Below are 60,948 nucleotides of genomic sequence, written 5' to 3'. Positions count from 1 at the left end.
CCACAGTGTCAGTAAAAAAAAATTAATCAATGGTGAGCTGTATACAGGCTCACATGAATATGAATTTACTGTATAATATCCCTAAGTATGGCTGAGCCTCTGGAGACTCCACCAGTGGACAAGTACCCAGGTGAAAGTCACCATATGCTGTGGGTGTAGATACAGGAAATGGTGGAAATGTAAGTGGAGGCATTGGGGACACTAAGATTACAGGACTGACGGGAACTTCTGAAAGTCTCAAGACAAAGTCTAAACCAAGATGTGAAAACTTAGAAGCTGGAGACAAGCACACAGCTGAGGATGTTCCACATAACTAAGACAGCAGAGTAGCTTCAAGTGATCTGTTGCACAATATCTTGGAGCTTCATGGGTGTAACTGCTGGACTTTGCTGAGCGATCCTAGTGGAACCCTCCACATTTGCCAGAGTTACACTTTTCTGAATTCTGGCATAAGTGGGTTACTTATTTAAGATGAGTCAAACAGGAAAAGACTTCATTAGACTTGTGGGTTCAGAATCAGTGACCTTGAATGAAACCAGAACTGCTTCTGTTGCTGTTATGGGAACACCATTAACAACACAGCTCCCAATTGTCACAGAAAGCTTTTATTAACACAGGAACTCAGGAATGCTAAAGCCCCTGCAGTGCAGCCTCTGAGAGTATGAGCGGGAGGGGCAGCAGGAGGGGACCCTGTCCAGTATGTATGGTCATCACCCAACTGACAGGCTTGCGTGGTTAGGGAGAGGCTTTAGCTGGATAGCACATGTGTGTCTCTAGGAGTCAACCTTAACAAGCAGGCTTCTCTCAGACAAGACAAAAAACAAAACAACAAAAAACAAAAAGCCAAATCCAGGGACAGCAGCTGCATAGACACCACCTTAAAATGGAAATTAATGAGGCTCATTACATCAGGAGGCACATTCCACCCTGATCATAAAATGAGAGCAAAAAAAGGTGGCTCAGGATCTATTACACAGCCTTCTTAAATAAGATGCTTTTAAACATTAAACACCTGCAGGGTCTTGACCCTTGTGAACAGTTCATGGCCTCCTAGTCAGCCTTTATGACTACTGTTCTGTTATCTATTATTATTATTTGGATTCTGAACAAAATTGATGGAGTAGGAGCCGGTAGATGAATCCTGCTTGATCTGGAAATTTTCTGTGGAGAGCCCAAAAGGTCGAAGAACCAAGTTGCCAAGATCTTTTAGTTTACCTGTAATATAAAAACAACTTACATGAATGCTGGAACAAGCAAGCAGGAAGATATCAGTTGACTTTGTCTCTAGTCACAAAAGTATGAATACACTTGCTTTCATAACCTGACACTTTCTGGGAGGGTTCACAGGTGCCATCATATCACTCCACTCCTGAGTGACATGGGAGCTTGAGGTACTTCAGGCTCCCTCCAAGGGAGATCAAAGACTCCTGTCAGGCTGGCTAGAATTACCAAAGGACGGGGGCTCCAGCATGAGTGCTGCATGAAGGTGCTGTCAAGCCTGGTGTTTAGAGCTGTGAGGACAGCAGCCCCCAAATTAACCTACCTGCTTCAGGAAAACAGCAATAGCCACCCACTGAATTCATGTCTCTACTGAGCCTTGGCCTTCTGCATTTCCAAACACACTCTTTAAGTCTCCTACTCAATCTCCCTCCATAAGGCTCCTGGTATTTCTTGGGGGAGACAAGATTTTGTTCATTTGCATAGTGCCATCAACCTCAGTAGTTCAGTGTCTACTGACCCAGCTTTAGGCTTAAGTCTTTTATCACTTAGGTAATGAAGACATACCACAAACAAGGATTCTTAAGCTGCTCTAAGACAGAAGAGGCCCATGGAGCTTGTGTGTTCAGATGGAACTTCCAGGAGCTCTTGGGGATTTATGGGATAGCGGATAGAATTTTAAAACTGATGTTTGGAAAGTCCTGACAGGGATGGGTGAATACAATGTTTTAATGCTTTGAAACTGTTAACTTTTTTCCAATGGATATAAGGATGAGGGTAGATGGGAAGAGACATCTTAGTCCTCAGAGCTACATGTTCTTTCCTGTGCTCTCAGCCAGCAACATTTGCCACCCAGAGTCCCCAACCAGAAGACTGAGTGAAGAACTTGTAAAGTCTCATGGTCTTCTCAACGGAAACTTCTGGACTTCATCTGGAGAGCTGAATGTATCTGAAGAGCTTATCCACTCTCAGAGACAGCTCCCAGCTGTGGTCATTGAGCATCACTAACACAAACTTGGGGTACCTACACTCCCAAACACCCAAGACACTGGAGCCATAGGGACAGATATTTGGGTGGGGTATCACAGCAAACAAAAATCGAGCCCGGTGTTCCCAGGGAATTCCTATTTCACAAATAGCATCCCCAACTCCCTGAACTCCAGCAGTCCATTCTGAGGTGGTTAAAGCAGGCAAGAAGGAAGGGGGAGGAAAAAAAAAAAAAAAAAAAAAAAGCCACCTGAACATAACAAAATGTCATTATTGGGACAGGCATGGTGAAACAGGCCTGCAATTTCAGCACTAAGGCTTAGGCTGAGGAAGAACTGCCATGAATTCAAGCTAGCCTGGGCTGTGAAGTGAGCCAATGGTATGCCATCACACTCTATAGTACAGTGTTCTTAGGAACCAATGATTGTTTTCAGGCTGGTCTGTACTGAAGGAAATGTGTTCTTTGAGTGCACAAAGACTATCCCAAGTAAGAGGGAAGTACTCAAACTTCTCTAGGTCCTCATTTGCCCCATTGGCTAAAGGACCTGCCTACACAAGGACCTTTGAACTCTATGCTTCTCCAAATGCAGAGGAAACTAAACAATATCAGCATACTCAAACCAAGGCCAGCCTAGCCTAGGGATAGATCAGATGGAAGCTACTCAGGCTGCTGGTGGCTTTGCTGAAACTGCAGTGGAGGACTCCCTGAGCTGACAGTAGAGACAAGAACAGAACAGGATTAAGTCTGCACAGTTGCAGAGACCTTCTGGTGGATTAATTCACTTAGCATGTACAATGTGCATGCAAGCAGCTCCTTGTGTTAGTACAAATGGAGCAAAATGAGCACAGTGTGCTCTACACGGCGACATAAATTTAAGAATTTAATGGAAGGTAAGACATAGGCAGAGATGGTGAGCCATACATCCAGTGGGTGGAGAAGATGACAGGAGGCTGTATTCTGTATTCTGGTCCTGAGCCAGTGGCCTGTAGCTGTTATACTACAGGAGTCCCCTGACAGTCTGAAAACTTTGTTCTCAAAGGAATACAACAACACATACAGTGGACTCAGTCTTTAGTGTCTGAAAAAGTCACCTTTTGCTGTCTGTGATGATGGCAGAGAAGTAGCTAACGTAGATGAAGACTGCTTAATACACACAACCACATATACTTTTCTGTTGCTATTTAGACTACTGTCAATGTTCAGAGGCTAAAGCAGCCTCCTCATCCCCAAGGCAGCCTATCTGCCATACCTGTCCCTGGCTGCTAATGCTATGTCTCTCTTACCTTGACAGTAATCAGATTTCCTTATTCCCTCCTGTAGTGAACCTGGCACCTTCATCCTAGACGTGCCAACATGTCCATGTAAGGTAGGACCTTATGGCACAGTTCAAACCTGCTTGTATTAACAAGGCTCTTTAGGACTAGAGATCCAGCTCTGACTAATCTTAGTTCTCTGACTCAAAGCAACATTCTGTCACAATAGCCCAATTGATTCATTATGTAAACACTCATTTGAAGAGCCTGACCGTGTATGAGACAGTCTAACCCGAGGATAAGCAGGAACGCTGTTCTTTGCTGTGGCTACAGTACAAAGAGGGAGAGATGAAACCCAGTGACTGATGGCTTCAGGAGATGCCTCTCAGTTGAGCCAAATTTCCGCCCGATGCTTCTGTGGTATGGCCACATCCTACTCTGGCTCATAAGCCCTCACCTGAGCTGCTTCTGCACATCTCCCCTCCTCACTGTATGCCCCAACTGCCACTCCCACTCTTGCCCCATTTTGTGTGTGCATGTGCACAGGTGTGCAAATAGAGAGCGGAGGACAACAGCGAGTATCTTCTATTTCCATCTATTTTTCCAGACACGGTCTATCAATGAACCTGGAGCTCTCCAAATCAGTAAGAGCAGCTGGCCATTCAGGTCAAGGTACCCCCCTGTCTCTGTCTCCGCAGTGTTATGATTATAATATGGGTAATGGGGCTCTGCACTCAGGCTCTCTGAGTGATCTCCTCAGCCTCCTTCCTTACTATTTATCTCATGTACTTCTCATGTCTTCTCAGCACTCAAGGGACATGTCGGACCATTTTCAAACAAACCCCCTTCATTCTGACATTACTGGCTGTAGTAACTACACATGAAATGAACTTAAAACCTTAAGAGGAGATTATGCTATGGAAGAAATGCAACTGTTTTATGAAATTACCATGTGAAAGACAGGTAGAAATTTTGTTCCTAAAAATGCTGACCCCTTCTCAAAGCTATACTGCACTTCCTGAAATTCAAAACAGCTGAGCAGGGCCCCATTCCTAGTATTTCTGCAAAGAAGCATTCTCAGCCAGCCAGCCAGCCACCCATCCACACACACATATACCAGTCTCAACGACATGCATGCACGTATAAGCACATACCTCAGAAAGAGTCCAAGCTGCTATATTGTCTATATCAATAAAAACACTGATGGTACTACACTAGTTCTTCTGGCTATTATGATCAAGAAAAAGGAAAGGAAGCAAACTTACCTAACATTTCTTCTTTTAATCTTTCATTACGTTCTTCAATTTGCTTAGGTAATCTCTGGGGGGGGGGGGAGACATAAGCATCTGGTGAAAAATTCTTATTTAAATCTGAGAAGTGCTTAAAAGTTGATATTTAAAAGAGAGAGAGAGAGAGCAGTTAAGTAAAAAAAAAAAAAAAAAAAAACAAAAAAAAACAAAAAACAAAACACTGATGTTGCAAATGACTACAACAGAGGAAGAGTCTTGTCAGGTTTACCACTGTATTCTCCATTATACCCAAGTCCTTTCTTTTTTCTTTTTCTTTTTTTCTGTGTGTGTGTGTGTGTGTGCCAGTTACCTTGGTTTTTTTTTTTTTTTTTTTTTGTCTTTTTTGTGTTATTTTTTTTTTTTCTTCCCGGAGCTGAGGACTGAACCCAGGGCCTTGCGCTTGCTAGGCAAGCGCTCTACCACTGAGCTAAATCCCCAACTCCTACCACTGTATTCTCAGTTCATTCTTTAAGATTTTTTTTGTTTTGTTTTGGAGACAAGGTGTTGTTCCATGCTGGACTTGAATTTATGGCATTCTTCCTGCTTCAGGCTCCCAACTGCTGGGATCACAGGCACGTGTGTACCCAAACACTGGGAATGTATTAGGGTAGTTATACAAATTAATGGATTGCATTTTAAAGTAGATCATGCACTTTGACCATATTCACTTTCAATTATTTCTCTCATGTGTTGTGTGTTGATAAATAAGAGAAGTAACTTAATAATAGAACAAATAAGTCCATTTTTACAAGCCTCCACTCCCAGTCACCTCTACATGATCAGTTCTCTTAAAATAACATTTATTTTCGTGTGTGTGTGTGTGTGTGTGTGTGTGTGTGTGTGTGTGTGTGTGTGTGTGTGTTATGCCAGGAGGCCAGAAGAGAATGTGGGATCCTCTAGCTGGAAGTGTTAAGTGGTTGTGAGCCACCTGCTGTGGATTCTGGGAACTGAACTGGGTCCCCTCTCTGCAAGAGCAAGAAATACTCAAAACCACCTAGACATCTCTTTAGCTCTCAGTCCTTTTAAAATTATATTTGTGTGTGTGTCCGTCAGTATGTGTATCAAAAAACAAATTCTGGAACCAGTTTTTTTTCCTGTCATACAGAGATTATTCCCCAGAGTTCATCTCAGGGCATCAGGTCTGGCAGCAAGCACCTTTTAACTGCTGAGCAGTCTCATCGCATCCTCAGTTCTGAACAGTGTTTAGACCAAAGTTTGGTCTTACTCACCAATAAAAGTTTGGTGAGTAAGTCAATTGGTGTACACACTGTAATCCCAGTACTGGTGAGACACAAGCAGAAGGATCTCTAAGAGTTGTAAGCTAGTCTGGTTTACATAAAGAGTTACCACTAACCAGAGCTACATACTAACACTTTGTTAAAAAAAAAAAAAAAAAAAAAAAAAAACTTCAAAATAGGGCTGGAGAGATGGCTCAGAGGTTAAGACTGGCATGCAGATAGAACACACACACACACACACACACACACACACACACACACACACACACACACACACACACATATATAGTATAAATAAATCTTAAAAAACAAAAACAAACAAACAAACAAAAAACCCCAAAATAAGGGGTGGTAAGATGATGAGTGTGAGATCAACTTGGGCTAGAGTGAGACACTATCTCAGACTATACAAAAGGGTAGTTCATAATCACACATTAACTCCATTTCTAGAGGGTCTGATGTTTTCTTTTGACCTCCACAGCCACTGAGCACCATGTGGTATATACATACTTACCATGCAGACAAAGCATGCATACACACAAAATAAGATAAAATTTTAGAAGACACACTCACTAATGTGTGTGTTACTATATGGAACAAAATAGTCCTAATACAACAAAGAAAAGCTTTTATAGGCCACTTACTGTTTTTGCTTATTTTTTTGAGATAGGGTCTTTATATGTTTCTTTTGCTCCAGTGCTGGGATTACAGGAGTGTGCTGTCATGCTGACTCATGACATTTTCAGAGTGGAGATCAAATGATACATGGTTCCAGTGAATAAGTAGCCATCGCTAAGATCTATCTCCCATATATTTTGGTGATCACGAAAACAGAATTTAGTTGTATTCCAAAAGACTGAAACAGAATTTTTTTGGGGGAGGGAGCAGGTGGCAGGGGAGAGACAGAGATGGGTTTCTATTATATAGCTATTGCTGACCTGGAACTTGTTATATAGTTCAGGCTGGCTTTGAACTCACAGAGATTCATATGTCTCTACCTCCTGAGTGCTGGAACTAAAAGCATGCACCACTGTACCCAGCCCGAGAAAATACTTTAAAATTTGTTTTACCATACAAGCTTCTCTTGCTTGATGTATTGATGGATCTTTTTCTAATATCACTTTATAATCTTCCAGTGCTTCATCTAGTTTGTCTGTTTTCTCATACAACTCTGCTCTCCTCAATATTGCACGGATGTAGCTGGGATTTAACTGAATTGCTAAAAAGAAAAGAAACAGTTATCACAAGAAATGGTCCTGAGACCTTTGGAAGAGCCCTCATTCATTGCTGCTGGGACAGATTAATACAGCCACTATGGAACTCAGTTTGGAGATTCTTCAAAAAATTAAAACTAGAACTAGCATATAACCCAGCTATTCTATTCCTCTCCTAGGCATATACCTAGAGAGTTCCACATCCTACTAGAGAGATAGGCACATTAGTGTTTACTGCTTCTCAATTTATGATAGCACAGAAATGGAACCAAGCTAGATTCCCATTAACAGACAAATGGGGATTTAAAATATAGTACATGTATAAACTGGAATATTATTCAGCTGTAAAGAAAACCTCAGGAAAATGAATGGAATTAGAAAGTATAATATTAAGTGAAGTGATTTGAACTCAGAAAGAAAAAAACCCTGCACATTCCCTCTATACATAGATTCTAGCGTATGATGTATATATGTAGATATCTAAGCAGCTGTGAGTGTGAGTTCAGCAACTAAGATGCTCAATGAGTCACACAGATAGGTAATTTGAAGGCTACTGGAGGTAAATTCTGTTCCACATTTGAGTTCTGATGCTACGGTAGCTTCAAATGTTTTCCCATGTTGACTATATAATAGGCTGAAATTCCATTTGAAAGTATGCTCACTCTAAGATGATGCCCACACAGTGCCTCCGAAAATGCCATCCCATAAACTGCTTCTTTAAAAGCCCCAGTATGAGAGGACTCGTCTGAGTACACATCCAACCCTGCTTGTCTAGCTGAGGGAATGCTCAGAAGTTTTACCTTTGCTGCAGTCATTGATGGCCATTTCCTTCTTGTCCTGTAAGGAAAGATAACATTAACATATTTTATTCCTCTAGTTTCATATCAAGGGCTCAAGCTCCCATTACTATGAGGGTTGAGTATGAAGATAAAGAATGTGGGTTTGGAGAGACTGCTCAATGCTGAAGATAAGAGCACTTGCTGTTCTTGTAGAGGACCTGGGTTTGGTTACCACTACATGGCAGCTCTGCTGTATTTAGAGTTCCAGGAGATCAGATACCCTCTTCTAACCTCTGAGAGCATCAGGCATGCATACATATGACATATATACATACATGCAAGCACTCTACACACACACAAAATAAAAATAAATATTAAAAAAAGAATACTGTTCAAGGATATCCCATGAAAATACATGTAACTTCCAATATAAAGCTCATCTGAGCATGTCTCTGAAAGCCTCTTGGTAACAAATGTACAAGTGCTTTCTTTGCTCACCTAAGATGTAGCAAGACAACTTACATTAGAATGTCAACAGAGAAAACTCTGTAGCGAGTAAACCAGACTGACTCACATCTAAAGTGGAACCATCAGGTCCATCTACAGGGGCAGTGTCTGTTACAAACCTTGACTTACCCACTGATAACAGAAATATAAACAAGTTAATTAAACAAAGCACCTGATTTAACGCCTGACTCTAGAAACATAGCTGGATTCTGGTTCCAGCTCTGACACAGCCATGTTACTTTCCTTCTGTAGGTCTCAGTTTCTCATGTCATTTACCAGTAGGCTGAACTGGATGATCAATAACATGCCTTCAACTTTAAATGCCTTTTGTCCAAATTAGTAGTATAATATCATGGAAAAAGGTTGGTTTACGTAACTGTTCTACAACTGTAATGATCACTTTAGCAAATACTGAACATTTCACAGAACATTCTAGAGCAGCATCTAAACTGTGTTCTAGGATGGATGCTTGATTGGTTGTTAAGTATGAAGTACTCTTTCAGAGTCATGGTTTGAAGCCACTGTGGGCTACAAAGGAAGACTCAGTCTGGTTGGTTTTTACTCCCCCCCCCCCCATACAAAGCTATTGCATTTTTAAATAGTTAGATATTTTGGTGTGGGATATCAGTGACTATATATGCAAATTATAGACTTAAGCTGCAGCTTAACTCTGACAAGCTTAAAAGCCCTGTTCATGTGAATGAAGAGGTGGCTTTAGAAGGGAAGGTCAGAATCATTACTTTATAAGGAAAATAACTAGTTTAGCATATCTTCTTTTGTCAGTCATTTCCCACAGTCATTTCAGTTGCTCTGACATGCTGGGCTCTTAGGCTGCTGTACCACTCTAGGCTCCATGTTTGCATTTATGCTCTTGCATACTAATGTTATGCTTTGCTGTAATCTTTGTCCCTGAAACTGTGCATATTAATGATCCTTGGTCTTTCAAGCTGTAGTAACAGCACATAAGCAAGGAAATGCAGGAGCCCAAAGAAAGATGGTTGTTTCCTGCAACTGCAAAATCATGACATTAAAAACCTTAACATAGTTGGACCATGTAAAAAGCACAACCAATGAACAGGGGAAGTGAACTGTAAACTCGTGGATGGAAAAACTAGATGTATATGCATGGACAATTAACTTTTGAAATATTTTCCTTTATTGTAAGCTAACTTACACTACATACAATATAAAGCCATAGTGGAAAATGGCTTAGGCTTTGTGATACATTTGGAGATTGAATGTCTAGTTAAAGTTTGCTATCTTGGGTCAGCATTATTGATAGTACATATCATTTTAATAAACCTAATTTTAATTATCAATAAAAATAATAAGTAAGCAAGGTGTTGGTGGCGCATGCCTTTAATCCCAGCACTCAGGAGGCAGAGGCAGACAGATCTCTGTGAGTTTGAGGCCATCCTGGTCTACAGAGCTAGTTCCAGGACAGGCTACAAAAAAATACAGAGAAACCCTGTCTCAAAACCAGCCAACCAACCAACCAACCAACCAACCAACCAACCAACCAACCAACCAACCAACCAAAACAAAACAAAAAAGACGTAAAAACATTCTGTAATCAGGTTTCATCAAAGTAATCAATACAATGAAACAATTATTTGCTCAGGCCTGGAATTCATCAAGTAAGCTAAGTTCACCAGTTAGAGAATCCCAAGGATCTGTCTGCTTCCCTGCTCTGGTATTTTAAGCACATGCCATAATACACAACTTTTCTCTTAGGTTCTGAAGTTAGAATGTGGGTTCTCATGCTTACTAGGCAATCACTTAACTGAGTCATTTCTCCAGCTCTCTAATTATCTAGGTCTTTTATGGACTTAGAACTTGGAACCTGGAACTTAGATGAAGGAAGACTATCTCTTTGTTTTTTTCTTTTCTTTTTTGAGACAAGGTTTTTATGTCCTAGTTGTCCAGTGTAACCAGGCTGGCCTTACACTTAAAGAGCTCTGCCTGCATCTGCCATGAGAGATCTGGGATTAACAGCATGTGTCACCACAGCCCAGCAGGAAGACTCTATCTAAAAAATGAAAAGGAAATCTTGTAGAAGAGAAATGAGCATAATTTTTTAAGTTCATTTCTTCCAATTTCCAATTTATCAGATTTCCATAAGCTGAAGACATGTCACCAAATGACTTTGTTTTATAAAGTTTTGAAACAAGAAAACCCCTTTATATTAAATGTACACTTGTGATAATGCACTTTATTTTTCCAAAAGCTTCTATTATGATTTTTGTGTGTGCACCACCTATATTCCCACTAGCCAGAGAATGATGTTGTCTGTTTTTCTTTACCACTCTCTGCCAGTGGTCAGCAAGTCTTAGCAATCCTGTCTCTGCAGTCTTACAGTGCTGGGTTCCAGGCATGCTCATGGCTACACCAGCTTTTTATGTGGGGTGCTGGGATATGAAGTCAGGTCCTTCACAGCCCCAAGCCATCCTCCAGCTCCCTTGAAGAAGCTATAATTAGGATGCAGTACATCTTATCATTAGTTGGCCTCTTCAGTAGAGGAATCTGGCATTTGACTCACTGCAAAACCCTTAGTTTAAAAGATGAGAATAAGCAAACGTATATATGTAAATCAATATAGTTATATACAAAGTCAGCAGTGTTAAAAAACTTAAAGCCCTTTGCTTCCTTTAAAAAGCCCATTCTTTTCCAGATTAGCTAGCCAGATCTAGAGAAGAAGCTACTAAAGCCAGATTGCCTTTTACTGCCTTCAGAAAAAAATGTGGGGTCTGACCCAGTCAGCAATGCTACATAGCCTATAAACCTGCCTTTCTGAAGTTCTTCTCGATTAATTAACAATTTATGGTTGGGTTTTTTTTTTTTTTTTTGTTATTTATTTTTTCTTTTTGTGAGGTGGGAGTGGAGTGTTACTCTGTAGCCCAGGTTTACCTGGAACTCCTGATAATCCTCCTGCCTTATCCTCCTGGTGTCTTCTCAATTTTTAAGCCTCTAATTTTAGGTTTTTCTTTAAACCCTGTGACAGTTAATCTTGATTGTTGGCTTGGTAGGATTTAGTACTACCAAAGAAAATAACCTCTGGCACATCTGTGAAGGAGTTTCTAGACTGGGTTAACTGAAGTGTGAAGACCCATTCTACATATGTGCTGTGGTCCTGGACTAAATGAAAAGGAAAAAGCTAGCTGAGCACCAGCATTCATCATTTCTTACTTCCTGACTGTAGATGCAATGTGACCTCATGCTCTGGCTCCCATGCCTTCCCTGTACATCCTGAAGCTGTGAGCCAAAGTAAACCTCCTTCCTTAAACTGATTTTTCTGGAATTCAGTCTTGGCAATAACAAAATTAACTAATACAAAATTAACTTGTACAAGTATTAACAGGTATAATTAATTAACAAATCTTATTAGTACTATCAACACAGCATTGACACATAATGTTTGCACTTCTGTGTACTCCAGCCTTCTTGCTCTGCTATACCGTCCTTACTAACGTGGAATACAAAATACTTTTCCCTGACACCTATTTTGCACTTAAGGATGCCTTTCATCTCAAGTGTCAGCCACTTCTCCCAGTGTTCATATTTTTAACAGAAAAACCAAAGTCTTAGAAACAAGCATCTTTTAAACTAGTACTTCCTTGAGCCTCTGAGTCTTGATATTCCAGAAGCTTAAAAGCAGCAGCTGCAGTTATTCTGGGATGTGCACTACTTGGCTTCCTGCTTCACTAACCTGCCCTAGTTAGTGAACTTGTCAGCCCGCCTTCATGAAAGTATTCACTGCTACTTTAATAAGGATTGTTAAAGCAAGTCTTAGTTAAATTATTCTAAGTATTTTTCTACATACTTTTCACCAGGGAAATGCATGCGTACAGAAAGAATAGCAACTTGAAGCCCCTGCACTAGTTTTGGAGAGAAATGACCCTAGGGACAATGAAAGATCATGTATGACCTATGGAGAGATAGAAGATCATGCATGAGCCTACAAACATTGGGGATCATGCACTTAGGGGAAAACCAACAGCTCATACCTGTTTCATCCTTGCAGCAGCTCTATTTGAAAACAGAACAGACCGATCTTTCTGGAAACAGGATGGGCACATCTGAAGGGCTTGACTGTAAGAACTCTCAGCTTCTATGTAATCTGAGGATAATACATAAGATGGAGCAGTCATTATAATTTTATTTTGTCAGATCTCAATGCAGTTTCCTACTCACAGGGCCAAAGTTTCTAATGAAAAGATTACTGCCCTAGGTTATTAGGTTTTAAGCATCATTTCCCCCTTTTTTCTTTCTGTAAAGAAATAGTGTCTGCTCTTTGCAATGGTACCAGGCATGTGTTTAGTAAACTGCTGAACACGCTGTCAGTCAAGAGACCTCAATGCTCAGAGCAGCAGCATGCCCTAGTTATTAGGCTTCCACTTGGTTCAGCAATTTAGAAAAGAAATTTCCAAAGGGGTTTAAGGAACTGGATAGGTTAAAGACTAAAATTCAAGGTCCATGAGTCAAGGTGCAAAAGATATTTTTAAGGTGTGGGATGTAGCTCAGTGATATGTTTGACCAGGATGTACACAGTCTTGGCTCAGTCCCCCCCCCCCCCCCCACTCAGCACTGGGAGTGGGAAGGGGGAAACTATTGCTTCTGGTATTAAAAAAAGTAAATCTTAGCTGGGGGGGTGTTGACACTTGCCTTTAATCCCAGCATTTTGGAGGTAGAGGCAGGCAGTTCTCAGTGAAGTTCAAGGGCAGTCTGGTGCCCTTGACTTCCAGGACAGCCAGAACTGTTACACGTAGAAACTCTGCCCTGCCTCCCTCACCCAAAGTAAACTAGGGCCATGCCTTTAATCCCAGCATGAGGGAGATAAAGGCAGGTGGATATCTTTGAGTTCAAGGTCAGCCTGGTCTACATAGTGAGTCCCAGGTCAACCAGGGCTACAGTGTGAGACCCCCATCTCAAAAACAAGCAAACAAACAAAAAGCACACACACATACACACACCCCAAAACAAAAAATAAACCAGCTGGGTGTTGTAGCACATGCTTTTAGTATAGGAGACAGGTGGATCACTGAGAGTTGAAGGACAGCCTGGTGTGCATAATGAGTTCTAGCTCACCCAAAGTTAACATAGCAAGACCTTTTCTGGGGGGAAGTGGGGAGGGAGAGAAAAATCATAAGAAAAAAAAAAATTAAACTAAAAAGCCATGAGAGGAAAACTTGAGAGCTCTTCATTCTTAGGCAGGTGCACTTTGCAAATGTGACAGACTGCATAATACCGAGTATGTTATTGAAATGAACTCCTAAAGTATTCTTAAGCAAACATAGAAAATGGAAAGAAACAAAGAACACTGCTCAGGTTTGACTGCAGCTTGCTCCTCCAATGTTTCATGCATTGGTGGAGAAGATCTGCAAAAATAAGGTCTCCTGGTAGGTCCTTAGGTGAGTGCTGGTGCTGCCCCAGGAGGGGAATCAAACAGCTGTAGTATATTAGAGTGAGTCTGTACCACAGGAAGTTGTTACAAAGCCTGAGCCTCATATCCCCAATCCTCTCCCCAAGTTCCTGTGTGGTTTGAGATGTTATCCCTTCCTCTTGCACACATTCCCGACATCTGGCAAGGGACCCTCACCAAAGCAGTCACTGTGTTTTTTGACTTTTAGCCTCCAAAACTATAAGGTAAATAATCCTGTTTCCTTTATGAAGTTAGTCTACTTCCAATATTTTGTTACAAGAATTAAAATCTAACAATCACAGAAAAAGCACATGAGAGACAGGAAGATGGATATGGTGGCAAATACACTCCATTATTGGGAGGCTAAGGTAGGAGTAGCACAGCCTATCCTGGCCTAGAGAGTGGGATCTTGTCTCAAAACAAAACAAAAAAACAAAACAGAAGGGAAAAACTAAACAAACCCAATGACAGCAATTACTTCTCTTGCTGGAAGACAGCAAATGGGGATTGCGATGATATTGTTACAGCAATACATTAAGGTTATGGTTTTCAAAGACAGTAGCTAAAGAGTTTTCTCCCTTATTTCTGGATTCAAAACTGAATTAGAGAAAAAAACAAACAAACAAAAAACCCAACAACTGTGCAGGTGCAGGATCCTCATGGTAGCTACCCTTTGCTACTGTTCTATGGTGTGTCTGGACTGTGAAAGGACAAGGGTTGGGCAAGTACACACCAGCCCAGTGCAGATCTCACCTCCTCTCTTAAACTGTTCATTCCCCTGCTCCTTTAGTTTAGTGCTCTCTTCTCTTCTTTTCTGAAAGAGATCAAAGAGTTACACAATTTCTCACAATATTATAAATGAAGCGTGGTGGCTCATACTGTAATTCCAGCATTCAGGAGGCTGAGGCAGGAGGGTGATGAGAAATTGAGGCCAGCCTGGGTTATATTGAGACCCTGTGTCAAAATTCAAAACTTCAGCATGACTCTGCTTTGCTTTTAATAAATTTGTATCAAACACAAAGGCAGAACAAAGGCTAGCCTGCAGAGCAAAGATGCTTAATCTACTTCCTTCAAGGGAAAACCTGACACTGTGGTTGCTCTGAGGCCAACTGGAAGAACTATCTGGAGGCCTGCTTCCCACTCCTGGACAGTGTGGGTTTTGTTAGTTTGTCTGTTTTTTTAGCAGAGAACTAACTTTTATTTCTCTCCATTTCTTCACTGTAGTTGCCTGGACAGTGTTTTGTCCAACCCCCCTCCAAAAGCAAGCAAGCCAACAAAGAAAACAACCCACAGAAGCCTCTCCCCATCTCTTTAATCCTGAAGCCTGATTAAATAAAAACTCTAAAAGGGAAAAAATAATGTAAGCAAGCTATTTCCTGTAAAAGAGAAGCTTGAAACCTAAATAACTGGTACTTTCAAGATTAGAAGCCATACTTGGCTGTAGTGGCACACACCTTTAACACCAGCACTCTGAAGACAGAGGCAGGCAGCTCCCTGAGTTCAAGGGCAGCCTGGCTTAAAGAGTAAGTTCCAGGACAGCCAGGGCTAAAGAAAGAAACCCTGTCTTGAGAAAAATATTAGAAATAAAAATCTTTCTTCTCTGGAGAAAACCCATTAATATATTACTGAGGTCATGTCTTGTTAGATGCTGGATCAAACAGAACACCTGAATCTTGGTAAGGATGCTAAAAGGTAGGTGTAAACTGACACCACTCTTTAAGGCATCTGCTGTAGCCAGACCCAAATATCTGTATGTGTATAATCATTTCAGGATACAGCATGCCAGGAGTAGCACAGCATTTGCTTGGCACACTTGAGGCTCTGGATCTAACTGCCACCACCAAAAGTAAAAAGCAAACACACCCCTTTCCATAGGTAACCATATATTCCAAGAGAATACAGCTAAATGGGTGGCAGTGATGAAAAAACAAAACAAAACAAAACAAAACAAAAAACAAACTGTAACCCTAACACTAAGATTGTATATTCCCAGTACCCACAAGAGATAAGATTGTAATGTTCTCTAGTGTGTTGGTTACAGGTTTATAACCAATAAACCAGGGGCCCAAACCAATGCCCCTGATGAGTGATCCAATTTTCGATTGCTCAGAACAGAACTACCTTCTAACTCACAGCAACCCTCATGCCCTAGCCCCACCATGTGCTAGGATTACAGGTTGAACATCACACCTGGCTCCGAACTGCACGCTTCACCACAGAACTAAATAAAACTCAGCCTATCTTACCAACACAGTATTGCGCTGCTTACTGTCTTCTTCCACACACATCAGCTCATTTGTGCTCCCAAGACAATGAGAGGTGAGCATGGAGCTCTTTTTACAGATTAGAAAAGTCAAGACTCAGAAGTATCTTGTTTTTGCTGGATCTGGTTATACAAACCTGTAATTTCAGCTACTTGGAAGGTGGTTACAAGAGGATTATAAAGTCAAGGTCTCAATGGACTAGTGGTGCACGCCTTTAATCTCAGCACTGGCTGAGATCTCTTCCAGGAAACAAAGACAGGAAGACCCTGACAGATCCATGAGACTTGATGGCTAGCCAGCCGTAGCTGAATCAGGGAGCTCCAAGTTTGGTGAAAGATTGCACCTTTAAAGATAAGGCAAGGAAGGAAGAAACCTGATCCTGCTGTCCTCTGCACATGCAGAGCACACACACAAACTATTTGAGTATTTGTATTCCACTGAAATAATACAGCAATTTAAACTGCCAATTATTAGTACAAATTTCTGTCATTTTATTAGCATCAATATTTTAATCTTTTATTATATTTATTTGTTTAGTGTGGGAACATGAATGTCATGGGTCTCTCAAAGTCGGAGGACAAGGTGGGGGATTTGGTTTTCTCTTTCTATTATGTGGGACTCATCAGACTTGGCAGTAAGTGCCTTTACTGCTGAGTCATCTCAACTGGCCTAAAGTTTTTGTTTTTTAAGAAAAGGTGCTGCCCAGGCTGTCCTCAAGGTCATAACTCAAAGCAATTCTCCTGCCTCAACCATTTTTGTGTTGTGATTACAGGCATTGACCGGCACACATGACTATAGACAAGTTTTCTTTTGTATTTTAAAATAATTAGATTAATGCTGAAAATTTTCACTTTTTGACTTATCACAGGATGTTTTATCCCCAGTTACACCATCTCCTTACATCAGGTATGATACTCTCCTGTTCCCAATAAGCTACAAAAATCAACCATACATGCACTGAAAATAGTTCTTCCAGCTGGTTAATGATATTTTCACAAAAATTCTTATAACACTACCATAAAATAAATGGAAGCTAGTAGAGGGGTGGAGTGTGACTGAGTGGGAGGACACCAGCTTAGCATGCATGTGTAAGATCCTGGGTTTACAGGTACACACCATTGTGTCTGGCTGCTGTTCTGGTTTTTTGTTTTGTATTTTGAGACACATTAGCAAGAAATCTAACAGTTTAAACTGGACATGGTGAATGACTATAATCTCAGTTCCTGAAAGGTGGAGGCTGGAAGATTAACAGTACAAGGTCATCTTAAGCTACATAGTGTTTAATGTTTGAAGCCAGCCATGAGACCCCATCTCAAAATCCTCTCTACCTTATCTCTCAAAGATAACTTTCACGTTAATACCCATTTATTTAATAGTGAAATGTGTCTGTGAGATATATGCTAGCAATACCTGCATGCAGGAGGCTGAGGCAGAGGGATGATGAGTTAAAGACCTGGGCTACATTTCCAGGCCTTGTCACAGTAGTTTACGCCTGTAATTTCAGTACTTTGGGAGGCTGAAACACAGGGATCAGCAGGGTTGCCATAATTTGAAGCCAGACAGGGCTACATCTTAAGATCCTACCTCAAAACAAGCAAACCACCTCAAAGAAAGAAGGGGAAAAATGATTAAGAGATAAACTAAGGGTGCTTCATGATCACAGATGATGCAGCAGTAAAAGAATTAGTCAGATCCCTTTGCTGCTCCTCTAGCTGTCAGTGAAAACCCAGAAGCTCTGATGTGGGGAAGGGGGGACAAGATTAGACACCTGCCACACATGCCCATGACAACCTAATTTGTGGTCCTATATCCTTCCTGTCTAGTACTGTTATTAAGTTCATAGCATGCATATCTTATAGTAAGGCCGTACGTATCTCTTCCCTTCTAAAACTACAACAAAGTAAGGAATTTCCTTGTTTTGTGTTGTTGCTGGATCTCTCCTCAGCCTTGCTAAATGATACTTCATGTGAAATTCCAGGTTAATGATTCCTTATGGAACCTGAATCTGCCATATGGGTTATCTCAACCCATTCTTTTGGTCTTCTATCCCAAACAGAAAGCACTTTGGTGGCATAAACTACAATCTTCATTCAAGCTCTTTACAGATAACCTCAGACACATGGGAACTTGCCTGCCCACGTGACTTGTCAGGTAAAAAAGGAGGGCACCAGGAGGGCAAGAAAACCTTGCCCAGATGTCTATGGACAAGGAAGCTGAGAATGATGTTTTATTATTAAATGTTACACTACATTTTGGACTTTGGTCAAGGAGATCTAAGTTGGAGGAATCTGTTTTGCCATTTATTAGATGTGTGGTCTTGATCTTAACACCTGTATACACACACACACACACACACACACACACGTAATCTTAAAACAAGTATCATTTTAGCTTAATGGCTGCTACACTGTAGGTTTCCTTCACAATGTCTTCCTTGACACCATGCTCTACAGCCACAATGCTAAAAAGGTATTCAGGATTCATAAGTCATATTTTGTTAATAAGTGATTAAAAAGTACAACTCATAACACAGTTCTAAATAAGTTTACAAAAAGTTCATTACAGAAATTTCAGCCACTTACTTTGAAAGTAATCATTAAAAAAAAGATAAATTAGAAGGTGGCAACCAAGATGCAGGTTAGCAGTAGAGCACCTGCTGGCATTTATAAGGACTTGGACTGGGTCTTTACTGATACAAAACCCCCCAAACCCATACATCTGTGTAGATGCATGTTAGGCAGAACACACGAATTCTAAATACACAGGGAAAACCTAGCATCTTCTTTGTTCACTGAGTGCTCAGTGCTTCCCTGTGCTACTGCCTTACCTCAGATCTGTCACTGGGGAAGCAGTTAGGGACACAATGTTACTTGTCACAGATCAGGTGGTCTATTATACACTTTTTATCCTCAACCACTTTTTTTTTTTTTTTTTTTTTTTTTTTTAAAGTCAAGGGTTTCCCAGGTTAGTCTCGAATCTCTGGCATACTAAGACTGCATTGTTTGTATGTATGTATGTATGTATGTATGTATGTATTTATATTTAAGGTAGTTTGAACCAGGCTTTGGTTGTGCATGCATATCGTCATAGCACTAGAGATTCGAAGGCAGGAAGACTGGGAGTTCAAGTTCATCCTGGGCTACACCCTATCTTAGAAAGCAAGCAAACAAACAATGGATTAAAATTTTAAAAGAGTTTTAAGCTAGGTGGTCACGGTGGCTCAGGCCCATAATCTCAGCATTTAGGGGGGTAGAGTCAAGAGGATTGCTACAAGTTCATTCTATAGATTGAATTTTGGTTCAGCCAAGATGACACTGAGAGATCATATTTCCCAAAAGCAACAACAGAAGTGGCTTAAGAAGCAGGTTATACATCACATTTACCTGTTTCTCTTCTTCGGGCATGTTTTTTTCCAGTTCGATTAGGTATTCCTCATCGAGTTCAGAGGAACTAGACTCATCAGTGACTTTGTCCCCCATCATCTGTGCTCCTGGCTGCTCCTCTTCAAAGGAGGCACTACAATCATGAAAACATTCCTCTTCTCCATGGTCCTCCTGGCCGTGGACTCCATCATCCTTTAGTAGCTTGCTCTGGGAATGCTGGTCCTTGGGATCAGAGACCTGGGGGCTGGCTGAGTCTGCTTCCTGAGAATCTGTAACTTTCAAACCATTGACCAGATCTTCTGGAACCTTACAGTTCTCTGACTTCTCACCCATGCTGAGTTCAGGGAGGGAGGTAAGACTAAATGTCTGGAAAAAGGAAAAAAAAAAAAAAAAAAACAAAAACAAAACCAATGTGTTATGTAATGTTTGTTATATATGTATCTATGTATTCTTAAATTCTCACACCTAAACAAACCTCTGCATCTAATCCAAACATAACTTAACTGGAAATCATTATTTTAAAAAACAGGGTATCGCCTGGCAATGGTGGTGCATGCCTTTAATCCCAGCACTTGGGAGGCAGAGACAGGTGGATCTGTGTGAGTTTGAGGCCAGCCTGGTCTATAGATCGAGTTCCAGGATAGGCTCCAAAGCTACAGAGAAACCATGTCTTGAAAAACCAAAACCAACCAACCAACCAAACAAATAAATAAAAATAAGAGCAAGACACCACCAAGTGTGCTAGTCCATACTGGCAGTCATCATTTGGGAGAGGAGGCAGTAATCCAAGGTTATCCTTGGCTACATAGCAAGTTTGAGACTACCCTAGGTTACATGAGAGCCTGTATTAGTTCCTTCCCCCACCCCAAAATAGATTATAATAAGCCCACACTCAATGCCAATTATCATTTTAACTGATAGTTTTTCCTAGTTAAATGTGGTATTGGTCTTATAATGAGACTGATATCCCCACTTCCCACCGGTGCTGAAGAAGGAATCTCAGACAGTGCTTGTAACCACGGAGCCACACCCTCAATCCATACTCTAATAAAAGACTGACTTTAATGTGACCTCTACTACATCCTGCTGTTTGCTGAATAGCAAAAATTAAGCAGTAGCCAAAACAGTGGTAGGAAGAAAAAGAAAGGTTCTAATCTTTGTTCACAATAAATGACCAAGTCGTCAACTGGGAACAACGAAGTCCGTCTGGGCCACCATCGCCACCGGAAGCAGGAGAATAAGTTTCTTGTGAAGCCCAATATGGCATCTGTGCCCAAACTCTGCCGTCAACTAAACCGAAATGCAAGCAGTATAGCCTAATTGGCGAATTTTGGAAGGGGAGCCTTTGCACAGGAGTTTTCACAGGGATGCTCAAGGGGGTCAGGTCCAGGTATTGAGGGGCTGGTTCTCAACCCTTGCTGCGCAACTCTGCCGACCAGATCCTGACATCATTGGTCTGCGGTCGGGCAAGGGCACCTGTAATTTTTTTTTTTTTCCTAAGTGACCTGGGTGATTGCAGCCTATTAACCACCGTTGATCTAGAAACTGAGTCAGAACCACCCCTCCGGTCGCAGCAAAACGACGCCAATGACCCACTGTTAAGTCCGGATTCGTCCTAGTCCGTTCCAAGAAAAGTTAAGACGGAGGGGTCAGGAATGCGCAGGCTTCGCCTCTACGCGGATGTTGCTCCCCTCCCGGGTCTGAGTCAAGGTCTGGAAAGCGTCTCCCCGCGCGATCCCGTGCCTGTTCCCGGGCCACACTCCTCACCCCACGCCGCGAGACCCACGACGTTCTTCCCAAGCTCAAAGCTCCGCTTTCCACCACTCGGCCCTCGGAGACCTTCTACTTCCCCTCAGTCAGGTACACTTCCGGCCGCGCTCACTAATGGCGTCGTCGTTGGCAAAGCATTCTGGGAAATGTAGTGGCCAACTCCAAGAGAGTGAGGGGAAGTCGTTGTGTGACGTCACTGTACGGCTCAGCACTGTGAGCTGCAGCTACCATCTTGAGTTATGTCAAAACCTATTCAGCACAATTTTTTTTTTTTATTTTAAAAGAGAGTGCTCGTTGTTTTAAAAACGTCACTCTGGCGTTCCTTGTGCTAATAATGTGTAGAAGAATCCGAAAACAAATTTTATCCCCAAATAAACATTTCTCTCCAGTAGATCCCCTAAATGTCATTCAAGAGATCTGCTAGGAGAGTAAAAGTCTTATGACACTAACAATTGCGTACACTTTTTACCCATTTTCTCATGGTTGTACAGTGTTTTCCAGAGGCTGTCTTATTATATAGAGCAACATAAGGCATGCAAAAACAGGTAGGCGATTCCAGCTGCTAGGTAATCCCCTCTACCTGTGAGGTAAGACTTCAGAATTCTACCTGTCCTGTATTAAGCCAGGGATTTGCAAAAATCGAAACTATTATTTTTCTTGAGACAGTATAGCAAAGATGGAGAAAATTAAAGGGAGGTCGGGAGAGAAAGGAGCAGAGCTCTCATCAAGTTTGGTTCAAGTCTCTCCTAGGCTGAAACAATTTCTACAAAGGGCTAGAAATATGACTCAGTGGTTGAAAACAGTGGATCAATTAACAGAGGACCAGGGTTCAATTCCAAATACCCACATGGCGGCTCAGAACTGTCTGTAACTCCAGTTCCAGATTTGATACCCTCTTCTGGTCTCCATGAGCACCATGAACACACATGGTACACAGACATACATGTAGACACTCATACACATAAAATAGACACATTAATGATAATAGTAAAAAAGAATTTCCATAGAGCTATGCAAAATTTCACAGACAGAAACATTGTTCCTTTTATTTATTTTTTTAAAACATAGATACTTTAAAATTTAAAATAGAAATGAAACATGCTTAAGGTTTAATTACACCCAATGAAGAATGAACCATGTCTCTGGCTCTAACATGTAACTTTCTGACAAATAAGATTGTGAGGGGCTGGTGAGATGATTCAGTGGGCTAAGACACTTGGCAACAAGTTTGACAAGCAGAGTTTGATTCCCAGGCCCCACATGGTAGAAAGAGAGAATGAACTCCTGCAAGCTGTCCCCTGAGCCACATCTATATGTCATGCACTTACACATCTGTACTCACCTCTTCCATCAGTCTTTGTTTTTCTTGCTCCCCAAATACTAAATAAAATAAACAAGTAGTATGCCATTCTAGTGTTGTGTCTTCCATAGTTGTTTATGTAATCTAGTTCACTTGGTATGATGTACTAATGTTACTGGCTTATCTTAAACTTTTCTGAGTAAATATTTACTATATGATATAATTAAATACCACATAACTTTTATTCAGTTTTTCAAATCCTTTAATGTAATTTTAAGATGTAAATGTAAATTTAAGATACACTAAAAACAGCTACATGAGGTGGCTCATGGTATAATTCCAGTGCTTAGGAGGTGGAGGCAGGAAGATCACAGAAGTTTGAGGCCAGCATGGGTAGGTATGTAGTGAGTTTAAGGTCAGCCATGGCTACAGAGTGAATACCTATCTGAAAAAAGAGTGCTAGTAAAAACATATTTATATATTGTCTATTGGGACATTTTACTATGTCTGCTGTAATCCCAGCTAATTCCATGAAGACAGAAGCAGGAAGGTTGTTTCAGGTGAGCCTACTTGGGCTATTGAGAATTCACAACCAGACTGAGCATCTTAGTATGTGTGCACAAAACAAAAAGTAAAAAATGGATTGAATAGTGTTTGCCTAAACATGCATGGAGTCCTAGGTTTTAGTCTCTATCACTGAAAAGAGAAGGGATGTAGGGAAAGAAGAAGGAGAGGAGGAAGGAGAGAAAGGGAGAGGAAGAGAGAAAATATGACTTATTTAATTAATCAAGACTTCTTAAGAAGACCAACTCAACTTTATGATGAATATACCTGTCTTTTTCTTAAGCACCTCACCACTTCCTTTGAGGCAAAGTCGCACTATATAGCTGACCTCAAACTCATAGAGATCTTCTTGTCTCTGTCCTCACATTTCTTGGATAAAAGGCATGTGCCACCATGCCGGGTCCAGCCCTCTCTCTTAATGCCCATACCAACAAATTTAGTAGTTCAGATGTGGTAACTCTTGCTGTAATCCCAATATTTGCAGGACACTTGCCCTAAATTAGACACAAACTTGTACTGCAAGTGAAATCCTTTCAAAAACTGTGGTGATATCTTGCTTGTACAAATAAAGCCTGTCTGAAAGTCAGAGAATGGATGTTGCCACTAACTAATCCTAGAGGTCTGTATAGACAGGGAGTGAGATAGCTGGGTGGAAACAGCACATAAGCAGGGTGAAACAGGAACCCGCTCTCTTGTCTGCTGAGATGCTAAGGAGGTAAGGTGTGGCCATGACTTGCTCCTTCTCTGACTTCGAGACAGGCTTTATTTGTTTAAGCAAGATATCACCACATTAAATTTTTTTAAGTTCCCATTATGCTTCATCGTGGCTCACTTTAAAATTCTCTTTTGAGGGGTAAGATAACCATCCAGTTTCAAGGGGCTGAAGAGATGGCTCAGTGTTTAAGAGCACTGACTATTCTTCCAGAGGACCTGGATTCAATTCCCAGCACCCACATGGCAGCCTACAACTGCCTGTAATTCTACCTTCACATAGACATATATTCAAGTACAACACCAATGCACATAAAATAAAAGTAAATAACTCATAAAAAAGAATCCAGCTTCAAGCTGGGCTCAGTGCGTAAACCTGTAATCCAACCACTTTCGAGGTTGAGGCAAGAGGATTGCTGTGCATTTAAGGCAAAATTTGGTTACATAGTGAGTTCTAGCTGTTTCTAAAAGAATAAAAACCCTCCCCCAAAGAATTTGAGCAGCACAGGAGTAGAAATATTTGAAAGAACTCAGGTTGGTCAGGCATCTCAAGGAATACCGTTAGTCCTAGAATTTGAGAGAAAGAAGCAAGAGGACCTGGGGTTCAAGGTCCAGCCTTGGATACATAGTAAGTTTGATTTGGGGAAAGCTGGGGCCCTGCCTCAAACCAAACCAAAACTCCAACCAGCAAACAAATAATAACAACATGGCTATTAATTCCTGATACATCTTCCACTGTAACTGATAACTGAAACTTCACAATTCTATCAGAATACATCAGTATTCTTACCCCATAATGTTTCATGGCACACAGTTATAACAAAGAATAGGCTTCTTTGAACTGGGCTTGGTGGTACATACCTATATTTCCAGCACTTTTGAGGTGGAGACTAAAGGATCAGCGGTTTAAGATCATCCTTGGCTACGGAGCATGTTCAAGGCCAGTCTGGGACACATGGAACTTTGTCTAAAGAAAAAAATATACAAAATTTAATCCTAATACTCAGAAAGCAGAGGCAAAAGGATTATGGGTTCATGGCTAGCCTGGATTGTACATAGACCATATCTCCAAAAACAAAACAAAACAAAACAAACAAAACAAAACAAAAGAAGCCAGGGAGATGGCTCAGTGGGTAAAAGCGCTTGCTACCATGCCTGACAATTTGGGTCCAACCCCAAGGATTTACACTGAAGAAGGAGAGAATCAACTCTCCTAAATTGTCTTCTCATTTCCATATGCACATCAGGCATGTGTTGAGCACACACACACACACACACACACACACACACACACACACACAATCACACTACCCCTGTGTTTAAAAAACAGAACTTAAAACCAATAAAACCAAACCCTTGACATGAATCCCATACACTTTTAACCATTTTTACTGTAAAAATATTGCATAACTTTCTGTCCATTTTGGCTAGAATAAAACCTGAAGTTCCTTACTGTGACCGCCCCCCCCCAAGACCTGTGTGATTTGGCCTCTCCTCAGTCTCTGACCTTTGTTGGTGTCACTTTTCTTCTTAGCCGCTTGCTATTCCTGACTTACAGATGCCCTTTTTCCTTCTCCAGATTTTTGTCACCGTGTTTCCTCTGTGTGGCACTGGTGACAGCTGCTCCATATCTTGCCCTTTCTTCAGATCTTCCCTTAAAGCCACTTAATTGTATCACTCCACCACATGGTCATCACCACCTGGAAGAGTCTTGACTATTTACTTAGTTGATCATGTGACTCCTTTCCCCAAGATCTACAAGGGCAGGACTCTTGTCTGCTTGATTTCCTGAGCAGTATCCCAATTTCTAGATTTTCCTGGTATTCTGGACAAAATAGGAAATCAAATACAGCTTTTTAATTATTTTTTTTTTTTGAGATGGGTGTTTCCTGTGTAGCCCTGGCTATCCTGGAACTGGCTCTATAGACCAGCCTGGCTTTGAACCCGAGATCCACTTGCCTCTGCTTCCTGAATGCTAAGATTAAAGGTGTGTGCTAACCTGGCCAAATATGGCTTTTTAACCTACTTCATTTATTCATCAATTCACTTATCTAAGACAGATTCTCATCTTTCCTAGGCTGGCCTTGAGCTCATGATCTAACTGACTTTGAACTTCTGATCACCTTGTCTCAGCCTCCCCAGCATCAGATTACAGGCTTGCACCACCACACCTGATTTTATTTAGTGCTGGAGACTGAACCCAGGTCTTTTCGTATTGGAGGCAAGCACTCTAGTAACTGAGCTATATCTCCAGCTCCAGAACTCAAATATTCATTGTGTAAATGTATAAAATCAGGTACTATGATTACAATGTTAAGACAGAGGCTCAGAGAATTTAAAAGTCTGCCCTCACCTCCACCCACCCCCAGTAACAGACAGCAAGCAGGCAAAAGACTGTGGATTTGAAGCCTGATCTAGCACCAGGGTATATATTCTTCTAAAGGACTAAGACACTGGACAGACAGAGTAACTTTACTGAAAAAGTAAGAAGAGCCTTTGAAAGTCATTTATACCTATGGTAATATTTGTGGGTGTATACTTGGCAGGAAAATCTCATAATTGTTCAGTTTTAGGCAAATGGCTCAGAGCCTGTTTGCAAATGAGATCTTTGTTGCTGGTGATGGATGACTGAAGATACCATGTGTAATGGAGACTGGCAATTTTGGACAGAGTTACCCAGGAAGGTTGGCATCCTGTTCCCAGCTGCCCAGCCCCCATTTGCCCTCAACCTTGGTCATTTGGCCAAAAAAGAGACTTCAGAGCTGCTGTTATAAACACAACAGTGAGCTTGCACATTTGCCCCCCTCTCAGGATTCATCAGCCAGAACAAATAATTTATTCTGAGTTATGAAACACATTTCCAGCTTCTTCTTACATTAAATATTGATGCCTATGTTAAAGCATAATGCATTGTGTGCATTTTGTACTTTGTAATTGGGGCAGGAAGCCAATTTTTTCTTTCTGTTTTTATTTTGAGTTAAGGTTTCACTATGTAGTCGTGGTTGGCTTGGAACTCACTATGTGACCCGGGCTGGGCTTGAACTCACAGAGATCTGCCGGCCTCAGCCTCCCAAATGCTGATATTAAGGGTATGTGCAAATGCTTGGCATTTTAATTTAACTCTTTCATAGTAGTCTTCTATACTAGAGGATTCTCTAGCAAGGATTAGAAAACATTCCTACAAAGGGCCAGGCTGTCAGTATTTCAGATTTTGTGGATCATCATGTACTTTCTGATGCAGCCACTCATCTGCTACTGTCTTGAAAAGGTAGCTCAGAAACCCTGTTAAATGAATAGGAATGTCAGTATCTCAATAAAACTTTATTACAAAAATAGGCATCAGAGGCTGATGAGGCCGTTTAGCAGGTAAAGGTGCATAATTACTGCCAAGCCCCATGGCCCCAAAGTTTGATCTCTTGAACCCACATGGTGGAAGGAGATATCTGACCTCCAACTGTTAATATCATGGGTATGTGCCAGCACTAATTCCCAGCTAGGCTCCATCTCTTAAAACTCCCATCACCTCCCAATAGTGTCACAGTCTGGTGACTGAGACTTTAAAACATGGGAGGAATCTCACTCACACTACAGCATTAACCTCTGAGCTTCTCTTGATACCAGGAGAAAAGGTCAGTATGCCTTGTATCAACCAGACTTCTTCCCTCACCATAAAGACCTGACAGTTCTGAGACTCACTGGGGAATTATTGAGAACAATAACTCCGTTTAGGCACTTAATTATTAGTTACTTATATATTGCTGTGACAAAGTACCATGACCAAGGCAACTTATAGGAGAAAGAGTTTATTTAGACTTACAGTTCTAGAGGATTAGAGTCCATGATGGTGGAGCAGAGTTGTCAGGAGGCAAGAACTGAGTGCTCACAGCAGGAGCTGAGGGCTCATGTCTTGAACCCACAAGCAGAAAACAGAGAGGACACACAAGGAATGGTGCCATCCTTTGTAACCTCAAGCCTACCTCCAATGACACACTTCCTCCAGAAAGGCCTTAGCATTTTTATTGCTGTAAAGAAACACTGTGACCATAGCAACTTTTATGAAAACACACACACACACACACACACACACACACACACACACACACACACACTTAATTGAAGGTGGCTAGCTTACAGTTTCAGAGTTTCAGGCCATTATGACCACGAAGGGGAGCACATGCAGGCAGATGTGGTGCTGGAGCTGAGCATGCTACATCATCTTGACTTAGAGGCAACAGGAAGTTGACTGACTGTCACACTGACTGGAGCTTTAGAAAAGAGACCTCAAAGCCTAACCCTCTCAGTGACACACTTCCTCCAACAAGACCATACCAACTCCAACAAGGCCACACTTCCTAATAGTGCCACGCCCTATGGGGGGTCATTTTCTTTCAAACCATCATAACTCTTAAACTTGTCCAACATCACCACCAGCTAGGGACCAAGTATTCACATGTCTGAGCCTACAGGGGACATTCTCATTCAAGTCCTCACAGTTGCTTTTGTGTTGCTGTGACTAAAATACATGGCAGCAACAACAGAGAGTAGTAAAGTTTTGTTTTGTCTCATGGTTTCAGGGGGATTTCATTCTATTCTGGTTGTGAGGGTTCTGTCCCTGAGAGCAGACCAGGAAACAGGGAAAGCAGGTTGAAACCAAGTGTGGGTATACCCTTCAAAGGCCTTCCCCTAGCCTTTACTTCATCCACCAGGGCCAAGGTTTTAAAGGCTCCTCAGCCTTCAAAATAAGACATTAAGGCGATAAGTAAGGACTCAAAGAAATAAGCTATGGAGAACTTTCCAGATGCACTCAAACCACAATGGAAAGCATTTTGCTATCTCACAGAACCTTGTGTCTTTGAGTATATAACATGAAAGTATTCAGTCAACCCTTCCTCTCCCTCTTCTACAGGATTTCCAAAGCTCTACCTAATGTTTGGTTGTGGGTCTCTGTCTGTGTTTCCATCAGTTGCTGGATGAAGCCTCTCTGATGTCAGTTGGGCTAGGCAACAGTCTATGTGTATAGCAAAATATCATTAGTAATCATTTCATTTGTTTTGTTCACCAGTTATGTTTTGCTCTATCCTAGGTCTCTGGGCTATCCAGCCTCTGGGTCCTGGGCCTCCCAGCAGTGTCAGAGGTAGGTTTCCTCTCATGGCATGCTTTTAAAGATGGATTGGTCATTGGTTGGCCATTCCACAATTTCTGCACCAACTTCACCCCAAGCACATCTTGAAGGCAGGATAAATTCTAGGTCCTAAGTTGTGTGGTTGTGTTGGTATCCCAGTCCCTCCACTGGAAGTCTTGTCTTGTCACAGGGGATTGCTGGCTCAGGTTCTGTATCTCCCATTGGTAGGAGTCTTAGCTAGGGTCAAAGATTTCTGGGAGTTTCCATTGCACTGGGCTTCTTGCTTGTCTCAGAGATGGCCCCTCTCCCACAGGCCCAATTCCAGTTGTCTTTCCCAGTACTCTCTATCCTTACTCTACCTGGTTCCACTGGTGATGCCCATTCTATTTCTCCTTCACAGTGAGGTTCATGCGTTCACCTCACCCCAGCCCTTCTTGTTACTTAGCTTCTCCAAGTTTATGGATTGTAGTGTGGTTACCTTTACTTTACAGCTAATATCCACTTGTGAGTACATACCACTTGTGAGTCTGGGTTACCCCACTCAGGATGATCTTTTCTCCTGATCAACTCATTGTCAACAAATTTCATGATGCCATTGTTTTTAACAGCTGAGTAGTATTCCATTGTGTAAATGTACCACATTTTCTTTATCCATTCTTCAGCTGAGGGACATCTAGGCTGTTTCCAATTTCTGGTTATTAGGAATAAAGGCTGCTATTAACATAACTGAAGAACAAGTGTCCTTGTGGTATGGTATAACATTCTTTGGTTATATGCCCCGGATGGTATAGCTGGGTCTTGAGGTAGATCGATTCTCAATTTTATGAGAAACTACCATATTGAGTTTTCACAGTGGTTGTACAAGTTTGCACTCCAACCAGCAATGGAGCAGTGTTCTCCCTGCTCCACATCCTTGCCAGCATGACCTGTCACTTGTGTTTTTGATCTTAGCCAGGTGTAAGATGGAATCTCAGAGCCATTTCGATGGCTGAGGATGCTGAACATCCCTGTAAGTGCTTATCTTGCCCTTCCTTTATTAACACAACCCAGGATTGACCCCATTACATCTGCAGTCAAATAGCAGGGAAAGCAATGAATGATGGTGCTCAGATAAATAAAGGCAAATTTAAAAATACATTAAAATGCTTAGCACAGCACCAATGACATAGAAGGCATTTGTGACAAACAATGACCACGGAACTAGTATAACTAGATGCAAGATTCTCCATGGGGACAGGCTCATCTCTATGTGATTCGTGTTCTTGTCCTTTGCTTCTTCCTTCCTAGAAGAGGGACATCCTGTCCTTATTGTAAGGAAGGCAAATGCTAGAAGGAGCATGGCTTCTCCTGAAAGAATACATTAGGCATGGCTATAGTTGACTGCTCTTTAGAAAAGTCTATGTACCAGGCATGATGGCAAATGCCTTTAATCTCAGTACTAATGAAGTAGAGGAAGGTGAATCTATGAATTCAAAGACATCTTGATTTTCATAGTAAGTTCCAGGAAAGCCGGTGCTATACAGAGAAACCCTGACTCAAAGACAAAATCAAACAAACAACAAAGCCAAAACAAAGCAAAATAAAACAAAAAACAACCATAAAAGCAAGACACAAAACCAAAATTCTATGTGTTATAAACAATGCTCAGATTCATGTTAGTGCCACTTGGAGGTGAGGCCTTTGAAAGGTGGTTAGGGTCATTTGAGGTCAGGGAGAGAGAGTGGAGCCCTTATGGTGGCAGTAGTGTCTTCGTGAGAGGAGAGATCTGAATTAGCACACTTGCTCCATCTGGACTTGTGATGCCTTCCACCATGATGGAGTAAGAAGCCCTCACCAGAAGATGTGCCATCTCTCCAACTTCTCAGCTTCAGAGTCACGAGCTAGATAAACTTCAGTTCTTTATCAATTAATCAGCCTCAGGCATTTTGTTACAGCAATGAAATCGGACTAAAATATCATATTTTATGCTGCATATCTTGAGATTTTTTTTTAAAAGATGAGAATGAGAGAACAAATGAGAGAACAAATTGAAGGCGTGGGGGCTGGGACCCCACTTTTAGACACACTCTCAGTAACTTGCCTTGTTTCCCTTAGGTCTCCCCTCCTAAAGATCAACGAAACATTTAGTATAGTGAAAGGCAGATAATATTATTACTGTTTTGGTCAATCATAGTAAGATTTATTTATTATGTATACTGTGTTCTGCCTGCCTGTATCCCTGCAGGCCAGAGAGGGTACCAGATCTTATTACATACAGATGGTTGTGAGCCACCATGTGGGAATTGAACTCAGGACCTCTGGAAGAGCAGTCAGTGCTCTTAACAGCTGAGCCATCTCTCCAGCCCTGAATTGAGTCATTTAAAACCACATACACATTCACAATGCCTTAAGCTTTCTCCTCAACCCTCCACTTCAACTCTGCCACATAGACCTCATATTCAGTCTCCGTTATGTTTCTTTTTCAGATTTCACATGTGAGCACTGATGCATGGTTTCTGCTAGCAGTGGTGGTTTTCATAGGGAGAAGGTGAAACATTAAAGGGTAGAGAAACAGAGTCCTCGACCCTCTTCAGACCTGAATGTCTCCCTCTTCCTGCCTCTGCTCTGGTGGGTCTTCTGCCATCAAAACTAGATATACATGGGTCATGCAGGATGTATCTAAAGCCACAGGCCTTTGAAAAGGCCAAAGAGTGTATTAGTTAGCTCCTGCTTCTGTAACAAAATACTCAAAGTAACTTAAAGAGAGGAAAGGTTACTTTAACTCATAGCTTAGGAGGCGTCAGTACGTTGGTTGGGTTCCTGATATTTACTTCAAGGGTGCTCTCTGAAGGACACTCAATGACTTGACTTCCTTCCATCATGTCCCACCTCCTACTTCCTCCCCTCCTAGAATCTGTAGAAGGGGTAGCAGATGTCTTCGAAGACATTATCCATGCCACGTTGTACTGTAAAGATGGCCGGGTCTGGCTTTGGATTTCCCATCTTCTCCTCTCCACATCCTTGTTGGGATGACAGGGATGTACCAGCACACTGGACTTGTGGGACTGTCTCTACTTAGTCCATTTTCTTCCTTTGGCATTATATCCTTTAGCAATGAGAACTTCAGTACCACTTAGGATGCTCACACTGGCAAAGCAACCTTCCTTAGAAGTGAAAGACACGGGCTCAGTTCTGTCTGGGTCCCAGGAAGAGAGACCCAGACAAGAGAGGAAAAATTTAGTGTCCTGTCTAATTAAAACATCTTTGCCATAATCAACTTTACTAAAATAAGACTTTCCTACTTCTTTTTGAGCTAATCCCACTGTTGTACAACTCACTGCAGGATAGTCTTGACCTTGTGGCAATTCTCTTGCTTTAGGCTCCAAGTGATGGGTTCTATAGGTGTGGGAACCACCACAACCAACTAAAATAACAAGTGTGTTATTTGTTTGTTTGTTTGTTTTTAGTTCAAGAAAAGTAAGACTCAGTTGTAGAATCTTTCCCAGAATGGATATTAGCACCAATTATGCCAGCAAACTTTTCTATTAGTTTTAGATGGCCTTGCCTCCCTCCCTTCCTCCTTCCCTTCTTCCGTCCCTCCTTCTCTCCCTGCCTTCATGCCTTCCTTTCCTCCACTCCTCCCCCCTCTCTCTTACTTTCTCCCTTTCCCCCTCCATCCCCCTTTCAGGTCTTAATGAACTCCAGATTGCCTCAAACTTGCTATTTAGGCCATGATGACATTGAACTCCTGATCTGCCTACTTCTACCTACCTCTGTGTGCTGGAATTATAGAAATGTGCCACTATACTTGGTTAGCATTTCCTATAAATACCCTGTCCTTGTCATCATCCCCAAACCTTTACCACATGGTATGGCTTGCTACTTAATTCAGCCATCTATGCCAAAATGTGGGAGTTTCAGTACATTAGTTTAAAACACACTAAAAACTCTTTGAAAATTTGAAGCAGATATGTGCCTGTGCCACTGCAAACATGGGGAGGCCAAAGTACAACCTTGAGCATTGATCTTGGATTTCTACTGCACTGGGCGCATGTTCTTGTTGTTTTTGCTGCTATAGACCAAGCTAGCTGGCCCACAAGCTTCCAGGGGGTCTGTTTCTATATCCCATCTTGGGGCAGGTGAGTTGGGATTACAGCCATGTGCTATCACATCCATTTTCACACAAGTTCTGGGGATGCAGTCTCTGGTGTTTGTGTTTGCTTGGCAAGCATCTTAAACAATGAACTATTCCCCAACTCCCTATTTTCTTATCTAGAGGAATTTTGCAAAGGGCTAACTATAATAAATTGTTTTTTGTTATTCTTTATAATTAATAGCTTTTTAGAGCTTAATTTTTGTTATCACTTGTGTGTGTGTGTGTGTGTGTGTACTTGTGCAAGCCACAGTGAGTGTGTAAGAAAAGAGGACAACTTGGAGGCAGCTTCTGGGGGTTGGCTTTAGATCATCCAGGTTGCTGGCAAACACCTTTACCTTCTGAGTCATTTCACTAGCCCAGCCCCTTTAGGTCCTCAGATGTCTTTAGGAATGAATGTTTTGGAAATTACTGCTTTGAGGGCTCCTGGAAATGATAAGAAATCTGAGTATACTTGGACTCTCTGGTTATTTCTGCCACACTTGCCTTTCAGGGGAACCAACTCCATTTGTAGCATCCTCCTAGAAGAGTGTGAGTAGACATAATAAAGACTGTTTCTGGAACATTCTCTTACTCAGGAGGATGAAGTGGAAGCTGGGAGGCTGTGACATACACTTTCTCAAAATCCTCTTTGAGGAATTTTGTGACATAGTCACATTGAACTCTCCATTTTACTTCAAGATCAGCACAAAAGTTCTTGGATCAGAAGCCAGCTTCTCTGTCCTCAGTGATAATTTCCAGACCACAGGCCTCCTTCTGGATTACTGTGAAAGTGACACAGTGACAGGGCTAGGATTGGATGCATCTGGCAACAGCCTGAGTTTTAACCAAAATTTTATCCACAGCATATAATTTTTAGAATCTTGAGGGTTGTAGCTCCTGTTTTCAATTCCTGAGACCTAACATCAGTCGTTGAGTAGTATACTGTTTCTCAAACCTCAGCAGTTAGGGTAACCAACACAGGGTCTTTGCTGTCTCTACAGTCCTCCACTATTTAAGTAGATTTCATATGATCACTCTCTCACTCAATACCATTTATTTCTTTTTGATTTCTGAAGTTAGATATATCTATAAAGTCCAGGCTAACCTAGAACTCACCTCATAGCCCAAGCTGGTCTTGAACTTGTGGTGTTTCTCTTAGCTTGACCTACCAAATTCTAGGATTATAGGCAACCCCATATATTCTTCTGCCTCCTTGGGCACTTCACCATGTGCACATGAACTGACAGCTTTAGTGACGAGCACTTTGTTGGGGTGCAGTGGATAAACACATGGGTCGTTGTGCGATTAGCCTTTCTCAGTGTACCTGATCAATGCAGATGACATCTTCCTTTGACACACCTGGACCACTGCCAACCTGCTGACCTTTGTAGTAACCATGTACAACCTGAACTTCAGCATCCTTTTGAAGGTACACAGATTGACAATTGGCTCAGCTCTTTGGAAAGAGAGGAAGATACAGTATTTCTCGGAAGGTGAGAAGGTGCACTGAAATGCTTTTCATGGTTCTTGCTTTGATCAGAAGTCACAAAGGGATTGAACATTTTGGCAGCTGCTGTTTCATTGATGGATGCTAAAGGGAAAATCTCTATCTTCTTTTAAATGAAAAAGTCCTTTTTATGACATTAAAAAGCATGAACCATGAACCAAAAATAAAGGTATTAATAAATTACACTATGTCAAAATTAAATATTCCTGATCTTCAAAGGACATGATCAAGGAAGTCAAATATATGATATTAACTAGGAGAAAATATTTGTAAAGCACACATAAACATGTATACATACACAATACATACAAACATATATGTATGTATATATACATACATATATATGCATATATGGAGCTGTGTGCAATGTAAACAAAGAAAAGTTTTTAAAATTTTATTTTTATTTTTACTTATGTGTGGATATGTGCACTTGAGTGTGGGTACTTGCAGAGGCCAAGAGAAGACATCAGACTTGGGTGCTTGGAATTGAATTTGGGTTATGTGAAAGAGCAGCAACTGCTGCTAACAACTGAAATATTTCTTCAGCCCCATAAATAAAGAAATATTATACCCCAGCTTGAAATGGTACATTTTACTAAGGTGAAAATATTTAATAAAAATGAGCACTCTTGGAGGGCAAATAAGCACATAAAATAACATTTGACATTATTAGTCATTAGGGAAATGCAAATTTAAGTCACTGGAGAGTACCATGAATCTACCAGAATGACTACAATTATAGCATACTAACATGTGTGCTGCTGGTGAGGAGGCAGAGTTAAACTATCTCATGTCTTGTTGGCAGGAATGCAAATTGACCCAGCAATATTATAAACAGTCAGGCAAAGTTTTGCAAAGTTAAATATACATTTACCAGATTTACCACATACCCTAGCAATACCACTCTTATGTATTTACCCAAGAGAAAGTGTGTGTGTGTGTGTGTGTGTGTGTGTGTGTGTGTGTGTGCACAGTCCATACTATTATTAGGCAGATTTAGAAAACTACTTCTTTTCCAGAAAAATAACGAACCCCGAATAATATTTGGAGGGTTCCTAGATTCGTTGAAGCTAACACACAGGTCTCAGGTTAAGTAGTCTTAACCTAGAATTCCAGAACATTCTCCCAACTGGGAGCCAGGGAAAGGGCTGCAGAGAAAATCCAAGTTGAACTGCAAAGCAACGTTTTCATTCGCGTCGTTTACTCACTTTGGACAGCAGGTGGCGCGCCCGCCTGCCTCAACCGCAGGCTTGTCGCATTCCCAGAACCTGTTGGTGACTGAGGGGGCGTGGCACAGTGCTGTCCACTATCTCCTCTAAGAAACAGCTTCCTACTGTTGCATGCTTGCAGGAAGGATGCTTGGTTGCAGGCAGCGAAGAGCAGCCTCGGGGGCCCTATTCCTTCCTAGAGATGAGCTGTAGATATGGCATAGCCCGCCTACTGAGCGCGGTGGAGAGACTCACCTGCCTCTGGATGCTGCTGGAGCTCGGATGTGGTGTGCCAGCAGAGCTTCTGGCAAGAGCATAAAACATAGAAACTCAACTGCAAATACTTCCATATGTAAAGGAGGAAACGGAAACCTTCCTGAATTATTTAAAAGGCACAAAAGCTGGAGATGTAGCTCAGTGGTAGAGGACTTAGGTTCAATCCTTGTACTGCAAAAATTCAAATAAAATAAAAATAAAACGAAAAGAATCAAAATAGCAACGGTTTGCTTTCTGGAAATCCTAATTCTTTTTTACAAAACCGTATTCCCGTGCACATCAGATTTCTTCCTCACTATGGGGCAAGGGTGTACATGTCCACTAACCGGGAAGCCGGACTGGCCCAACTTGGGCTATCCTTGGTTCTTCAAAGCTGGAGGGTAGCCGGGAAGCCGGACTGGCCCAACTTGGGCTATCCTTGGTTCTTCAAAGCTGGAGGGTAGAAGTTAAAACCTGGAAAGCAGTGAAGCGAAGCCTGGGAAGGGAAGGAGAGACCCCTCCACATAGCGCTGGGGAAAGTGGGTCCCAGAAGACAGTAGGTATTGTCAGGCTATCCAATTAGTCGATGTGTATATCCTTCCTTACAAGAATGAAGGTGTCTGATGTGCAGGCAAAATAGTGTTTTGTAGGAGAATCAAGATTTCCAAAAAATCAAACAGCATTTGGACGCATGATAGCGCTGTTCCGGAGAGAATGATGCTTTAGAGCAATGCTTTTCAGCAGGCATGGTGACACAAGCCTGTTCTTCCTGCACTGGGGAGGCTGAAGCAGGAGTACCTGGAGTTCAAGTCCAGCTTGGTGAGTTCCAGAACCACCTGCGCTAATGTGTGATGCCCCGTTCCTGGAATGATGATGATGACGATGATGATAGAGTCTGGCCATGATCAACTGTGTTTTAAGAATATAGGCAGATCAGGTGCCTGGGTCTTCCATTTGCTAAAGCAGTTGGAAAGAATGAGAAGTAGAATGTGTGTGTGTTTTTTTTTTATTTAATAAACTTTCCAAATAATCCTTCCACTCTTCTTCCCATTCTTGTTTGTTTGTTTTTTTTTTTTTTTTTGTTTTGTTTGAGACAGGGTCTTGCTCTGTAGCTCAAGTGACCTGGAACTCACTATGTAGCTCATGTTGGCCTTGAACCTTTGATTCTTCCATCTCCATCTCCCAAGTGCTGGGACTGATTGCCGATCTGCATCACCACACCTGGAAACTCTCTGAGTCTGAGAACTATGGATTTTGGTAGTTAAGACAAAAGAGCCACGTTCTGAGTATACAACTCCTTCCAAAGTTGATTCTCTATTCCAAAAGGTCAGATGTGGTCCTGTAATCACAGCCCTTGGGATGCTGAAGCGGGAGGACTTCTTTGGAGGCTAACCTCTGCTATGTAGTAAGTACCAGGCATTTTTGTACGATGACCAAGCTGGTAAGGATGCTAACCACTGAGCTTGACAATTTAAGTTTGATCTCTGGGACCCATATGGTGGGAGAAGAGAACAACTCCTACAGATTGTCCTCTGGCTTCCACACACTCACGGTGGCGTGTGGGATGCTCCCCTATATATAGTGAATAAATGTAAAAAAAATTGCAAATAAACAATAAAAACAAAACAGGGCAGTGCTGTGGATAAGTTAATAGAGAACTTGCTAACATGTATAAAACCCTGAGATTATCCCAGCCCTGCATACGCTAGACATGGTGGTACACTCTTGATGTCTTAAGAAGATAAATGCAGACAAATTGAGAGTTCAAGGTCATCCTCCGTTTCACAGTGAGTATGAGAACCTCTTTCAAGACCCCCTCCTTGTTATTGTTGATAGTGCTGACCTATCTATCATTAATACCATTGAATATTAATTAGCTATATGTTTTTTATGTTTCATGTTTCTCTGTTTCCTGCATTGGCTCATTGATCTCTCATTGAAATGATGTATAGAAGATTATATAGTGCCCAGTTTTATCTGTGAAGCTTGGGGCTCAGAGTGTCAAACCTCAGCCAATACCAAAACCAAAATAAACTAACCAACCACAGCAAAAAACACTGAGACTTGGGAAAGGTGTCCAACAAAAAAGGGCTAAATTTGTGACTTTTAAAAGTTTCAAGAGACAGGTGTAGCATAGAAAATCTTCCAGTCACTTTTCTCATCACCATGACCAAATGCTTGGCAGAAACAGCTTAATAGAAGAAGGATTTTTTTTTTTTTGCTTGTGGTTTCAGAGGGGTTAGTTCATGGCTGCATGAGCTCATGCACTTAATCAGAACACCACTCTGGCCTGTAAATATGCAGTGAGGCAGTTATTCACTCCCTGATAGTTTCAAAGTAGGAAAAAAGGAGAAGCGGGATGAATCTGGATCAAGATACAGTCCCTCCCTGCATGCTCCCGGTGATCTAGGTCCTGCCTCCTTCCTTGCACCATCTCTGAATAATGCTGCGCATTAATAGTCCTTCAAGGAATTAAACCATCCACTATGTCAGAACACTTATGGTCTAATTGTCTCCTGGGATGCCCTCACACATGCAGCCAGAGGTATATGAATCTAATCTCCTGTTTCTTAGTCCACTTAACTACCACACTGCATAAAGGTGCAAATCCTTGCAAACCCAATGCTCCAGACCCTGTATTGTCAGCTCCTTCCTCAGAGCCCAGAGCCCTACACCATCCCATCCTTAGTGGAAGATGATGCTTGATGTTGAGGCCTAACCCACTGAGAATGATGGTGGACCATCTGCCCCTGTGACGCACTTGATGTAGCAATTGCTGACCCTAATATGCCCTAGCCAGACTGATTTCCCTGAGCCTGGACCTGGGTCTTCTTCCACATTTTATTTTCAAATCTGACACAGACCAGGTCCATCATTCTTATTGCTGCCCCCATGGTGGATTTAGATTCTTCTGTATTTTGATGGGATTAGATTTGTTGAGAAATCTGTGAGCTGATTTTTATGTGTTCATCAGGAGATTTCAGGCATGAATAAAACATGAAACTAGGCTCATTATGCTTATTTTTCCTTAGCTATCATGAGACTATTTAAATTTAAAATTTTTAAAGATTCATTTTTGTGTATGAATATTTCTTTCTTGCAGGTATGCACGTGCATCATGTATGTGTGTACATCATGTATGTAAGTGCATCACATGTATGCCTGGTACTATTGGAAGTCAGAAGAGAGTGTCATATCCTGCAGGCAGGAGTTTGGGATGGTTGAGAGCCACAGTGTAGATTCTGGGAACTGACTCAGGTCCTCTGAAAGAGCAACGGGTGCTTTTAACCACGGAGCCATCTCTCTAGCCCCATCAGATTATTTTAAAAATAACTTTTACTTATTATTATTTATTATTGTCAGTGTGTGTGCATGGCTTGGCACATGTTGAAAGTCAGAAAACAACTTTTGGGAGTTGGCACTCTCCTTCCACTGTGAACTCTGGAGATCGAATTCACGCCATCAGGCTTGTGTGTATGGAAAGCACATGTGCCTACTGGCCCATTTTTTAAGACAAGATTCCATGTAGCTCAGGTTGGACTTGAACTCCTGATCTTTCTTGTCTACATATCTCAAGTGTTAGGAGGACAGGCCTGTGTTACCATACCTAGATATGTCACCAGATAAGGACAGAAGTAGCTAATGCTGGAAATACTGAAAATGGCTGGATGGAGGGCTTGAGAGTACATGCCTGTGATCCCAGCACTTGGGAGACTGAAGCAGAGGGATTGTTATGAGTTTGAGGCCTACTTCAGCTTCAGTGAGATCAATGCAATGTGGATATGTAGTAAAACCCTGTCTCCCAAAACAAAACAAAGCAAATAAGATAGCCACGGTTTGTGCAAACTCTTTCACGTTTTGTCTTACTTATTCCCCACCCCAACCTTGGGAGGAAGGTGCTGAACAGACCCTCAGCTTACATGTAAGACTTGCAGGCTCAGGCCATAGGCATCTGGTCAGGAGAGGAGCACTGACTTGAACCTCAATGCACGCTTGCAGCTGCCCTGTGCCTCCTTCCTCAGCTCCTGTTTGAGACATGCTGTTTGAGACATCCAGGCTTCCTTTTCCCCATCACACTCTCAGACCCACCAACAATTTGAGTGTGCATGTGTGTATTTGTGAGCCTGTGTGTGCACATATATGTAATATGCAGCCGTATTCACCTGATGCATGCTTATGTGAGGGCCAGGGGCCAACGTCTGCACTTTCCTCAACCAGCCTTTATTTTTTGAGACAGGAGCTCTCACTGAACCCAAAGCTTGCCATTTCAGCTGGACTATATTGCCAGCAGGCCCCAGGATCTACCTGTCTTCATCTCCCCAGTGCTAGGGTTACAGATGCATACTATGGTGCTTGGCTTCATTTTGTTTATTAAATTTTTTTGAGAATCTTGTTTGTATTTATATCATTTCCACTAATCTCTCTCCCTACTTTAACTCCTCTAGTGTTTTCTTCCCTCCCTCACTCTCAAATTCATGGTCTCTTCTATAGTTACTGCTGTTACAAACTCTCTCTCTCTCTCTCTCTCTCTCTCTCTCTCTCTCACACACACACACACACACACACAGCTATGGAGCCCATTTAATGTTGCTCTTACATAGTTGTGTTCAGGGCCGACCACTTGGGCTTAGATAATCTATCAGGAGGTTCATCACTAGAGAAGATTGATTGCCCGCCCCCCCCCCCTCCAGCAGCCACTGATTGCCTGTGGCTCTTTATCTAGAGGTGGGACCTTGTGAACTCTCCCTAGAGTGGACATGTGAACTAGTGTTGTCATTATGCAGATCTTATAGGTAATCATGCTGCTGAGAGTTCATGGGAATGGCGTCCCTGTCTAGTCTCAAAGATGCTATGTAGCAGCAGGTATCCTGGTCCTCAGGCTCTTCCTCCATGTTCTCTTACCTGTAAGTATAGGGGTTGCATTGCAGATGTAGATTGGGGCTGGTGCCCTGCTTTTACTGTGGGTGCTGGAGACTCAAGCCTGGATCCCTATGCTTGTTCAGGAAGCATTTTATCCACTGAGACCCCTCCTCACTCCACCTGCAATGATTTACTGACTTAAAACTAGTTTTTCTTGAGAATGGGTGTCATGTAGCTCAGGATTACAGAGGCTGGCCTTGAACTCCTGATCCTCCTGCCTCTCCTCCAAGTACTGGGATTACAGGTATGCTATGCTAGTCTAAACTTTTATTAATGTTTTAAATTTTTACTTTTGTTTTGTCCTGATCTCTTTGAATAATGTTTCCTCAGGCTTTTTCAGGGTCAGGAAACCACACACACACACACACACACACACACACACACACACACACTAATTTGCTTTTCTTAAGACAGTATCTCACTGGGCAGCTCAGGCTGGCCTGAAACTATGTAACCCAGTCTAGCCTCAAACTAGCCTCAACTTCCTGAGGTTGTAAAAGTAAAGCACCAGATCTGGCCCCCAACATTCTTTAAGTCTGTGATGAGCGTGTATCTTTGTTTTCAAAGATGAACCCTGGCAAGGCATGGTGGCACAAACCTATATTCCCAACACTTGAGAAGTTGAGGCAGGAGAATGCTCCTGGACATATAACAAGAAGTGAGTTCTAAATCCTGAGTTCTAAGGCTCTGAAATCAATGAATAACTTGAAGTTTTTTTTGTCCGTATATTCAAATTTCCTAAATTTCATGTATCCATGTAGACAACTGAATAAGGAATACCTCTGTTCATAGCTGCCATTTACCGAAATGTTCACCAAGTGTCTGGCCCAGTGCTGGCTGTTTTACCCTCACCCATCTCCTTCATTCAATCTTCTCAGGGTTAAAAGTACACACTATTATTTATTGTCCATTTCTCATAGTAAATTAAATTGGGGTTAGACTCGTGACATAAGCTTCAGAGTGGCAGAGGCGGGATTTGATTCTGTGTCTGGAGGGAAAGCTATCAATCCAGCTTGCCAAGCTACTTGCTTCCTTACTTGGATTGGCAGATTTACTCCAATACCTGTCTGAGTGGTGACAAACGAACCAACAGCAACTGGATGGTTGGAGAGTGTAGAGTGGCACTGGTTTGTGCTAGGCTGGGGTCCAGATCACCAAAGCCCTGTCCATCTCCAGAGCTCCTGGTAAACTGCCCTGCCTGGGCCTGGACACAGTGAGGGGCATGGAGATGCCAGCCTCATGCTGGCTTGGCTTGAGGCTGGTCTGGAGCCCAGTACTCTCTGGGGGTTGCTAGTTACTACTTGGCCAATGTTCACTCTGGAAAGAGGCAGGCAGCTGCCACCACTGTGCAAACCCCCTCCCCCCCCATGTCTGGGTGACCTCCAGATACCAGAAATTGGTGAACTAACTGTATCCAAGCAGCACAGGAAATGCCTTTGGTGCCTGTGGTTTCAGATTTCCAAGATCCAAAATTATAATTCAAATCTGTCCAGACATTTGCATGTCAGTGTTTACGATGGGGAACAACCTCAGTGAACCTCACTGCTTCCTGGTGGGCTATAGGATCATGCCTATTTGTGAGATGGGAAAGGAGGTCAGAGGTAGCAAGATGAAGCCCCCAGGCCCTGCAGAGCCAGGGCTTGACACCAGACCCTGCTGTTCCTAATTGCTTTCACTCTACCAGACCTGAGGCTCCAGGGTGACTGGGACAGGCCTGGGGAAGGGACTGAGGGAGAAGAAAGCTGAGGAGGCCAGGCTCTGTCCTCTCCATGGGTTCTCACTCTTTTCTATCAGGGTCCTGCATAAGGATGCCTTGAAAGAAGGTTTGCGTTGCTAGGAAAATGTTTTTGGAGGACTCAAGGTATTTCTTCTTCCCTGGGAACAAGGTCTAGCCCCCATTCCAACCTCGTCACGTCCCCTATTCTATGTAGGAACAAGAAGAGGCCTTTGGGAGAATGTCCTGAATTGCAGCATGGTAACACATAGTCCTGGAGACACAACAGAATAAGTGGGTTCCGTAACTTTGGTGACACTTTCCCAAGTTCTTTTAAAAAAATTGTTGCCATTACATTTGTGTGTGAGTCTCTCTCTCTCTCTCTCTCTCTCTCTCTCTCTCTCTCTCTGTGTGTGTGTGTGTGTGTGTGTGTGGTGTATATACTTTTCAGGATGATGCTATCTATATTTCTGTGGTATTGACTACTGCAAGTTGTCAGTTGTCCTTTGGTCTCCACACCTGCTATGACACTTGTTCACCCTTTACAACTAAATAAAATAATAAACATAGTTGCAATAATAAATATGGCAATGATAATACCAACAGTGTCACCAGTGTCACTTATAATGATAGTCTGTCCCAAGAGAAATGACCTAGGATTTGGTCAGACCTGAAAGAAGAGGAAATGCAAAGCCCTCCTTGTCGTCTCTCTTCACAAATCACTCAAAGCCGCACAGGAGAAATGATTTTTAATATCGGACTTGGTTTCCGACCCCATCAAAGTGCCAGCATTGACCAGAGAACAAGGAGGGGCTTGAGAGGTACAAAGTCAAGTGACAAACAACAAACTTGACATCGCCAGGGCGCACACTCTCTCTGTCCCAGCACACGCAAGTTGGCAGGCCCCCCACACGCACCCATGCAGCCCACACGTACACCTCACAGACACACGCACGTGTACCCACAGATAAATACATATAGAGGAACTCTTTATATATATATATATATTTACAGAGAGAGAGAAGAGAGAGAGACTTAAGTCCCGGCCGGTGTCGGGGTGGCGGGGCCCCCAGGCTCTCAGCATGCTTAGCTCAGCTCTCCGCTGTACCTGGCACCCATGCCCCTGCCAGAAAAGCAGCTGCCCCTCTCCCCGCCCCCCTCCCCCCTTGTCCCCTTGCGACCCTGTGTCTACCCGGGGCTGACACTCCCCCCAAGTTTCCCCCCACCCCCGTCCCCCACGATGGTGTCCTCCTCCCCTGGGGTGTGTGTAGGGGGAAGGAAAGGGACCCTAAAAGTGCCCAGGCGCCAGGGGCATGTTGCTTTTGAAACCGGGCTGCCCATTGGCCAGATCGGTCGTGGCGTCGCACCTCCCGTTGCTGGCATCGCCTTCGGTGCCTGGACTCTCCGGCTCGCCCAAGAGCTTGAAAGTGAAGAGGGGCCCAGAGTCGAGGCGGCCGCGGCGACCGGGAGGCTCTGGCAGGCTGAGCAGAGCCCCGGGTTTCCACTCGGGGAAGGCGCACAGCTCCACTGGTGGCTGCGCTCCGCGACCCAGGTAGCCCGGGCTGGGCGACGCCGAAGGCAGGGTCCTCTGGCTGCCACTCATGCAGCTACCGCTGTCGTCCAGAGAGTCCTTTCGTGACTGCGATCGCTCCAGCGAGCCGCCGCGCGTCCACGGCCGATAGGTGTAAGCGCAGCCGCCCAGACGGCGACGGCGGCGGCGGCGGCGGCCACCGCGGCACTGGCACCCAAGGATACGCACGAAGGCGCGCTTGAACTCCTTGCTGGAGCACGGGTAGATGATAGGGTTGAGGCAGCTATTGAAGTAGCCCAGCCAGAACACCACCTTGAACACGGCGTCCGGGGGCTTCAGAGTGGAGAACAGGGAGCCTGCAGGGGTGTAGACAGAAAGACAGTTGGTCAGTATACTCTCTACTCAGCAGTTCTCCTAAACTGCTTGATGGCAGATTTCCCACCTTCATGCATTGTCCCAGGTGGTTTGTCTCACCTTTGCAGACGAGCCTTTCCCATTTTGAAATGAATGAATTTCTTTGGGGCTGGGACAGATGCTTATTGGCTAAGAGGGCTTGCTGCTTTGTCACAAAGACAAAGAGTTTTAATCCTAGCGCCCACACGAAGAAATTCCCAACTGTAACTCCAGATCCAATGCATCTGATACCCTCTTCTGGCCTCTGGGAACCACACACAAACACACATACACACACACACACACACACACACACACACACACACGAATGTGCACTCACAGATATACACATTGGAAAAAAAAAAAAGATCTGGGTGGTGGTGGCACGCACCTTTAATCCCAGTACTCAGGAGTCAGAGAAAGGCAGATGTCCTTTGAGTCCAGGCCAGCCTGGTCTATAGGAAAGCCAGGGCAGTTACACAGAGAAACTCTATCTCAAAAACAAAACAAAATAAAAACAAATAAACAAACAAGCAAAAAAGATAAGTCAGGTATGGTGGAATTCATTTTTCATCTCAGCACTCGGGAGACAGAGGTATGTAGATCTCTGTGAGTTCAAGGCCAGCCTGGTTCCCTAGTGAGTTTCAGGTTTACAAAAAAATAAATAAACAAATAAAGAAGAAAGAAGGAAAGGAAGGGAGGAAGGAAGGAATAAATAACTCAATCGTTTCTCCTCTGTCTATGAAACTTCTCTTGATTTAGGTAAATGGATTCTATAGTCCCAACTGTTAGGTTTTGAAGGTCAGCACTTACTCTTTCTTACAGACTGTTAACAGCAAAAGGAGATGATTTAAAAGACTTTAAGAAAAATTTGGAATGAAGAAAAACGGCTTAATGTTTCAAAAGGATATTTCACAAAGCAAAAATAAAAGCTGTTTATATTCTCTCAAACAGCTAAAAGTTTGATATTTGGAATACTCTAACTCAGAAAAAGAGCTGAGCATACACCTTAAGTGACAGAGTTCTTAACATGCAAAGCCTCAGGTTCAACTTCAAGGACGACAAAGACAAACGACAAACAGCCTCCCTCCTTGACTGCTGAGGGGATAGCTCAGTGGCTACAGGCAGTTGCCGCTAAGCCAGGCAATATGAGTTCCAGTTCTGGAACCAATATGGTGAAAAGAGAAAACTGATTCCTGCAGTTCGGCCTCTGACCCCCATGTCTGCACCACCTCAAATATATCTAAAAACAATATTAAAAAAGCTTATATGCTGGTTTATGCCTATACTCCCAGTGCTCAGAAGGCTGAGGCAGGAGGATTGGTAGAAATTTGAGGTCATCCAGGAAGATGTATTTCTAGGCCAGCTTGGTCTTCAAAGTCAGATTAGTTAGTCTGAAGTACAAAATGAGGTTCGGTCTAAACACACACACACACACACACACACACACACGAAACCAAAAATCAACAACAAAATCTCCCAGCCAACTAACCAGCCAAAGATGCAAAACAAAATACTTCCCCAACACAAAACCAAAACAAAAGAAGAAATGAAGAAGAAGACAGGGTTTCCAGTAGCAGGTGTACTCAAGGGGGAAAACATGGGTAAAGAAAACAGATACTTCACACGAATGTGGACAAGATGCTCCAACTATCAGGCAGTTAAATACATTAAAATAGAAGCCACAAAGGGATAGAAGACATCTTTTAAGATGATAGGAAACATTAGAAAGTTGCCAAATAAGGAGGAGCTCCTGACTTGGGCTGCTAAGGGCACAGGCTGTGTAGACATCTGGGAGAAGATACTGGCACTACTTGGTTCAACTAAGTGTGCATACACTTTGAGCTGGGTTATTTAGTTCCAGGCCACAACACTCCAAGAATTTCACATAGCATCATAAGGTGGCACATAGGAGGGTGCATTGGATAGTGTTATTTGTGGTGACAGAATATTAGTGTTCAGGCATCTGTACTGGCCTGTCCTTGGGGTTCTGACGTGCTATGTCCTCAGCTGCTGCCACTAAGAGCACCTCCTGTACAGTCACTGTGTTCCCTTTTAAAAGGGCCCTCCCTGCCCATCTCCCATCCTCCTTTCTCCCTCTTTCTCTGTTTCTCTCACTCACACCCAGTTTCCTTTCTTCATCTCTCCTGCTGCTCCTGTTCCTGGAGGCTGGTATCCCCCGTCCCCCCCTTTTTTTTACAACCCCTTTTCCTTAAAAAACAAAACAAAACAAACAAACCCCAAAACCCTCCACTTGAACTCTATTGCATCTCTCTCTTGAACTGCTTTTTTTTTTTTTTTTTTTTTTTTTTTTTTTTTATTACAACACAAAGAATAGGAGAAAACCTGGGGGAAAGTAGAAGGGAGGCATTTGTGAACTTGGGTAATGGTTAGTGTAAGGATTCAGGTACCATGCTGGTCTGTTCCTGTCACCTGGCAGAATGCACTCAGGCAGTACCCTGGTCAGTCCAGAGATCCATGGTTCCCTAGTCTAAAAGCAGGTGCAAAGGACCCCTTTAAAGAAAGACCCCTGCCCACTTATGCTTTTTTCCTTTTATTTACCTGGCACAGACAGGACTTTTGTCTCTCTCTTCTCTTTTGTCCTCTCTGTCTGTGTGTCTCTGTACCTCTGTATCTCTTTTTCCTTTCCCTTTCCCTCCCCTTTCTAATAAAATTTCTCACATAAGTTTTGTCTGCCTGGCATGTTTGTCCCTCTGCGCTGGTCACCCTCCCCTACCATGGAATCTTCCAAGGTTCCCCTTGCACTTTATCATAACAGTTAGCACTTATGACCCAGAATGACATCCCTTATGACAATATGGGAAGAGTCTAAGTACACCATTCTTCATGGGAAAAAGTGTAAAACAGGGTGAGATTTATGGATGATTTCATTTAAGTAATTCGCCAAAACAACCATATGTGTCTTGCAGAAACATTTTCAAATTAAAAAACACATCACAAAACCATATGAAACACTTAATGTTTTCCTAGGGGGTGGAGCCAGATGGACATTGAATAGGAAATAGGAATAAAAGGAAATAAATCAATAAAATAAGGAAGAGCTTGGCACAAACTGAAGACGATGTGATGCTATGATCCGTAGACATGGTTAGCATACCCTCCGAATCGGAAACCCCAAATCATTTTATGGCAATGTCAAAATGAAAACAACTTCTATTTTAAATATGAGGCAACTGAGACCTGGAGAGGCACATGGTTTGTTCCTGGTTACACAGAATGGTTGTAATTTAGCAGGCACTGAAACTAAATTCTATCTGAATGCAAAACATGTTTTAAAATAAAAAGATGTGGTTATTAATACACTTTTTAGAAAAAGAGAAGATATAAAAAAGCCAAGACACACATTTTAAAAACAAGCAAAACCTTATAATGCAGAAAAAAAAATCACATTTAAACAGCATTAGTTTTGAGACAAGATCTAGGTATGTAGCAGGCTGGATTCAAACTTACAGTCCTCCTTAGATCCATTTTTCAGATTTTCCTGTTGTGTTTACTTTATGTATATATTCAAAATGACAGAACTACAGTTTAGAGAATGCTTTATACTTGCAAAAGGTGCTCTTATTCCACCTGCAGCTTGTGGCGTTTGGATTTTTGTGTTGTGTCTCATGTGTCCTGTCACTGTGGGTCTGACCTGTGGGTAATCTTGACGAATGGATAGAGTCCTTCCAAGTGGTGTGGATGCTTCTAGAATCCCTGTCCTTGGTCTGTCCTTGAGATGGCTCACTGGGTAAAGGTGTTTGCTGCCAAGTCTGACAGCCTGAGTTTCCTCTTCAGGGTTCCCATGGATGAAGGAGAGAACTAACTCCTGAAAGTTGGCCAATGGCTTCCAGTTACACGGTATGCGTCCTTACCCAAACAAACAAATGAAATACATTTAAAAAGAATCCCCATCTTTGATCCTGGGTTGCAGTTGAGTTCCTCTGGGGGCGGGGACACTTCACCTTCATGGTCATTTGACATTTGTCTTATTGCTCTGGCCAGTTACAATCCTTTCTTTAGCAGTCCAGTGATGGTGGCTGTTGTGGGATTATTTGGGCTTCTGGAGCAGGACTAAGCTAGGAGTTTATTCCTGGAAAGAGTACTATGTACACCTGTGTGTCAGTGCTAATGGTCTTCATCTTTAAACTTGGGGGAATTATGAAATTGGGCTACAGTCCAGATTTGTGGACCTAAGTCAGATAAGGATGCTGCTTTGTGTTCTGATTCTCATCAATATTATGGCAAAAGGCATGTGTCCCATCATTTGATCCAAAGATACTTCTTTGGATTGAGACACTGTACAGAAGGCCCCTACTGAAATGTACTTCATAGTATGTGAACACATGGTGTCCTGTGATGGGAGTTAGTTGTATGTCTTAGGCTATGGGCTTCTTCCCATAACAGTCTCAGCGTCCAGGAAACAGGTCTTGATGAAATAGGAAAAGGAATGAGTGATGGATCTTGGAAGCATATGTGTTACCATGGGGGGGGTATATGCTGATGAGCACAAAGACAGCTAGCCTACTCCTTTGTGTGGGGGTGAATGGGAACCAGTATGGTGTCTATGGACACAATGTGACCAAAGGTGGGAAGGCTCCAGAGCAAGACAGCCTGTTTGCTGAGGATAAACTTTGTAACTTTGCCTGTTGTCAAATCTGTTGAAGGTGGCAGTGAAATGAGTAACTAACTACACAAATCACAACTAACTAACTAACTATACAAATCAGTTAATAACTAGTGCTCATTCAAGCTACCATCTGCACTGCGTGTGCTGTGTTCAAGGCCTGTGCAACACCTTCTTGCAAAATGTCCTCCTGCAGCCAGGGCCTTGCAAAGTCTAGGCAGAGGGCTGATGACGATTTCCCTTATGGGACTCTGTAGCTTTACACTGTTCATTCCTATGAGTAGAAGGCATCCTTTGCTCTCAGACAGTTTGGTCAGAATAAGGGGTGACTGAATGCAGGATTCAAATGACCTAGCCCAGTGCTAGGAGTTGACTGTTGGACTTTAGAAGTGTGAATCAACCCTCTAAGTTTCTCATCTATACAGTGGGAATAATACCTGTTTCATAGACTCTTCTGAGTATGTGAAGCTGTCTATGTACTTGGTAGCACACATCTCAAGTTCCAGCACTTGAGTGGTGGAAGCAGGGGGATTAGGAGGTCAAGATCATTATATTCAGTTTCAAGGTCAGCCTGGGCCAAAAGAATCTCTGTCTCAAAAAGTAAAAACAAAACAGAAATGAACAAACAAACAAAGGAAAAAAGAGAAAGAAATAAATGAGAGAAGAGAAGAAAATATCCACATAAAATGGTTGACAAATGATCTGGCACCTCAAAAATAATAGCAAAGGATGGGGGCTTTTTGAAATACACACATTCCTCTGCCCCAGCAGGAGTGTGGTTCCAGAACCTCCTGTAAATACAAAAATCGGTGGCTGCCCAGGTTGCTTTTGCAAAATGCTGCAAGATTTGCATGCCACCTCCATGCAGTCTCCCGTGCACTTTGCATCATCCTTAGGTGACCGATAAGAAATCAACAACTTATAGTATCTAGTACAATATAAATACACAAGTGGCTGTCACACTACAGTGTTTAGGAAATAGCAAGAAAAAAAAAGTCTGTCCCTCTAGTACAGATGCAATGTTTACTCTGGCATATATATGCAAATTATATATTTATTTAATTTTGTGTTAATTGTTCACATACCATGGAGTGGATGTGGATCTCACAAGACATATTTGGTCTTTACCTATCGCCTTTCATGTAGATCCTGGGGTACTGGATGACTCAGGTCATCAGGCTTGGTGACAAGCCCCTTTACCCACTGAACCAAGTTGGTTAACCTCTTGGATGTAGAACCAGGGGATACAGAGGATCAACACATCCTGTCCAGCTTCCAGCTTCCAGCCTCCACCAGGCACTCTGCTCTGATCCTTCCCACCATGTCAGTGTGATTTCTTTATTCTGCACCGCACTGAGCACATCCAGGCTGATCTCATTTCATCAATTCTTTGCTTATTTGTTAATATTGTCAAACCGGAGGCCTAGGCCTGGCCTGGCTGAGACCGTGTTCACTACCTACATCGTAAATTCCTCCCGGAGAGGAAGCATGATTTTCATCCCCTCCCTCAGATTTATTGTAAAAATGATAACTTGTAATTACCTGTTACAAAAGAAATCTATGAAGGAATAAAAATTCTTCAGTCAAATGCAGAGACTCAGAGTTAACAGCTGTGCTTTTCTTCTGGGATTTTTTTTTAAAATGGGGTCACACTACAAGCACCTTTTAAAAAATTGCTTTGCTCAGATACTTCCTCTTGCCTGGGTCTACACAGCTATGTCACCCTCTCCAATGCCACATCATATTCTGATCTGGATGCATAGTAATTTATTTAACATGTTCCAGTCAAGCAGGTGATTGCTTTCCAATATCTAGCTGTTACTAACCACAACGAGAAAAAGCCTCAGGCATTCACTCTCTCTACATTAGTTTCTGTAGGCTAAACTCCCCGGTGAGGAACCACTGGGGCAATTGCACTTTAGGCATGGACAGCTAGCTGGATTGGCTATGGCCTTTTTGGTCTTTCTTGTCCCATTTGTTTTATTTTCCCTTTCTTTATACCTTAGCATAATACCACCCTGCTCTCCAATAAATACTTGAGACTCTGGCCATCTTCCAGAAGCATACAGGCCGGCTTTAAGTCCAAGATCCTTGGTCTGCACAGTGGACACTTAAAAGCATTTGCCAGCACACTTGAGTCCTTCAGTGATGCCGTTGGATGCTTGATAATTTTTTAAAGACAGAATTTCATGTAGCACAAGCTCATTATGTAACTGGGGGTGACCTTGAACTCCGGATCCTTCCAAGTGCTGGGATTACAGGCATGTGCCACCACACCCATTATCCTCTGAGTCTTCTGATGGATTGGGATGGAGTTGTTTGTGAGTAGAATCCTGAATATTCTGCCTGCAGCCGTGTGACGCGGCAAGTTTTATACTGTCCTTTAGGGACCTCAGGTTCTCATCAGTGAGTAGCCACAACTACACCTGGTGTTGTTTAGGATTAAGCAAGATGAAACTTGCCAAGTCTGTAGGGTAGTTCTGCGAATGGGGTCTGCCTCACAATCAACACCAAAGTAATAGACATTTACTAATAGCAAATATTCCTGCACTGATGGGTCAGGAAATGTCATAAAAAATAGTTGGGATCTGTGATTGATAACATTACATATCATTTTGGGTTAATTACATTGCTGTCTGGGGCCTCAGTTTCCCTTCTTTGATTTAGTAGCGTTGTATCCTTGAAGCTCTGGGTCAGTAGGAAGGCACATACTACTCCTTGTTGGGGGTGGCTTCCCTTTGCCTACCACACGGGGGCACTGTGAGTCAGGGACAATTGGTGCCCTGTATAGATTCCAGGACTATTTTGGCTTCTTCCCTCATGCTCTCCACCCCAACACATAGGAGGATTAAGGCTCTATTTGCCGGACTAGCCCATGCCCTAGTAGGATCCAGAAAGCCGTAGTTAACTGGAGAAGGTGCTAAGCTTCTTTGGCATGAAAGAAGATGGGTCATGCTAATCTTTTCCCTTGGGCACTCAAACTGATCCTTCCTTGGAACAGGCTGCCAGGAGACAGGAATACTTGCAACAGGAAAAGAGGGTTCCTGGAAGGCAGGTGATCTGTTCTGGGCATGAGGCTGTAGAGGGCTCTTTGGCAATGCCACTAATGCGATGTGAACATCCCTGATCTCTGAGCCTGGCTCCGTTTCTCCAGCTAGTGAAACTATCCCAGTGCTCCAGGCCCTGCGCTTTAGATTGCTGGACCTTGGCAAGTCTCCTGAGTATGCCTGTTAAGTGGAGGACAGTGACTCATTCAAGGTCACTCAGCCTGGTGGATAGCAGATAGCCATTAGGACCAGTTCCCGTTTCTGTAGATTGGAGTCAACACAGGTTTATGGAGGAGTGGAGTTGGGGAAAGCTATAGGTAGGCAGATCTGCATTCTCAGGAATGGGATGTGGGAGAGGAACCTTGAGAGTGTGGGGTTCAGATGCCAGGGAAATGCGAGTTCTTTTCTGCAGGGATGGATGACTGTATGATTGCTGAAGGCTGGGCATACTGAAGCTCTCCAGAAATTCAGCTCTCATGGCTGCTGTGAGCCCATTAACATACACCTTCTGCTCTGCTATGGACACCAGTGGGACTGCCACCAGGAAGGGGACAGTGGCTGCCATCCACAGGCAAGGGCTCTCACTGTAATACTTTTTCCCCTATTTGGGCCAAAGATGGGTCCATATGGCCTCTGAGCAACTGGAACTGCAGGAAACCTTCTTGTATCTCCCTCCTCCTCCAGAAAACAGTCCATAGCTGTCATCATGGTTGTAAACAGACCAGGAACTCTCCAAAGGTGGAGACTCATTAGCTCAAGACTAGGTTTACTACTGTAAGACTGGACCATCATTTCCTTAATGCTTTTCTTGATATTCATTCACATTTGGCACTTAAACTATAGGGGCACTTAAACAGGGGGATGGAGAAGAAGGAGGTAGGAAGATGAATTAAAACAAATTGTATAACATTTCCATAACAAAGCATATTCCTGTGTAGGATAATTAAAGATATATAGTCTAATAGATGCTTACAAACCATATGTTTGCTTGAACATTTGTAAATGTTTAATCATGAAGTAAATGAACATAAATTCACAAACTATGCTCTTGTGTGAGTTGTATATGGTGTATGAACATCAGTGTGAATGTACACGGAGGCCATCTGAGATCCTGCTTGGTCACTTTCTATTATGTTACCAAGACCACATTTATCATCGAACCCAGGATGAGACTGGTGACCAGCAAGCCCCACCAGTTCCCCTGTTTCTGCCCAGTCCTTTATGCTGTGGGGTCACATGTGTGTGGGGCAATGGTCAGACTTTTTACATGGCTGTTGGGGATTCAAACTCAGGTCTTTATGCTTGCACAGCAAGTATTCTCACCTACTGAACCATCTCCCCAGCCCAGAACTATACTCTGGACTCAAGGTCCCTTAAAAAGGAAGGAAGGGTCTTTCGAGAAGCTTATGTTACTATTTGAAAACCTGCATCATTTGCTATAAATGAAAAGCCATGGTCAGGAAAAGTAAGATGGAAACAACACTCTCAGTACCTTTTGGATTGTTGCAGAATGGCAGGCCTTAGGCCTGCTCTCTCTTCCTCAGAAGGTAGAGATGTCTTGACATTTTGATGCTAGTGGTAGGCATTCCTTTTGGGGGGACCTAAATTACTGAAAGATGTGACCCAAGAATCCATTTCTCCTTTGAGGCCTCAGTCCTAGGCACATAGTAGACGCAATGTAAATACTTGATCAGTGACTGAATATGTAATTCAGAGGTTTCTGCACCGTTTATACCTGTCATTTGAAGCCATCACATAAACCACTCAAACACTGAGATATCCCTGGGAAGCGCTGTACTGGTGACCCCATGGCCTCACACTGATTTACCTGGCAGCCTTGGGATCAGGTTTATTAATAAGATCTAATGGGATAGTCATTCTGAAAGGGCTGAGGGGGTGGAACCTCACCACTCGCCTGAGGCATTACTATTATTTCCCTCTACCATCTATTGGGTGCTGGGAGGAGGAGGAGGAGGAGGTAAGTCTTGGATGAGAAGGGATAAAGTGGGGGAGCAGATGTTGTTGTAAGGCTATCTACGTCAATAGGCTCTTAGGAGCATCTGAGTGATTCAGGGGGATTGTGAAGTGTAAGGATCAAAGCTAACACCCAACAGGACCTGTACAGAGACAAGCGTTCATTGGTTGGACGTGTTCCAAGCAGGTCATCCACAAGGTTTACTCCACAACTCTGAAGAGTAAACACTGAACAACTAACTACACTCTCAGTCTGCTGTGAGCGAACACTTGTCTCGGCCACAGTGCAAGTTTGTAGAATTATAGCCTTGATTTAATACAGTTCTTTCTTATTAGCACTGGGCTAAAAGCAGGGCCACTTTTTTTTGCCGGTATGGTGGTTAGCTTTAATTGTCAGGTTGATGCAGTCTGGAGCCTCAATGAGGGATTGTCTAGAGCAGATTGGGCTATGAGCATATCTGTACAGGACTGTCTTGATCATGTTAGTTGATATAGGTCCACTGTGGGTGTCACAGTTCCCTTGGCAGGGGCTTCTGAACTGTGCAAGAGTGGAGAAAGCAGCTGAGCATAAGTGTGTGTACATGCATTCTCTCTGCTCTTGCCTGTGGATGTGAATAGCTGTCCATATTCCTGCTGCTTTGACTTCTTGCAATAATGGACTGTAGCTCAGAAATGTGAATTGGAACAGCTCTCCCTTTCCCCATTAAGTTACTTTTGTCAGCATATTTTATCACAGCAACTGGATATGAAACTAGGATAGATACCCCATTTTACCATCCCTATTCTTAGAACAGCTCCACTCAGGTAATGGATATACTCCAGCCTGCACTCCCATCACTGGTCTATAGACCATTATTATTCCATGCTGACTCAAGGAAGCCCAGATTCTACAACTAAGCTCCCAGAAGTCATAGAGCAGGTGGGAAGTAGAGTTTAGAATTTGAATCTTTCGCAGAGTAGTGGTGGTGGACATCTTTGATCTCCTCACTCGGTAGGCAGAGGCAGGCTGATCTTTGTGAATTTGAAGCCAGCCTGGTCTACAGAATGAGTTCCAAGACAGCCAGTACTGTTTCACAGATAAACCCTGTCTCAGGGAAAAAAAAAAAAAAAAAAAAAAAAAAAAAAAAAAAAAGAATTTGAGTATTTGAATCCAGGCAGCTGTGAGCAAAAGCTCTTCACCAGCAGAACAGCACAGAAGAAAGAAAATAAATATGTTGATACAGACTGGAAAAATGAACAATGAACATCTATCAGCACTGCTTACCCCCAGGTGAGGGGAATTATGGGTGAATTTTCCTTTTGGTGCTTTTTGGTGTTTTCCAAGCCCCTCCTCCATACAAACTAATTATGTAATCAATTAAAACTCAGTGGATATCACTTAAAAACTAAAAAATCCAAACAAGCCAGCAGATACTATGTTTAATCACTTCCATGTTCTGTGTTAGCCAATTTCAAAAACGATCTATTTTATTTAATTCCCATGACAGCTTGATGACCAAGGTAGGATTGTCCCTGTGTTAAAGATGAAGCCACAGTGCCACAAACATAATGCTCTACCAAGTCTGCTGCAGGTAAGGGACAGAGACCCTGAAAGCAAACCTTTCAGTGCTAACTCCAGAAACCTCTGTTATTCCCAAGTGTGCCCGTCTACACTTATTCTCTCACTGTGGGGGCACTCGGTGAATCTTGTTACTCTTTACACACTCCTTGCTGTGCAAACCCACAGCCTTCACCTAACACTGGTGCAAGGACCAAACCAGTGAGCATGCTTGCAGATTGCTGTAGGGAGGCACCAAAACTCGTGGCATGGTTTATCTGGTGTACAGAGCACCAGTATTGTGCTGGGTAGTTTTTGGCATCCCTCTAGCTTATGGCACCTAGAGGGGCTCTGTATTATAAATTTGGATTTGATTTATCTCACAGTTATCATCAGGCAAACCCATGATCTCAGGGGAGCCAGGGGGAAGCAAAACCATTATGATCAACTAGTAAAATGAGTGGGACTTTAGTTTTTTATTTTTTTCCCCCAATGGTCTTATTAGCAGCATTTGGCTACACCTTCAGCCAAGCCGTGTCTCCCAAGCTGAAACAGTCTGGCCCAATAAAAACTGGAAAAATATAAAACACTTGCTAATTCTTTCAGCATTTGCTCTGTAAAAGGAAGCCTTCCTGAGTCTGGAAACTCCCTTCGAGGTTTTTCCATTTTCATTTGCCATTTAACCCTGGAACAAGATCATAAACTTGTCTGACAAATAGAATGTCTTTGGGGGCCAACAGACCTAGGTTAAGTTGTAAAACAAACTGGAAATAATAGTCGGCACAGTAGCTGTTTACAAACACTGGATCTAATGTAATCATCAAATACCATGTTTAGAGACAACCTCTATGTCCATTCTCCTGGTGACTCAGCATTCCACTGTAAAGGAGGTCATGGAAGTGTAAGTGGCCAACGAGGTCACATGCCTGGGAAGGGATGGACTAGGACTGAAAACCCATCTCTGATGCCTGAGTTCTTGCTCACTGACTGATAAGAATAGAAGAGTTCTTTCATGTCCTTAGACACCAGCCCCCCTCCACTTATCTAAGAGTTTCTTACCACTAAGAACATTCCATGTGCCTTTTCTGTACCTAAGATGTGTCTGCTGTCACTCTTCACTGCACATTTCAGTTCTTTGGTCTATGCCTCATCTCTGATTAGATTGTGAACTGCTAGAAATGAGAGGTTAGATTTGTCTCTTCTCTCTCTGTCCATAGCCTTGTATAGGGCCTGGCAGGTTATGATAGGCACTTAACTAATATACATTCCATGAATAATAATAGGGGTAAAATAATAAAACAAGGAATATGTGAATAGCCATTCAAAGTGAAACTTCTGAGGAAGTAATACCTAGGCCTGTGTTAGATATGTAATATTTGGGCTGGGGAGATGGCTCAGTAGCGGAAATGCTTGTGCAACTGTGAGGATGGGAGTTCTGATCCCTAATCCTACATCCACACAGGCCACTGTGATCTGCCTGGAAGAAGGAGAGAGGGTGTCCCTAGAGCAAACTGGCTAGTGAGACTAGTCATGAGTGTGCTATGGATTTGATTAAATTGAATCGCCTCAAGGAATAAGGCAGAAGAACAATGGAGGGCAGTTCCCAGCACCAACCTTATGTCTTTATGTGTCCTTGTAGACACATGCATGCATACCGACATATCTGTGTGTCCATGCAACATAGACAGACAGATAAACAGGCAGGCAGGCAGGCAGAAAGACAGACAGATACACACACACACACACACACACACACACACACACACACACACACAGAGAGAGAGAGAGAGAGAGAGAGAGAGAGAGAGAGAGAGAGAGAGAGAGATACAAAGAAACACAGAATCTTTGATTTAGTGCATCAGGTCTGCTCCTGAACAGGACTCTTGTGAGAAGCATTATCCCATGCTACACTGATGTACTTATGTATTTAAATCCATGTGTGAGTTGTGGAGACTAAAGGTCAGTTCTAGGTGTTATTCATAGTAGTCAAACACCTAACTTTTCGAGATGGGATCTCTCACTGGGACCTGCTTTTAGACTAGACTGTCCAGCCAGCAAGTTCCTGGGATCCTTCTTTCTCTCTGCTTTCCCAGCAAGCACATGTCAGCAGACTTTTTGATGTGGGTACCAGGAATCGAATTAAGGTTCTTATGTTTGCATGGCAAACATTTTACTGACTGAGTCATTTCCTGTGTACCCATTTTATTTCATTTTAAAGATAGAGTCTTGTATAGTTCAGGCTGGCTTTGAACTCTATATGTAAACAAACAAATTAACGAAGAACATGAAACCAAGAGGAAGACTGGGCAGGAGGTTAGCTAGAGGAAGTTGGAGGGAGGTAACAGTGGATGATCAATACATATTGTATAAATGTATGAAACTGACAGATAATTAAAAACATTGTTCAACAACGGCGACAACAGCACCCCTCCTTGCCTCAGTATGAGCTGAGGGTTACCTTAAACTTTTGATCCCTCCTCCTCCACATGCTGAGTACTGACTAGGATTATAGGTAGGCAGACCACACCTGTTTATTCGTGCTGAGATGGACCCAGGGTTTTCATGCATACCACACAAACACTTTACCAACTGGGCTACAGCCCCAGGCATAGATATTTTTAAAACTTGTTTTCTTGCATCTCTTGGTACTTGGGGAATAGCTTGGGCTTTGGTTCCCTTGTCCTCAGGCCTCTTGCAGCTCCAATAGTTAGTAGGATAAAGTTCAAGCTGCTGGGGCTGGAATTTAAGACCCATTGAACTTGGCTGCAAGGAGCTGATCCGCGCAACACGCTCTGGCTTTTCTGGCCCCTTTCCTTCTACTAGCGCTCTGCTGTCCACTGGCCTGAGATGGATCTCCCTTCCTCCCCCTCCTTTCCAGACCTGGCTCAACGTTCTCCTGCCTACAGGGTTTTTCCTCTGGGGTGTGAAAACAGAGGAAGGAACAAACACACAGAGAAGTTCTTCTAAGATTTGGGCGGTGCTGGCAGCAGTCAGCCTGGAGGGATGGGCTCCTTAGTCTCAGTTTACATTGGTACACATTGGGGTCCTGTGCATATGGGACTCATCTAATATCACAAACAGTCTTAAGTGATGGAACTAGAACCCAGACTCAAATATCTCTGGCTTCAAAGCTGGACTAGCTCCCATAACACACAATAATTATTTCTCTACTTTAGCAATTTCTGGGATCAGAGAAATTGTTTACTTATGTCTTTTTAATGATGTGCTCATTATATTTTTTAATTTGGCCATTAAAATTGGTGTATGTATCTAGAAGCCAAGAGTTCTGTGGATTTTTTTCAGCTGGCAGTACTGGTTAAGCTGATAACTTCAAGTCAAACAGTTTCTAATTGTCCCATCATCATTTACAAATAATCTATGTGTCCTTGTAGACCCACAGGTCCCCTGAGTCTCCTCTTCGATTACCCAGAAAGCCCTGAGTTAAGAATATCATTAAGAATATCTGCTGTTCCTGCATGTGGGTATGTGTGCTTGAGTGCAAGTACTTTTGGAGGCCAGAGGCATCAGATGCTCTGGAGCTGGAGTTAAGGTGAGCTGCCATGTGCGTGCTGGGAATTGAACCTGGGTCCTCTGGAAGAGCAACAAATGCTCTTAAACACTAAGACAGCTCTCTAGCTCCATCTCTCTGTTCTTTTGAGACATTATCTCTTTCTATGGTTCCAGGATGTCGTGACTATTACTACATAGTCCAGGTCATCCTTGAACTCATGGCAGTTTGCCTGCCTCAGCCTCCTGAGTGCTGGAGTCACAGGCACGCACCACCACATCCATTTCCCTTCCTCTTCTTTACTTAGCTTTACTCTTTTTTTTCCTTTACCCAGCTCAGTTCTCACCTCTGCCTTGCAACCTTCTCTGACTGCTCAAGGCGACTTCTTTCTCGTTTCTAACCAAGCATAGCCACAGAGCACAGGTCAGCATAGGAGTCCATTGTTTAAAGGTGGTACCTCAGATATCTTTAGGCATCATATAAACTCTTTATCGATGGGGTCTATGCTTCACACTGCTCACATGGGGTTGGGCATACAGTCAACACCTATTAATTAACCATTGATTAATTGATGGAACTAAGATCCACCTGCTGGCATTAGCCCAAAGTGATGAGTAGAGGCATCTTCCATATCACATGAAGGGTCTATCTTTGACCTCATGGGAAATAGTGAGTTTCCCTATAGAAGGTTTTCACAAACTGAGCATTGATGAGACTTATGGGAAAGCAGCTACAAAACTTTATAAAGGGGGCATAAAAAGGAGACATGTATAAATGGAGAGACACAGTTTGCTTTTGTACAGAAGTTCCCATCCAACATAAATCTGTTTCAGATTCCCCGAAAGTCCAAAATAACCCTACTAAAATTCTAACAACTTTTTTGGGGAGGAAGTTTTTTTTTTTTTTTGTTTCTTTGTTTTTTTTTTAAATCCAAAATCAAACATATGCATAATTATGACATATAGAAGAATAATTATAAGAAACTGTTCAGGAAATTTGAAAGAAGTGAAGAGGAATGATGGGATGAATATGGGGGAAGTGAATTAGCTCATCCCTGTGTATATTAACTCTGTTATAAAATATTAGGATAGGAAGTACAGGAAAAGGAAGAAAGATCCCTAAAGTTATATAGTGTAGATAAAAAACCAAATACCCATGAAATTCTATTCTAGTGCTTTCAGGAAAAAATAGATTATTTGTAAATGATGGGACAATTAGAAAGGAATGATGTTGTATTCTCACTTCATCCAACTCCTTCCTTCCTTCCTCCCCCGCTTGGGTTTTTGAGACAGGGTTTCTCTGTGTAGTCCTGGCTGTCTTGAAACTCATTTTGTAGATCAGGTTGGCCTCAAACACATAGAGATCTGCCTCCCAAGTGCTGGAATTTAAGGCATGTGCTGCCATGCTAGCTCTTCATCCATTTCTTGTACAGAAATATACTTGTAACAATTCAATATTTCAGATATTCAAAAACACCATTAAAATATTAGAGGAGAGCTGGGCATGATGACACACATCTGTAATCTTGGGCACTAAGGAGGTTGAAGGAATAGGGTCACAAGTTGTAGATCTACCTGGGCCTATGGAGAGAGCT

General features: G+C 42.5%; 2 protein-coding genes across 3 annotated transcripts in view; both read right to left on the bottom strand.

Moving 5' to 3' along the window:
* Positions 1–587: 587 nt before the first annotated feature.
* Positions 588–21,448, bottom strand: Ttc1 (tetratricopeptide repeat domain 1). Its single transcript, XM_051180909.1, has 8 exons — positions 21,320–21,448; positions 19,553–19,918; positions 14,659–14,719; positions 12,491–12,603; positions 8,001–8,037; positions 7,057–7,205; positions 4,725–4,779; positions 588–1,215 (listed from the first exon to the last, which is right to left on the bottom strand). The coding sequence occupies exons 2-8, from the start codon at positions 19,883–19,885 to the stop codon at positions 1,079–1,081; spliced, it is 885 nt and encodes a 294-aa protein (XP_051036866.1). The 5' UTR covers positions 19,886–19,918; positions 21,320–21,448; the 3' UTR covers positions 588–1,078.
* Positions 21,449–43,960: 22,512 nt separating this feature from the next.
* The window catches only part of Adra1b (adrenoceptor alpha 1B), a 116,455-nt gene continuing 99,467 nt past the window's right edge, over positions 43,961–60,948 (bottom strand). For both annotated transcript variants that reach the window (XM_051180908.1, XM_051180907.1), the window contains one exon: positions 43,961–44,624. In XM_051180908.1, coding sequence (XP_051036865.1) covers positions 44,026–44,624 — 599 coding nt within the window. In that variant the 3' untranslated portion in view covers positions 43,961–44,025. The remainder of the gene's footprint in view (positions 44,625–60,948) is intronic.

The sequence above is a fragment of the Phodopus roborovskii genome, unplaced genomic scaffold (genome assembly GCF_943737965.1).
Source record: "Phodopus roborovskii unplaced genomic scaffold, PHOROB, whole genome shotgun sequence".
NCBI lineage: Eukaryota > Metazoa > Chordata > Mammalia > Rodentia > Cricetidae > Phodopus > Phodopus roborovskii.
The sequence above is the reverse complement of the archived record's forward strand: the minus strand, read 5'-3'. Positions and strand labels throughout refer to the sequence as shown.

What these genes read in the sequence shown, in the direction of transcription:
- Ttc1 (XM_051180909.1), bottom strand. Translation starts at nt 19,885, where the DNA reads ATGGGTGAGAAGTCAGAGAACTGTAAGGTTCCAGAAGATCTGGTCAAT. An exon ending in TGAACAGTTTAAGAGAGGAG is followed by an intron (nt 12,604 to 14,658) that starts GTGAGATCTGCA and finishes TATTATCCTCAG; the next exon opens with ATTACATAGAAGCTGAGAGT. An exon ending in AAGCAAGAGAAGCTTGTATG is followed by an intron (nt 4,780 to 7,056) that starts GTAAAACAAATT and finishes CCCCCCCCCCAG; the next exon opens with AGATTACCTAAGCAAATTGA.